The sequence below is a fragment of the Phoca vitulina genome, unplaced genomic scaffold (assembly GCF_004348235.1).
Source record: "Phoca vitulina isolate PV1807 unplaced genomic scaffold, GSC_HSeal_1.0 scaffold100, whole genome shotgun sequence".
NCBI lineage: Eukaryota > Metazoa > Chordata > Mammalia > Carnivora > Phocidae > Phoca > Phoca vitulina.
In genome coordinates, this window is record NW_022589803.1 from 580719 (window position 1) to 651757 (window position 71039).

General features: G+C 47.4%; 2 protein-coding genes across 2 annotated transcripts in view; one reads left to right on the forward strand and one right to left on the reverse strand.

Annotated features, from left to right (window-relative positions):
• Positions 1 to 23185: 23185 nt before the first annotated feature.
• Positions 23186 to 52742, forward strand: UPB1 (beta-ureidopropionase 1). Its single transcript, XM_032397642.1, has 10 exons — positions 23186 to 23333; positions 29745 to 29916; positions 31914 to 32001; positions 39246 to 39340; positions 41705 to 41866; positions 44190 to 44359; positions 48361 to 48442; positions 49663 to 49705; positions 50942 to 51096; positions 52608 to 52742. Exons 1-10 carry the CDS (start codon positions 23230 to 23232, stop codon positions 52689 to 52691), a joined length of 1155 nt encoding a protein of 384 aa, XP_032253533.1. The 5' UTR covers positions 23186 to 23229; the 3' UTR covers positions 52692 to 52742.
• Positions 52743 to 63764: 11022 nt separating this feature from the next.
• GUCD1 (guanylyl cyclase domain containing 1) overlaps positions 63765 to 71039 on the reverse strand; it is a 13267-nt gene continuing 5992 nt past the window's right edge. The window contains exons 3-6 of the mRNA XM_032397592.1: positions 70865 to 71030; positions 69583 to 69674; positions 67459 to 67700; positions 63765 to 66735 (exon numbers count right to left, since the gene is read on the reverse strand). Of these exons, the coding sequence (XP_032253483.1) occupies positions 66644 to 66735; positions 67459 to 67700; positions 69583 to 69674; positions 70865 to 71030 (592 nt within the window). The 3' untranslated portion in view covers positions 63765 to 66643. The remainder of the gene's footprint in view (positions 66736 to 67458; positions 67701 to 69582; positions 69675 to 70864; positions 71031 to 71039) is intronic.

The following is a 71039-nucleotide window of genomic DNA, read 5'->3' on the forward strand; positions in this document are numbered from 1 at the left end:
AAAATAAATTCTATGGCCTGACATTTAAAAATCCAGTGCAGTCTGGGCCCTGACAACCTCTTCAGTTAACCTTCTACAACTCCTACTCAAATGCCTTTCTCCAAACAAATCATCCCAGTGAAACCTTTCTAAACTTTGTACTTTCACTCTTATTCCCTACCTGGATTGCTTTCTATACCTTATTTTAATCCTATCCATCCAGCAAAGTGTGGTAGTTAGCCCCTGAGAGGACCCCCAATGATCTCTGCCTCTTGGTATTCACACACTTGTATGTGGGCTGAACCTAGTGGCTTCTAATGAAAACAATCAGCAACAGTGATGGGATATCACTTTTGAGATTAGGTTACAAAAAGACCAAAGCGTCTATCTTGGTTTCTCTTAAGTCTCTCACCCAGGGGAAGCCAGTACCAAGTCTTAAAGCAGCTCTGTGGAGAGGCCTGTGTTATGAGGGACTGAGCCCTGCCAATGACCACTTCAGTGGGCTTGAAATTGTCTTCTCCTCTACCCTCCCTATTCAGCCTTGGAGCTTAACTGCAACCTCATGAGAAACCTTGAGCCAGAGGAGCCCAGCTAAGCTGTACCTAGATTCTTAACCCATGAAAACTGTGAGATAAAAAATATTTATCGTTTTAAGCCACTAAGTTTGAAGGTAATTTGTTACTCAGCTGTAGACAACTAATACAGAAAGTGGGGTAATTTGTTATATAGCAGTAGGTAACTATACACGAGCCTTGGTTCAAATTGCTTCCCTGAATTGGCTTTGACCTTGCCTAGCCCAGAGAAGCTTCTGCCTTCTTTGAATTTGATGTAGAACTGTTGATCTCATTGATCATTTTATACTTTTGTAACATTAGCTATCTTCTATCCTCTGTTTCTAGTCCTTTCCAAATAACCTAAAGTCAGTAGCTGCTTAAATTACTTGCTCAGAGTTAAGTATTGGCAAGGTGGAGGAAGGTTTGGAGAAGCTAGAATTTTGTATGAGAAAGGAGGTTTAGTTCATTTTTGGTGGCTGACTGATAAACATCTTGTAGGTGGGAAGTTGAAGTAGAAGTTAGAAGAGGAACCACAGCTTGGGAAGAACTAATTCTTGGTCTTCATCAAAGTGAGGCATCAGCAGCCAATACTAACAGCCAATTCTCCTTGTAAATTCTTTCTAGTGATTTCCTTCTTATTGTGTGAGGAGCTTAGCCTTCTGTTGGCAGTTGTGAGAGGTAACCGAGGGTGGCTCTGGGGCACTGGGGTCACTTCAGAGAAGGGAAGCCAATTGTTTTCTCAGGGCCCCTCTCTCACGTTTATTCTTTTCAGGGCCTCCGTAGCAGGACTGTGCTGAAACCCATTTCCTACACGTAGCACCGTTTATTTAAAACACACAGCACATATACACAAAAAATCAAATGCAAAGGAAAAGGGGGGGGAAAGGCTGCTGAAGACCAGAGTCACTGAAAGTTCAGGCTAAGAATAGACAAGGAACTCTGAGAGCTGCTTGGCTATGTGACCTCCTGCAGGGGCTTGGCAATAAGCCCAATTCAGCTTTGTTTTTTCTATGCCTTTACAAAGAAAGAGCACTAGCTTGGGAGTCAGGAGACCTGGGTTCTAGGCCTGGCTCTGCCAGTGCTGCCTTCTATGAACTTGGGTGAGTCCTTCCCCTTTCTAGGCCTCAGTTTCCCATTTGTAAGATGAAAGGGTTAGGCTAGACTCCAAGATGTTCCAACTCCAATACACAGAGAACACAAAGGAAAGTAAAAAGAATGCTGGCTGGCCTGGGAACTAGGAGACCTGACTTCTTACCCCAGCTTTGTCCTTAAGAACCACACCTCTTTGGGCCTCTGTTTCCTCATTCATAAAACAAAGTGATATATTCATTCATTCATTCTTTCCACAAATATTTCTTGAATACCTGAATACCGTGCTTGGTGCTGGAGATATGATGGTGAGCCAAGACAGACATGGTCTCTGTTCTTGTGAAATTTCCAGTCTATTGGGGGTGGAGGAAAGAAAGAGAAGATTAACTGTAAGCAGTCACGTAAATGAGGGTGTTATTAATGTCAAGATAAGTGTGACAAAAGAAGGATCATACTTGGCTCTCAGTGACTGGGGGATGGGATAGTCACAACTTCCATCAATTTCAATGTCCTGTGATCCAGTAGGCATCTCTGCCAGGAGGCGAAGAGAAACCCTTTAAAAAACTTACATCTCAAAAAACAAAAACAGACAACTTACATCTCATACCATAGCTATTTTTCAATTCAATTAACCCAATCAACCATCTATTGTGTACCTACTACAAGGAATCAACCTCCCAATTCCTGTCTTCCTGGAGCTTACACTAGTGGGCAGAATGGATTCATAAATTGACATAGCTATGAAATGTCTCACATCATTCTCTGATTGCTACTTATGTGCTTTAAATAATAATATTTATAAGAGTTAAGAATCAAGTAGGGACTTGGATGTGCTAGGGCAATCAGAGACATTTTCTTGGAAGTAAAAATTGAGATAGGTCCTGAAGGTTTGCTACATGGTTTCAGATAAACAGAAACAATGATATCGGGGTACAATGGCCCCATTCCCTACTAGTAGGCAGTATAGGTACATGGGACATAGAAGAACAACCTAAATCCCCTTTTGCGCAGGAGGCATCCAAGCCTCACTCTTTGTCAAGGGGCAAGAGACCTCTTCTGTGACCTACTCTGAACAGCATCTCGTAGATCAGGAGGCCTGCTTCTGATGGACATCCTGACTTGGGGTGGCTACCTTACCCCTGTGAGTCTGTTATCTCATATGTAAAATGAAGGTATTAGATGATATCCAACACCCCTTACTGACTCAAACCTGATTCTTTATAAGAATTTCTATTCTCTTATAATTACACTGGTGGTTGCTGCCATGGAATATGAGCTATGGGATCTTAGACAAGTTAATAAATTTTCTAAACCTGATTTAATTTCTTTTTGAAATTAATTTTTCAAATAAAAAAGTAACACATGCACAAGACTTTTAAAAGTCAAATACTACAGGGGCGTCTGGGTGACTCAGTCGTTAAGCGTCTGACTTCAGCTCAGGTCATGATCCCAGGGTCCTGGGATGGAGCCCCACATCGGGCTCCCTGCTCCGCGGGAAGCCTGCTTCTCCCTCTCCCACTCCCCCTGCTTGTGTTCCCTCTCTCGCTGTGTCTCTCTCTGTCAAATAAATAAATAAAATCTTAAAAAAAAAAAAAGTCAAATACTACAGGGGCGCCTGGGTGGCTCAGTTGGTTAAGTGTCCAACTCTTGATTTCAGCTCAGATCATGATCTCAGGGTTATGAGACTGAGCCCTGCATTGGGTTCTGCTCTGGGCCTGCTTAAGATTCTCTCTCTCCCTCTGCCCTCCCCTCCCCTGTCTCCCTCTATTAAAAAAAAATCAAATACTATAAAAGACTATTATAATGATTACAGAGTTTCTGTCTGGGGAATAAAAAAGTTTTGGGTGGTAAACGCTGTGAATTGTGCAAGACTGTTGAATCTCAGATCTGTACCTCTGAAACAAATAATGCAATATATGTTAAGAAAGAAAAAAAGAAGAAGAAGAATGTAACAGGAGGGGAAGAATGAAGGGGGGGAAATCGGAGGGGGAGAAGAACCATGAGAGACGATGGACTCTGAAAAACAAACTGAGGGTTCTAGAGGGGTGGGGGGTGGGAGGATGCGTTAGCCTGGTAATGGGTATTGAGGAGGGCACGTTCTGCATGGAGCACTGCGTGTGATGCACAAACAATGAATCATGGAACACTATATCTAAAACTAATGATGTAATGTATGGGGATTAACATAACAATAAAAAAATAAAAAAAAAGTTTTGGAGATAGATAGTGGTAATGGTTGCACAACCTTGTGAATGTAATTAATGCTGCTGAATATATGCTTAAAAATGGTTAAAATGGCAAATTTTATATTATACATATTTTGTAACAATTTTAAAAAATTAATAATGCGATACAGCAAAACCACTGAATTAAACAATTTAAGTGGCTGAATTGTATGATATGTGAAGTGTATCTCAATAAAACTACTAAAAAGGAAAGCTTAAAAAACAAGAGTGTACCGTAAGAGTATATTCTCCATCCCAACCCAGAACCTCTGGCCACCCCCACAGGCAGCTATTTATTTCTTGTTTCTCCTTCTAGAAACAGTCAGGCATAAACAAGGATATATGAAAATCTGTCATAGCTTTTTCTTTTTTTTTTTTTTAAGATTTTATTTATTTATTTGACAGAGAGAGACACAGCAAGAGAGGGAACACAAGCAGGGGGAGTGGGAGAGGGAGAAGCAAGCTTCCCGCCGAGCAGGGAGCTCAATGCGGGGCTCGATCCCAGGACCCCGGGACCATGACCTGAGCCGAAGGCAGATGCTTAACGACTGAGCCACCCAGGCGCCCCTCTTTTTCTTTTAATTCAAATGAAGGAAGTCAAATTCTGTTCTGAACTCTCCCAATTCACTTAATAATATTTCTCGTGTTGTTGCATATCAGCACATGCAGATGCACTTTATTCTTTCCTGCTCCTGCATAGAATTCCACTGTAGGGACCTACCACAATTTATTTAATGAGTTCCTTTATTGATAAACATTTTGATTGTTTTTAGTCCTTTTATACAGCAAAAAGTGTTGCAGTAAACATCCTTGCACTAATGACTTTAAGCACATGCCTGATGATATCATCTACAGGATAAATTCCTAGTTCTGGTATTGCAGTGTCAACATATCAAATATGTGCATTAAATATTAACATTGCTAAGTTGATTTCTCTAGAGTCTATATCAATTTGTACTCCTACCAACAATTCATTCATTCAACTAATATTTGAGTGCCTACCATGTGCCAGGCAGTATTCTAAGCCCTGGAAACACATCAAATGAACAACAACAAGAACATAAAGACAAAATCCATTCCCTAATGGAGCTTACAAGTCTTTTCCGGGGAAAGGGCAAACAAAAAAGTAAAATATGTAGTATTTCAGGTAGTAAGAAGTGCTATGTCTGAAATAAAGCAGAGAAAGGAGTGTTGGCCAGGGGTGGGGACTGGTGATTTAAATAGGTGGTTAGGCAATGAGAATTCTAAGCCTCACTTTCCTTATCTGTAAGATGGGACGATAACAGTACCTATTTCATAGGACACTACTGAAAGAATACTATGAGATTATATCTAGTACATAGTAATGAACATTTCCTAGATGGAAGCTATTGTTATTATAAACAAACTTACAGTTAGGAAAATCTGTGGCCTAGGGAAGAATAATTTGCCCACAGCCCCAGGGAAAATTGTGGTTGGGTAAGTACCAGAACCCAGGCCTCCTGACTGCTCATGCAGTGCACTTCCAAATATACCAAGGGACCAAAAGCACTAAGAAGCCATCCTCCCAGGGCTGCTAATGGGCAACATAGTTTTAAGTTGAAGAGCTCTCTGAGAATGTGATTTTTGAAATCAGCAAGAGGGGAGGGAAGATGTGGGAGTACATAAGGTTCCTCTTCAAGGAGAAGCAGGCCAACTTCACTCTGGCCTAAGGCTGAGCCTGCTGGGGTTTACTCACAAGACGTTCAGATCCAGGATGGTGCGCTCAGCCAAAGGCAACAAGCTTTCTGGCTGCTGCTGGCCCATCTGCTCTGATGAGACTCTCCCAAACCCTGATCTCCCATTGGTTTCATTCCAAGGAATCTCCTGAAGGAAAGATAAGCAGCAGTTATTTCACAGCTGTAGAAATAGTAAGTTCTAGAGGGACATTTATATCTGTTTGGCTGGGTGAGATTTTCAAGTAGGCCAAGGATGCAGTGGTGGTCTCTCAACTCCTTCTCTGTGCCTTTTTCTAACCTTGTGGCACCTCCTCTCCCTGCCCACAAGCAGGTACCCACTGCTTGCCTGGGCCTTCTGCTTACACAGAGCCCTCTCTCTGCCTGGGTTCTATCCTTTCTTCATTGAGAGTCTTATTCCCTAACTCATCCTAACCGCTCCTTTAAAAGAAGATGCTCACTAGTTTAACAGAGTCAGTAGGAAGCGGGATTCAGAGAAATCAGCATTCTGGGCTTGACCTCTGTTAATGAGTGTTTGTAAGAACTTGGGCAACTCAATTATCTTTTCTGGGCCTCAGTATCTTTATCTACAAAAATATTGTATGTCATATGGCATTTCAAGTACCATGGAGTAGATTATTCTGCAAAGGGCAGAGACCCCAGGGATCTACCTAAAGACAAAAAAGTACACAGAGAGGTAGTGAGGCCAAGGGCAGAAATTTTCAGAGTGGAGATGCCAGGACCCCTAAAATGCTATTAAAAGGTGTGTTATGATGACCAGTGTCTGGTGAGTGGCATCGAGTATCTAGTCCTGGGTCAGCTATAAGGGAGGCCCCCCCTAGACAAGAGACCTAGGCTTTAAAGTCTATTCTTGTATTGAGTAGGTCTCAATGCAAGGAACAATCCAGACCAGCCTTGTACCATACCATGTCCACTCTTGAAAGAGCAAACATAAGTAAAAAGAGCTTTGGCCCAGATCACCAACAGTTACTTGAACATCATGGTATAGGACTAGCTGCAAGTTTCTTCTGCAAGGCTAAAAAGAGGACGCATGAGAAACATTCAATCAATAAAAGGGTTCTTGAGCTCAAATTTGGGTAAGTGACATAAGAACATTTCAAAAGACATCAGCAAATGTGTGGGTGTGTCCACTTTTGTTTAAGCTCTGGCCGGTTACATTAATAGATGAAGCTTCTGCTGGGGTAATTTGACAAAACTTAAAAATCTTAGTGACTATCACTAATATGTGCTCTCTTTCAAGGCGGCGTCCACAATCTTAACTTTACACACAGAGAAAGGTGTGGGGGATGAAGACTTAAGATTCCGAATTTTGAAATAACCTGACAGTCACTACATCATTGTTCCTGCCTGGAAAAACGACCCACACCCACAATTTTTCTTCTTTGGTGCCCCACATTTGGGTTGACAATGAACTCTCACAGGCTTGAGCCTTGCAACATTGTTGGCAAAGCAGAAGCACCCGCTTAGTACTTAGTACTTGGGTTGGTAAATCTACCGAGCCTGCTTAGATCCTCTCCCTGCCAGAATACTGATACAGTCAGACCTCCCGAGTCAGCGGTGCATCCCAGCTGAGAAACACTGAAGGAGGGGTGGCACTGTTTTTGCAGAGTCTTCAGTGACTTTCCACTGAGCTGTGGGAAAATTTGACAGTTGACTGTGGCTGAATCATAACTCAGAGGTCCTGACCACTCAGATCTTTGAAGATTCCTTTCATTCCTTTCCCAAAAGGGGAACCTGGCAAACTCCAATTGGTTAATTCCATTTACCAAGGTTGCAAGGAACAGAAGGTAAATGGAACCTTATTGTTGTCAGGCACTTTTTATAGATTTTTTTCATTGAATCTTCATAACCATTCAGTAGGTTATTTACTATTAGCATCCCTAGTTGACAGATGAGGAAACTGAGGCCCAGAGAAGCTAATAACTTGCCCACAGTCATACAACTTGGGTAGGAGATGCTGAGATAATGTAGCATCCTGACTCCAGAGCCTGTGCTCCTAACCATTATGTTATACCATATCTAAACACCAGCACAGATATTCCGAGCTCAAAGGCACTTTGGATATCATAGATCAACCCCTAGATTTTGCAGCTGAGAAAACAGACCTAGTGGGATGATGGGAATTGCCCAGCGACAGAGCCAGGATCTGAGGCAGGTCTCCTCACTCTGGGGTTCAATGCTCTCTGTTGTATCAGAAGGCCTTGGGTTCTCTATATCATCTTAAGAATCTGGAGTTCTTTGATACCTCATCCCTTATTCTTTAGGGAATAGGAACTTAAATTTATATAAACATAAAAATGCTTTCATATCGTTTTTCTACCATATACTGATCTTCCAATTCTTCCTACCCCTTTTTTAGAAGTCTTTTTTTTTTTTTTTTTAACTTGGCTCCTTTTTTGCCTTCTCCTTTTTTTAAATCTCAAGAAAATGAAAGCATTTTCAGATAGGATAAAAAAAATCTTTAACCAACTTTCCCTTCTTTTACCAAAGCATTATATTTTACTTTATTTTTTGAGGGGGGGAGGGGCAGAGGGAGAGAGAGAATCTTAGGCAGGCTCCACGCCCAGCACGGAGCCCGATGCAGGGCTCAATCTCACAACCCCAGGATCATGACCCGAGCCAAAATTAAGAGTCGGACATTCAACCAACTGAGCCACCCAGATGCCCCTACCAAAGCATTTTAAACACTGCTATTCAGTGATGATTTCTGTCAATCATCCAATTAGCATTTTTTAATCTCACACTACCCTCCTCTGCTCCCTCTTCTTAGGAGATGACCACCTAAGGCTCGGTATGTCCCCTTAGCTCCCTGTGTCCAACTGCAGGCCTTACTCTGTTGAGGTTTTTCCTGACGTCCTGCCCCTTGTCCTGAGATAATATCCTTACTGCTCCCCAGGCAGTCTCTATACAGTGACCTTCTTTCCCACCTCCTTCTAAATCTGGACCAACAATTTTTTTTTTTAAGTTTTTATTTGCTTGACAGAGAGAGACACAGCGAGAGAGGGAACACAAGCAGGGGGAGTGGGAGAGGGAGAAGCAGGCTTCCCGCCGAGCAGGGAGCCCGATGCGGGGCTCGAACCCAGGACCCTGGGATCATGACCTGAGCCGAAGTCAGACGCTTAACAACTGAGCCACCCAGGTGCCCCTGGACCAACAAATTTTAAAGGGGTGGGAATGAGCCTGGAAACAACAACATGTGACAGGCAAGTGTTTAGTCTTTGTAGCCCAACAAATCCTCACCCCTCTGGGCAAGTTAGTTAGCCTTGCTGAGCCTCATATGTCAAATGGATAGGAGACCCCACTTCAAGGTGATTATGAGAATGGAATAAAAGAATGTATAAAAGTGTTAGGAGATAGCCTAGCACACAACAGACACTGCCTTCTCCCTATTCTGGCTCCTTCCCCTTTTTTCACAAAAATGTTCAAAAGAGTTTCATTTTAAAAAAGCCAGATCTCATCCTCAAACAATGAACTGTTCTTTCTCCTTCCTGTCATTCCAAGCTTATTCAAAGCTTATCCTCATAGTTGTCCCTTCCTTCTCCTTATTCAATTCATTTTGGCCACTATATATTGAACTACTAGGGACAGCTTAGCCCATTTCAATGCTCTCCTGAACTCTGAATTCAATACACACTTGTGAATTGACCCCTCAAGCATTAACTACTACCTGGCACTCTGACCTTGGGTGGCCTGCTCATTTCTGCATCTCCTCTAACTTCTCTGAACATTGCTGTCTCAGTCACTTTCTACCTCTCATCTTTCTGCATCCTGTGTTCAGGTGAGCTCTTCCTTTCCCATGGATTCAACCACCACTATTTACTAAGATTCCCAGCTCTCGCTCTCTCTAGTCTAAATTCTAATCCTTAGGCTCCAGACCTGAATTTCCAGCTGGTCACAGGAATCTCTCTTTGGAGGTTCCATAGGTATCTAAATCTCCAAATTTGCTCTTTTTCCCTCATGGCTCCTGTTTCCTAAATGGCTCCACCATCAAACCAATGCTCAAGGAAGAAACCTGAGTCATCTTGAGTGTATCGTCTATACTCCATATTCCGTATTTGAATGGTCACAAATCCCTTTTAATTCCCACAATATCTCCTGAATTCATCCTATTTCCAGTGCCTTAGTTCAGGCCTTTGTCATGCCACAGCTAATGCTCCAGACTGAAGGCCCTGAGTTCCAGTCACTCACCCAGTTCACCCTCTGCTCAGATCTGTGATTTATCTAATTAACAGATCCGAGCATTAATCACCTGCTCTAAAGTCTTCCATAGCAGTGACCCTACAAAATCCTGAATATTTACATCTCTAGCTCCCCATTAGAATGGAGGCACCTCTTATTAATTATTGTATCCCACTGCCTACTAGAGTCATTAAATATGCATCAAGAAAGCACATCAAATGAATGAATACAAGCCCAGAACAATACCATGTATAGTAGAGAATACAAAAGAAATATAATATGGTCCCTATCCTCTAGGAGCTTATACTCTAGACAGTATACTGGACAAAAGAAACATGAGAAACTACAGTATTAGGTACCTAAACTGAGATACAAAGTCCAAATGCCAAAGGATCTCAGAAGAGAGAGGTGAGTGTAAGATGGAACTGCTGATAAAGACCTCCCACAGGAGGAGATACTTCCTGAGGACCTTAAAGGATATGGGTGGGGTTTGTGAGGGCATTGGTGGAAGGGGAAGGATGCTCCAGGATGGAAATGGCCAGTAAACAGTACAGCGCACTGGTTGGACAAAAAAGAGCATGGCCTAATGGGAATGAGAGACTATGTTAGGGGACAATGAGACTAACCTGGAGAGATAAGGTGGTCCCGAAAACAGAGGCCCTCAAAGAGTCATGAAAAAAGGAGTTTACCTTGAATTAGAAAGCTGTAACTTTTTTGAGTGTTAATAATAATGCAAAAACAATCATATACAAAAACTATCATAACATAAAAGCTACCTTTTGATACACACACGCATACTCTTAACACAGCAAAGCTTTGAGGTAGAGACTATTATCACCATTTTACAGATGAAGAAATTGAAGCACAGAATAGTTATATAACTTACTTGGGGCCACATAGCTGTGTGCAAGGCCCTGTACTAAGCACTACTGGCACAGATAAAGAATATAGTTCCTGTTTTCAAAGATTTCAAAATCCAACCAGAGAGAGGTACTCAAATTAGTACCTCGTAAATAAATATTTATAAATCAATGTGTTAGGTATTGTAACAAATACCTACACAAGATGGGAGTGTTATTTTAGGAAAACTAATGTAAAACAGCTCTATCAGGAGACAAAAGAAATCAGAGAAATGAGCTTCCTAGCTAATACAGTGATCCAGGCCAGCTCCAGCAAGGAAGGTAATGATGGTGGATACAGTAAGACTGGAAAAGGGGCAGAATGCAAGACGTTTCAAAGGCAGAAAGGACAATAAGAGGTTTAATGTAAGTTTTTTGTTTTTTAAAGATTTTATTTGTAAGTAATCTCTACACCCAACGTGGGGTTCGAACTCACAGCCCCGAGATCAAGAGTTGCATGCTCGGGGCGCCTGGGTGGCTCAGTTGGTTAAGCGACTGCCTTCGGCTCAGGTCATGATCCTGGAGTCCCGGGATCGAGTCCCGCATCGGGCTCCCTGCTCAGCAGGGAGTCTGCTTCTCCCTTTCCCGCTCCCCCCTCTTGTGCTCTCTCTCTCTCAAATAAATAAATAAATAAAAAATCTTAAAAAAAAAAAAAAAAAGAGTTGCATGCTCCACTGACTGAGCCAGCCAGGTGCCCCCAGACTGATCTGGGAAGTCTGGGAAGCTTAAAGAAGGGTGTTGGTAAGAGAAAGACATCTTCGTTTGAAGGTATACTGAGTTGAAGACAAAGTAGGACTGCTCTGCTCTGGGAGAATGTAAAAGGCCTTAATATAGTAAGATTTAGAAATGTGACTTTTAAAATTGTTAGTACCCAGGCTTGAGTTGTATATAAAGAAAGAATTTTTAAACATTTTAATTAACTCTCTGCCAGTAGGATGGCCTCTATGTATTTTCTATGGTTTTATTTTCTCCTCACATTCTGCTAGTCTCTATTATCAATGCTGTTTTATATCATCCTTTCCACAGAAATGAGATATGATTATAATGTAATAAAGCTGACGTTTAAACATACAAGAACTTATCTATCTGAGACCGATTCCAAAAATGCTGTTTTTGTTCAACACCTTTCTGGAAATTGTCGGCTCTGGAGTTGCTTTCAGGGTCAATCTATAACCCACACTTGTTAACACACTTGTTAACATCGCAAACCTGATCACCCATTAACTTAGCTCTGAGTTAACTTTTCTTGTTTTTGTTTTTTCAAAAATAAAATCTACCTTCCCCCCTAAAAAACAAACTAGATTTCTCGAGCATCAACACTAATGCCCTAGAGGTTGTGCCACAGACTCTGTAGGCAATTTAGGGAGAGGCTTTCCTTTTTTTTTTTTTTAAGATTTTTATTTATTTATTTGGCAGAGAGAGTGAGAGAGCGCAAGTACAAGCAGGGGAAGCAGCAGGCAGAAGGAGAGAGAGAAGCAGGCTCCCCACTGAGCAGGGAGCCCGGATGCGGGGCTCGATCCCAGGACCCTGGGATCATGACCTGAGCTGAAGGCAGATGCCCAACCAACTGAGCCACCCAGGTGCCCCAGGGAGAGGCTTTCCAAATATTCTGAAGAGTGGCAACATCACTATGGGGAAGGGTTGCTTCTACTGAGGGTGGGGCATTGTACTGCTAATTATTTTATAGATCTACTTTTCATTTAACCTTTGGAGCAGCCATACATGCAAGTCCTATCATCTTATGCTAAAGAAGAGGAAAAGAAGGTCCAGAAAAGTTAAGTAACTTGTATTAGTTATAAAACTAATACAGAGCTCTGCCAGACTTTAAAAACTTTTGATTTTGCCACCATACTATGCTGCTTCTGATAAAATAAGAACATTGTTTCCCAATGGATGGTAAAGTTACTAGTTAAAGGATATCAATACTAGGGGTGCCTGGGTGGCTCAGTTCATTAAGCATCTGCCTTTGGCTCAGGTCATGATCCCAGCATCTTGGGATCAAGCCCCACATCGGGCTCCTGGCTCAGCGGGGTGCCTGCTTCTCCCTCTCCCTCTGCCTCTCCCCCTGCTCATGCTGTATCTCTGTGTCTCAAATGAATAAATAAAATCTTTTAAAAAGAATAAAGGATATCAATACTATATAATCCCATCTCACATAGCCATAACTTTAATATTCTTTTAATTTCATTTGTTTCCCCACCACTTTCTGTAATCTATTAACTCAGGAAAATGTAAACAACCAGCCATGAAAATTTGTCATAGAACTTGAATTATGTCTACCTTATAGAGATATAGAACATTAGAAATAGAAAGGTTTTTAAATCATCAGGCCTGACTCCCTCAGATTACAGTATTACTATATGGATGGTGTAAGTATGTTATAATCCAGATCAACAAGCAAATAGAATTTCCTTGTGTTTGTATAATGTGTTCAACTGAAGGTTATTGTTTATTCATCATCAGGGGTTTTATTCACGAACACTCAGTTGAATACAGACAGTAGGTTTTACTTATTCCTCTTTTAAATTCTACTCATTCACCAGTGGTATGCCATACACATTTATATATAGCAGACGCTTATACTATCTTAAACTGAATTGGAAGGCTGCAGGCTTGAATTATTTAAGAGAAAAACATTTACACTTGTCCTGCCAAACACATTGATCAATGCTCACTTAAGTGATGCAATCATCTCATTTTGTAAGGGCTACTCTCTTCAGGTGACTAAGCAGTCTGCAATCTTCCTTCCTTTAATTGGATAATTTTCAGGCTTGTCTTCTCCTTCCGGTTTTTACAACTTCACGCAATCATTTTCTCCTGTGGATATGGTTAATGGTTAATGGTTTCATGGCTAGAGTCTCTAGCACACATGTATCTAGAACTCTCTAGACATCTTTCCATATACTGGTGCAGTGCAACCCTTTATCTACTCTGCTGTTCCAGACAGACTGGCTACTCTGCAATGGTCATCTTTTTCTGCTTCCATTCCCCTTTTCCTTTTTTTTTTTTTTTTTTTTTTTTGGATTGACCTTCCTGTGTCTTCTACATATCCTCTGGCTCAGATGTTTGTTCTCCCACCTCTGGACCTGTGTGGCACTTTCAGTAATGTTATCACCTAATATAAACACAGCTATTGTTTATCAAGCACTAACCATGTGCTATGTCTGGAGCCTTATGTATATAATACAAACTACCCAGCTTTTCCTCCTACCCCTTCATAACACACTTCCTGTACCGTATAAAGGCTCTTAGAGGTCCAGCACAGTACCTGGTACATAGCAGGTGCTCAAGGAATTTCTATAGGAGTCATTATTATGATGATGAAAACAAGCACCACAACTTATTCATGTTTCACCCCAGTACCTAGCACAATGTCTGGCACATTCAACACATGTTTACAAAACTAACCAGTGAAGAGAACAAGTATTAAACACCTATAAGATCTCTGTGAAGCAAGCTGTACAGCTTGCCACGGACTGCTAAAACTAACTCTTCAGAGTCCAGACAGGAAAAGTACGCAGTTATTACGTTAGCAGAGATGGAGCTAGGGAGCCCAGAAGCACAGCTCAGAATTCCAGCAGGACACATACCGGGTTCAGGAAGCTCTTGTTGGCTGGTGGCTGCAGAGGCTGAGTACAGAAGAGGGGCTTCTGTGGATTGCTCTGGCACAGGCCAGTATCAGCTTGGCTCCCCAAGTGTAGATGGCACGGTCAGACCAACTCCCCTAATCGGGGAGAAACCTGGGACTGTAAGAAAGGCTCATGATGATCAAGGGGGCCCTGATTCTTAGAGAATTGAAGCCTCTATCTGCAGCACCCACAGAGATCCAAAGGTGAGGCTCTGGGGCTGTGAGATTTAGCAGCAGGCAGTCCAGGAAACAGTGTTAGAGTCTGGCGAGAACTAGCAGGACCTGGGCGCACCTGGGTGGCTCAGTCAGTTGAGCCTCTGACTCTTGGTTTCAGCTCCGGTCATGATCTCAGGATCGTGGGATGGAGTCCCACGTTGGGCTCTGCACTCAGCGGGGAGTCGGCTTGGGATTCTCTCCCTCTCCTCCCTCTGCTCCTCCCCCTGCTGTGCTCTCTCTCTCTCTCTCTCAAATGAATAAATAAATCTTAAAAAACAACAACAACAACAAAAAGAACTAGCAGGGCCCAGCAACCAGAATGAGACTCAAAATCTAGATTCAAGTCTTTGGCAGTGCTAAGTTTGAAAGGTGACAGTGCACTGTGATGGGTTTACGGAAACAAAATGTAGCTTCCATTACTGAGCTGGAGTGCAAGAAGGCTTAATGCTTCAAATATAGTAGACTAGTTATCCGATTTGGGGCATTCATTCAGGCAGGACTAGCAGCAAGGTTGAGATAGGCAGTAGGACTCAGATGCTGGGACTAAGGGCAGGACTTGCCAGTGGTAAGGTTGTTGGTGGGGCAAAGAACCTGGTACCTTATTACAAAACTGCAAGCACTCCGTGATGGATCATTAGCACACACTACAGCCTCTCAGAGCACAAAATCTACTTTGCTTCAGTGAGGATTTCAAGATGCCAGTTATCTAAGGTGCCAAATAAAGTACAGAACACAAATCTGTTTAGCTTGGCTTCACAAATATCTAATTCTTTCTGTATACTTGTTTCACCCTTAGACTGTGTACAGCTGTGTACCTGCTTGGTCTCTTAATCCCCATACAGTGTTTTTTTCCCCTTTAATAGAGCCCCAACCACTTCCAAGTTGAAATTACTTTTTACAACCACAAATTGGTTGTTTCATCCTCTGATTCTGCGACCAAAACTCCAGTCATCATTAGGTCCTAGAATCTAGGTCCACTCACACTAGCAGTAAAAATGGTCCTTTTCCTTTAAAATCAACCTTACCAAATACTATACTACTTGAGCGCCTGGGTGGCTTAGGTGGTTAAGTGACTGCCTTTGGCTCAGGTCATCATCCCAGAGTCCTGGGATCGAGTCCCACACCGGGCTCCCGGCTCAGCGGGGAGTCTGCTTCTCCCTCTGACCCTCTCCCCTGTAATGCTCTTTCTCACTCTCTCTCAAGTAAGTAAATAAAATATTAAAAAAAACAAATACAATACTGCTACTAATATTAATAATGAAATCTTCTCATCACCTAGTTCTTCAGTAAAATTGCACTTGCTGACTTTCACTTTTTCAGACACCAAACTGTCTTGTGTTATTCTATGGTCTGCGTATGGTTCTTTGGATTTGATATGCCTAAGTTGTTGGGGTTTTTTTTGTTGTTGTTCATATTAAAGTAATATACACAAATCATGGACTATCTGGTTCAACTACCCATCTGATGACTGACTTTCTTCTACAATACTCCCACCAAGTGGTCATCTGGACCATCCTTGAACACCCAGAATGACTGAGAACTCATTGCCTGCAGAGCCAGCCTATTTCATTTTGTACCACCTTTTGAAAATAACTGCTTTGGGTTGAAATATGCCTCCCTGAGTTTCTATCCATTGACTCCAGCTCCTGTCCTTAGGGCCAAATGGAACAACTATAAACCTCTTACATGCGGCCACCTTCAGATATTTGAATAAAGTGACAATATTCTTCCTGACTTTGTTTGCTTTGTTTTGCTACATAAATGTTCCCAGTGCCTTTGACTATTTGTTGTTGCTGTTGTTAAATGTTCTCACCAACATTACTCTTTCTTTTCTGGATGTATTCAAGATGATTTATATACCTTGTATCCAACCCAGAGCTAGATAAATTTCAGGTGTGCTTTAGATACTACACCTCTCAATATGCAACCTAAGACCGTAACAGCTTTTTTTGGCAGCCACAACACACTGTTGGCTCACATTGAGCTGATAGACAACTATCTCTAAATGCCACATGTTTTGCTGCTAAGCCCGTTGCATATTTACGTAACTGTTTTGGGAGGAGAAGGAGGTAGAAAAGAAGGTTGGTTTTTTGTTTTGGGTTTTGGTTTTCTTGAGAAGAAGCTTTATTTACCACATTGATATTTCATGAAATTTGGGTCCCAAAAAGTCAACCTGGGATTTTGCATTCCTAATGAGACATGAGCCTGTGCTTAGTTGGCTAGCCTAAATGATTAACAAACTAGTGATGGTTCATGGACTAGATTTCAGCTCTCAAGAGTCAACTTTGCTTTATTTCATGGCCTCAGACTGCAGCCTTCCTCAAAAATTACTCAATGTTCAAAATGCTATTTATCACCAGAAGAACTGGTGGAAAGCGTGTAAATGATTCAGTGCAAAGGCATTATCACCACTGGAAAAATACCTCGAAGATAAATATCCAGTACATTAAGGATGGTGTGTGTGTGTGTGTGTGTGTGTGTGTGTGTGTGTGTGTGTGTGTGGTTTCCCATGGGAATAGTATATTCAAACACCTTTTCCTCAAATAAAAATAATTATCTTACAGAGATAACACTGTATAGATTTTCAAAGATATTTCAACTTAACTTATTTGATTCTTTCAAATCAAAGGAAGTGGAATGGGTATTATTATCCTCATTTATAGATAAAGAAACTGAGGTTCAGAAAGGTCATGACTTGTCTATAGTTACATAACCAAAAAGTATAGGACCAGGGTTGAACCCCAAGTTCTTGGATTTCTAGCCCAGTGCAGCTCCCGCTGTACCGTGGCAATCCAATGTAAGTGTGGACCAGACTGGCCTTAAGGCACTAATGTCCAAGAAGCTCTCCTGCAGTGTCAGGCACATGTGCTCCACCTGCCCTTGCCATCCACATAAAAGAAGGGGGAGGGTCTCAGTGAAAACAGTTGTTACAACACTTGAGAGATGTCAGACTCTAGCAATAATAAAACCATAGAATTTATGAGAACTAGCTCAATACCTTTAAATTAAGAGATTAGGGGCGCCTGGGTGGCTCAGTCGTTAAGCGTCTGCCTTCGGCTCAGGTCATGATCCCAGGGTCCTGGGATCGAGCCCTGCATTGAGCTCTCTGCTCGGCGGGAAGCCTGCTTCTCCCTCTCCCACTCCCCCTGCTTGTGTTCCTGCTCTCGTTATCTCTCTCTCTGCCAAATAAATAAATCTTTAAAAAAAATTTAAGAGATTAGGAAGTGGTATCAAGTAATTTACCTAAAGCTGCAATTACCTAATAGCAAAACCAGGATTAGAACCTGTTTATATACCTGATTCAATGTTCTTTCTGTTACACTGTACTGTTTCTCAAAATACAAGTAGGCAGCTGTTACCTATATCTAGGACTTTCTGAAAACGGGGTCTGAAATGTATTATCTATAACTCAAGAATGTTATGGCCAAGGATGCCACCAAACTCTCAATCCAAGGAAATATGAACCAGGAGGCTAATTAGAGAGAGATGAACCATGACATATTAAACCGCAACTTCCCAGTAAACAGAGCTGTGCTATATGAAGTAGTCCCCCAGGATGGACTCCCTCCCCCAATATCTATTGTTGTTGAGAGCCACTCAAGGATTTGGACTACTTGTATCCTCTATGATCAGCGTGCAGCAAAGACATCTGAGAGTGTTACTGAAAGGAGAGGAACATGAATCTGCCCCAGCCAGTTGTGGTCTTTTTAAAAAGCAGGCTAAATAAGTAGCTACTGAGTTAATGTACATAAAAAGGACTCATCAAGTGACTATAAACATTTATAACTGATATGGTGTTCAATTTGTTTCAACAATCATTTATTGAGCTCCAGTTATATGCAAAGCTCTGTAGATTCAAAGATATGTCATACGTATCTCTATCCTCAAGAAACTTCACAGATTGAATATTATGGCAACACAGAAGTGGGAATTTAGGTAAGCCTGAAGGAGCCAGGAAAGGCTTTATTGAAGAGATACTTGAATTTAAGGCTTGGGTAAGAACTATCTAAGTGAAGAAGGAGCTGAGCAAAGACAGCGGTGTGGAATGGTATGGAGTGTTTGTACAACTGGCAGCAGTTGGACAATACTGGAGCCCAAAGTATAGGGCAGGGAAGAGTGATAATATGAAATGAGGTCCAGTTAGAGGGCCTTATTCCATGCACTCTTGGACTTCGGACTAAACTAATGGAGTGCCATTGAAGAACAGATCACCCTGGGAACCAAGACCAAGGGGGAATTTGAAGTTGGGAGGCAGAAAGACTGATTATGAGTTGGTTGAAGTAATTTAAGCAATGATGAGAGCCTGTACAAGGAATGTGTAAGTAGCAATAGGAATGCATCAGATAGGTCATATTCCAGAAAAAAAACTAAGGCTGTTGAATGATGTTATCTGAAGGGTGGGGTTTCCTCTCTTAGGGCCCTCCTATGCCTGACACACTATCAGAGGTTCCTTCTGGCAGGATTTGAAGAGGACCTTACTAGATTGGAGTTGATCAATGCATTTCAGTTTTGGTCAACTAATATTAACGTGTATTATGCAAGTTTAATGAGTAAAGAAGGCCTTGAAGGGAAGAACATGCCTAGTCATGAGAGGAGAAGCAAGCAAAACAAGGGATAAAGCAAAACACAAGACAAAACATTCAGGCCACTAAAAGGCAAAGAAACGTCACCATTGGCAGACAAAGTCACCATTTTAGCTGGGTTGGCTCTTCTCTGCTACAAAATCCATTTTCAGTCAGCTTGGGTATGCTATTCCAAAACTCCTTCATGTGGGACACTGAAGTCTACATAAGGATAATAATAATTATTATTATAAAATGAACCCTAGCAAATAAAGAAGAACTGTGACTTCTGAACGAAGGAACATCATGTAGGGACAAATTAAGATAGGAATTGGGTCTTTAGAAAGTTGCTTAGAAATCAGGTCACCTCAGATCTTTCCCCCATGACTATCAGTGAAATATTGGCTCCTGTATTTTCATTTCCAGTAAGTGTCATGTTTAACTTGGAAATCTGACAAATACCAAAAACCCCTGCCCCATAGTTCACAGTATTACTGGGAGGATGAAATGGGACAAAAAGAGGCAAAAGCTTGTGTGTGTTGTAAAGTGCTAAATGACAGTATAAGCAGCCCTCTTGCTCGAAGGAGAAAAGAGAACAGGTGGGATCTCCGCGTCATAGCCTTTGCAAGACTGCTCAGCAATGATTATAAAATTTTAGTTCTTCAAGGCCATAGTACTTTAAACACTTTCCTTAAGAATCAAGATTAATGCACACTGTGAATTTAAAAGTAACACCTAAAAACAGACACTAGTACATTTCTAACAAATGAGCTCTTTCTAATAAATCAGCTTCTATAATGAAACTCTTTTGTCACAAATAAGCATGTTAACAGAGAAATTTATATATGACTAGATTATTAGAATCATATTTTTAGAATTAGGAAAGGCTTAGTTCATCTCTATAAACTGTCTTCCCAGCCTCTTGCCCTCACCAACCTTTCTTACAACAGGAATACTGAGATAAAGATTGAACCCAGACTACACTGTAGATTTCCTGTTCCTGGCCTAAGGCTCTCTCTTCTATAAAATAATTTTTAATAAAATATTTCAAATATAAAGAAAAGCATAATAACAAATACCCGGATTTTTAAAATGTTAACATCATATGCTTTGAATCTTTTTTGACAGGAAATGGCACTTTAATGCTTTGAATCTTTTTTTAAAAAGAATTAAAATATTATGTATCAGCCGATGGACGCCCATTCCTCTATCCCATTCCCCTACCACCTTCTCCAGAAATAACCACCATATTGAGGTTGGGGTATATTCTATTCTTCCTGTTCATGTTTGTATACACTCAAATGATTATATATCCATAAACCACATCATGTTGCCACAAAACGAGTTGGTGTTCAAAACAAGGAGTCCCTCATTCTAGTACGCTTGCATGCAATTAAAACCTTTGGGGCTTGGCTGGGTATTTCAAAAAGAAACTAGGGCAGAGCTTAAAGTCTTTTTTAATGATTACCATAGAAGGATCTAGTGATGCGTCTTACCATTTAGAGTGAAAAATAAATTTTAGGCAAATATAAAATTTTAAATCCAACTTTTTTTTTTAAATCCGTCTCAAGTTAGCACTTCATATTTGTGAAACCCTGGTTTATAATGACCTAGTGTGAATGACCTGTCACGGAACAATTGGGAAAGATGGATTAAGCAATTTAACTAGTAATAATAGTTTCTACTTCTGCTTCAAGATCCAGCTCAAATGTCACCACCTTAATGAATCTGTTCTTGATCCCATCAGAATTAATTCCTTCAACAGTCATTTATTGAGTGCCAGAGCCCTGTAGATACAAAAGTAGATCAGACCCAGTTCCTGCCCAGGGCTCAGAAATAATTACACAATAGTTTTTGATAAATGCTCTAACAGAGGTATCCATAAAGGGTTAGTGAAATCTATACTTTTCCTGGACCAATTGGAGAAGACAATACAGAGGAGGCGATATTTGAGATGCATCTTGCAGGATGAGTAGGAGCTCACAAAACAGAAGATAAAAGGTCATTCCAGGTAGGGAGACACTGAATGAGAGGGTACAAAGGATGGTAAGATATCAGTTTTAGAAAGACAACTAAGGATAGACATCAGAGGTATAGGGATAAGTTAGAAGACTAACAACAATTCAAGCAAAAGATGACATGATTATAGGCATGAGGTGGGAGGGGGAAGGATTTTAACAAAATTTGGGAGATAAATTTAGCAGAATTTGATGCTTCCTTGGAGGGAAAGAAAGAACGTGGAGTTGGGGATGACTCTCAAAGGCTTGGCAAAATGAGTGGGCAGTGAGGCCATTAACTAAAATAGGAAATAACATACAAAAGATAAGAACAGGCCCGGGGTTGGGGGGTCAAGTTTCCCTTGAGGCACTTAGAGTTAGCAATGAGAACTCTTCCTTGGGCCTTAAACAATTTCCTTTTCTAGGCCAGAAATCACCCCTTTCTCTGAATTCCATAGCATAATGTATACCTTTTCCACATCAGATTATTTAAATCTGCTGTATCTATAAGTATTTACAAGTTTGTCCCTACCTTAAACCATGAAGAAAAAGTACTAGGTCTTGTTCTCTGCGTATTGTCCTTATCTCAGAGCCTTAACATACAAAAAGCCTCAGCCAAAGTTTGCATTCTTGAAAAGGGAGCTCCATCAGATACTAGAAGCAGTCCGTTAACATTTATCAAAACAATGGCCAAAACTTGTGAGTTATTGACTTATATAAAATATCTAAAGCATTTGGTCTACAGCACCTGCTTTTAGATCCTTTTGTGCTTATCTTATCTTACTTTTTTATAAGTAGGCTCCACGCTCAGCGGGGAGCCCAACGCGGGGCTTGAACTGACGGCCCTAAGATAAAGACCTGAACTGAGCTAAAAGTCAGATGCACAACCAACTAAGCCACGGGGGCAACCCTATCTTATCTTACTTTTAAACAACCCTGCAAGGTAGTTGTATTCCTATTTTACAGATAAAGCAACAGGTCAGAGTGTCTGAATAACTTTCCTGGAGTCACAAGGTTTGCAAGTTGCTTAACCAGGATTCGGGCCGACTGGTTTCTTCATCAGAGTTAAGCTTCTCTGTTCTAATTCTCAGTTGGGCTGAAAAGTAGATCTTTGGCTCCTGAGGGGGTAGCACTCTCCGGTTCGGCGGGAACTGCGAGAGGGGCCTCACCCCTATCACCTCATTGAGTCTAAAGCGCCCCCCTCCCAGCAAAGTGCCCATGCGGGCACATCCACTGCAGACGGCAGAGCTGAGAGGGGGCCCAAGGGCCCGGAGGGTGAGCTCCCTGCCCGGGGACCCAGCATTTTGCGGTATTCACTCCACGAAAGCGCATGGGATCACTTGGCCCTTCGCTCAGGTGAAGCGCTGGCCAGGCTCGAACCCCGAAGCCCGGAGTGGGCGCGTGCGGCCAGGGCCTCCCAGCCTGGCTCCGCCGGGGATGGGGGGCGGGGTGGGCCGGGGCGGGGGGAGCCATAAGTTCTCACAAATACGGGGCACTGGAAAACGGTGGTGCAGTTACTGCCCTTGGGACACTGAAACTCGTCCCGTACCTTCCTCCGCAGTCCCGTGCGGCGCACCGGCCCGGCCGGCAGCCCCGGTTCCGCCGACCGGAGACCGAGGTCGGGGCGGGGAGAAGCCCTGCCCACTGGCTGCGGCGGGAACCGGCCCCACGACGGTGCGACCGAGCGGGCCAGGCATTTACCTCAGACCGCGCCGCTGCCCCCCGGAGGCCGCGCCCAGGGCTCCCTCACCGCCTCTGCGGGTTCTCGGTCCCGCCCGACACCTCCGGCCAGGAACCGGAGGGCGAGGGAGAGTGAGAGGGTAACAGAACGCTTCTGGGGACCGGCGCGAGAGCCTCCAAAGGCCGCAAGTACGGAGCAGCAGCCGCCCCGGGCGTGCAGCTGAGGCGCGAGGGCTCGGGGCAGTCCCGGCCGTGGAAGGGGCGTGTCCTGGCGCGTGCGGAAGGAGGCGCGAAGGGCAAGGGGCGGTCCCCCCGCGAAGCCCTGGAAGGCGCGAGGAGGGGGCGTGCCTCACGTGAGCCCTCCAGGGGCCGAAGGTGCGCGGGTAGAGAGGAGAGCGCGTGCGCGGACCTGGTTGTTGGCTCCTCCTTCTCCTCTTTCTGGGGGCAAAGGGTAGGCAGTATTAGTCTGGACATCAGCCCCTCGTCCGCGCTTGCAGACTCCAGCCATGGCGGGGCCTGAATGGGAGTCCCTGGAGCAATGTTTGGAGAAGCACCTGCCACCCGCAGACTTGAGGGAGGTGAAGCGCATTCTCTATGGCAAGGAAACCAGGTCTGGGGCCCAGAGGCTCGGGTGGGGAGACCTTGGGGCCAGCGAGTGTGGGTCTGGGGAACCAGGGAGAGTGCTTCAGGATCTGAAGGGTTCTGAGGGGGCCATGAAGATCGGAGTTGGTGAGCAGAGGCCTTAGGAGATCTAGATGTGATGGCTCTGGGCCTCAGGGGTTCCCCAGCCCCCAAGTGACCTTTACAAGCCAGTTCTCCGCTTGTTGCCCAGAACTCGGAAGGGGAAAAGAACCTGGAAGGGAAAGGACAGTTTTGCTCTCTGTCGCTTTCCCTGTGGCCACCCAGCTCTCTTTACCTACTTCCAGTGACCAGCTTCCTCCCCAGAGGCAGGCCTATGCTCTGGGGGTCTGTCTGGGTCAGTGCTTCCAGCCAGAGCCCCTAGCAAGTCACCTGACTGTCCAGGCCCAGCCCTTACTTCCTGCAGTGACTGGGCCTCTGGCAGATCCTCGAGGTAGAGGCTGGCTGAATCTGGTTAGAGTAGGAACCTTTCCCATTGGCAAGGCCCAGGAGTTAGTTACCACACTTAGTGCAAATGTTTTTCCACTCGCAGCTAGTCGTGTGCATCACTAGGACATTCTGAGGTTAGTGCACTGCTGGACACTGGGTATACAAAGCTGGAAGACATTTTCACTCTTGGTTCTCTTCAATCCACTTTTCTCCAAGCAACCCAAAGATGTAAATCATATCTTGTTGCTCCTTTGCCTAAAACTCTATGAAGGAGGGGCACCTGGGTGGCTCAGTCAGTTAAGCATCTGCCTTTGGCTCAGGTCATGGTCCTGGGGTCCTGGGATCCAGCCACTGGTTGGGCTTCCTGCTCAGCATGGAGCTTGCTTCTTCCCCTCCCACGGGCCCCCCCACCTTGTGTGTGCATGCTCTCTCTCTCTCAAATAATGGATGGAATCTTTAAAAAAAATAAAGAACTCTGAAGGATTCCCATGGCTCTTAGAATGAAATCCAAACTCTGAACCCATACAGCTTCTGACTTAATCTCCTTCCACTTCCTTGCCCATTGGTGGGCTCCCTGCCCCCCAAGCCAGACTGTGCACTTCCTGACCTTGTGGCAGTGACCTTGAGGCAGGAAACTGATAAACCTGAAACTCAAGGGTGTTGATTGGGTCAGTGGTTCCCAGTCACTGGCTGCAGTGGAGTTACTGCAGGGAGGCCAGATCTCAGATCTAAGAGGACATAAAGTGAACTTCACCATCCGCTAGTGAACAGAGCTAGTGGATGGTAAAGGTAGAACAACTGCCTTTGGGGGTAGGAGTGGTACAGAACTCTGTTGAAAAGGGCTCTTCATACCCAAATAGGGATACCTGGGACTGGATGACCTTCAAGGTCCCTCCAGTGAAATCATGCTGACCTACTACTTTCCACCATACCTGTCAAGAGGGAAGCGTCTTAGAGTTGAAGGTGTTGAAGGTGTCTTAAAGGAAGGGTCTCAGGATGGGAATAGGTTTGTTTTGTTTTGTTTTGTTTTTAAGGATGAGGTGGGCATATTCTTCTGGGAACAGAAATGGAGAGAGTTTGTGGTGTCAGAGGAAAAGCACAAGAGTCTTAGGAAAAGAGAAATAAGTTTCTCATGTAAGTGACTGGCTGAGGCACATTCTAGAGACTGGGATAAGGACTACCTTGCAAGAGGGACCTTATGTGAGCATTTGGATCTCTCCAGAGTGGGGAGGAATTATAATGGGTGGTAAAATGAGAGCCAACACCCACTGGCCAGTGATGACTGGGCCTCATTGAAGGGCTTGGCTTATAGTAACTGTTCATGAAAGGTTCTCTTCCACTCAGTACTGAGGCCTTCCAGGCTTTACCTCTAGGGTATTATCCTTTGTACTTGCTCAGTCCTTGCAATTGGATGGGATTTGGCTATGCACAGGACTGTGAACTGAAGATGGAAAATCATTAGTCATTTAAAAACCTTCTCCCACTTAAACCCCTGCTCATTCCTTATAGCCTGACTGACATGGCCACCTCTGTGAAGGCCTGGTGGAGCCCGAGTCCTCAGCCCCTCCCTCAGGACTCCTGACTGCATTCCACACAAGACCACCTTCTCTCCTGATTAATTGCTGTGCCAAGCACAAAGAAGATGCTTAATAAGTGTATGTCAAGTGAATGAGCTAAATGGGCTTTTGCCTGGGCCAGGCAGATGAAATCCTCAAAGAGCATGGACTCTCAATTTTAAGACAGCCAGAACCAAGAAGCATTTATTCATTCAACAAACATTTAGTGCATGTTTATTTTTGTCCTGGGCACTAGGAGTACATGGTTCCCTCCCTGGAGGGGCTTTCCGCCTTTTGATGGTTGCCATACATGGTGAGAGAAGGATGCAAGGAGAGCTGGAGAGAGTGTACATGAACAGAGGTGGAGGTGAAGGAGATGGAGAAGTTGGTTTGGAGACAGGAAGGGCTCAGGTACTTCGGGTCATGGCCCAGACGCCAGGGAGCATGCTCATTCAGGGACTGCATGTGTAGAATGCTGTGGGGAGGAGGCAAAAGTAGGCACGGTAGGCCCAGGGACTCTGTACACCATGCTAAGGGAGTGGGACCTGTCCTAATGGTGGTGGGAGTCTTTAAAGAATTTGAAAAGAGCAGGTGAAAGATGAGGAGGCCTAAAGTAACAGAGTGCCTGGGAGCCAAGAAGAGGAAGGGTTCCAGAGGTCTTGGGAGGTCAGCAAGTGGTGCGGATAGCCAACACAGCAGAGGAGGCAGATCGGGTGGCTGGTTCATTCATCTAATGAGGAGCAGCTTTGGGGAAGTCTGATGAGTTGAATTGGGGATGCTGTCCAGTTTCCTAGGGCTGCTGGAACAAATTACCACACACTGGTGGCTTAAACCAAAAGAAATTTATTCTCACAGTCCTGAAGACCAGATGTACAAAATCAGGGTGTCAGCAGGGCCACACTTCTCCAGAGGCTCTGGGGGAGAATCCTTCCTTGCCTTCTCTAGTTTCTGGTGGCTTCTGGCATCCCTTAGCTTGTGGCAGCATCACCCCAATCTCTGCCTCTGTCTTTACACGGCCTTCTCTTCCCCCTGACTCTCCCCTGGGCATCTCTTATAAGAATACTGGTCACTAGATTTAGGGCTTGCCTGGATAATCCAGGATGATCTTATCTTGAAATCTTTAATTACATCTGCAAATGTCCTTTTTCCAAATAAGGTCTCATTCATAGGTTCTGGGTATTAGGATGTGGATGTATCTTTTGGGGAGCCTCAGTTCAACCCACTACAGGAATTGTGCAGAGGTGGTCCTCACTGGGGGAGGCTGGGCTTGGGACTGTCCTCATTGCAGGCGGAAGAGTGTGTACAGAGTGGGACAGGCCCAAGGAGGGATTGAGGAGAACCTGCTGTTAAAAAAAAAATCAGAGGAAGTGGAGACTTTGCATGGTACTCCAGAGGTGAGGAAGTAGGGATCAGGGGCCCTAGGGCAAGTATCAAGGACAGCAAGCAGGATAGGGACAGAGTGTCAAATGGTATAGGGAGGTCTAGAAGGATGAAGACAGGAGTGTGAGTCTCTCCCATTGCTAAAGCCAACCAGAAGGCTGGTGGCAATTCAGAGTGGGGGAGTGGGCCCCAGGGAATAGGGGGCTGAGGAAGGTGTGAGAGGTGAAGGTTTTGGGGAAGCTCCCTATGAAGGGGAGGTGAGGAGAGCAAGTGAGGTAACAAGAGGGACCTGTGGAGTGTTTCCTTTTTTCCTCTGTTATTTATTTTTTTAATGGGAAAGATTCAAATAGCTTTTTTTTTTTTTTTTTTGAGAGAGCATGAGCAGGGGGAGGGGCAGAGGGAGAGGGAGAAGCTGACTCCCCACTGAGTGCAGAGCCTGAGGTGGGGCTCAGTCCCAGGATGCTGAGATCATGACCAGAGCCAAAGTCAGGAGCTTAACCAACTGAGCCACCCAGGTGCCCCTCAAATAGCTTTAATGGTGGATGTGATAGGTCTGTAGGAGACACGGAGAAATGTCCAAATTATGCATATTGTTAAGTAAGAAAGGCAAGTGGAGAGCAGAAGATACAGAAGGACACCAATGTAGTTTACACACTTATAGGAAAATGTTGGAAAAATACCTACAACATTATTAAGAGGGGTTGTCTCTGAGATTCGGGACTGGAGCTGAAGGGCGTGATGGAGAGGGGAATTCAGTTTTCATTTGATATCCTTTCCACTGTTTGATTTTTTTCTCCCAACGAGCATGTGTTTCTTTTGTAGCAAAGCTCTAGTTTAATTATTTAAAACACTGATGGTAAAGAGCTATTAGAGAGGAAAGATGAAGTTCTAGAAGCTAGAGGTTGCAGAGGAGGCAGGAGCTGGGCTCCCTCAGACGAGGTCTGCCTTGACCCTGGTGGGGGAGGTGGGGCCAGGAGGGTATGTTGGAGCCAGAGCAGGAAATGATGGGCTCTCCTCCTTGACATTAGAGGTGAGGCCATGTGGGGCCTTAATATCAGGATAAGGGGCGGAAGGGCAGAAGGCCGACTATGGGGACCAAGGGAGGGTTTCCGGCAGCATGGAGCCCTTCTGAGGTTGTGGTTCATCTACTGGTCTCTGCCTCACCCCCCTGCTGGGCAATAGCCAGTCTATATCCCACCACATCCCTATGCCAAGCCTTTCATGGGCACAGCACTTGTTTACGGAATGGGGCTCAAGGGTCTGTTGGGTTCTCCCAGACTAAGAGGGGCAGGACATGGTGATGGACCACTTGGATAACCAGAAGGTAGGGGTGACTAGACAACCTGAGGGTGGCTCTCTCTGTGGGAGGATATAGTGGCCTGGCCTGTGCCATCTCAGGCCTAGGAGAATGAGTGTCTGCAGGGAACTGGGTGTGGGAGGGATGGAGGCAGCACTAAACATAGTGACAAGGCAGGGAGGCTGCACATCACAGAATAACGGGGCTCATGGTGATGGAAAGATGGGGAGAGCCAACAGCTGTGGGCATCGGATGAGGAAAGACGGCCAGAGGCTGAGGGACATCTGTCATCCAGGTGACGGCTACAGGTGGGCTTGCAAAGGTGAGACAAGATCTCTTCCATCTGCTCTCTTCCTGGGATGAGACCCAGATGGAGGACAGGCCTGCCAACAGGTCTCCCAAAGGACGGTCCTGCTCCCCCGCCCGAGGGCCTGAGGGGAAACAGACACACAGAGCCCTTCTCCTTTTTCTCCTGTCCTCCATGGTGACTTGTCGTGGGGCTGAGGGCTGTAGTGGGGGGAGCCCTCTGCTTGAGGGCAGGAGGACTGTGTCTGAGGCAATCACGGCAAGGGGAGGTGCGGTGTGGGCAATGCTGCTATTTCTAACCTGCTAAAGTGAACGGAACCCTGACTAGTTGAAAAGCAAGCTGATTGTCAGGGGTGGAACCCAACTTGGAGCTGTCAGGGCCGTCACATGGAAACCGCCTGGCAGGGGGCGGCGACAGGGGGCTTGGGCTGACAGGGCTGTGATTTTGAAAGAAATGTCTTTAAGAAAGTGATTTAAAGTAGGAGAGAAATATTATTATTAGATAATGGCTGTCAGGTTATTTTTTGATGTGTTCTCTGAGTATTTCATAACCATCTCGCCCCTAGATGGTAAGGCCTTCCTGGCCAGAGGCCATGTCCCGTGCACCTGCCGGTTTCGCCTCAGTGCACGGCATCCAACAAGCATCAGGAGGTGTTTGCCGTTTGGCCAGTGGTCACTTAGGTGGAAGGTTTTATAAATAATCCATTTGCCTTTGTTAATAAACCACAAACCAGGCTGAGCGCCTGCACCTTTGGTCTGGACACCTGGGTCCCACCAGGCCCCCCAGCACCGGGCATAGGACTGCCCCTGGCGGGAGCAGCAGCAGGACAGGGGGGTGGGGCTCACCAGAGACCTGTAACCCTTAGTTGCGAATGGTCACAGGTCCCCCCTCATGCTATCAGTCCCGGCCCCTCTACCCAGCCATCTCCTAAGCCCCATCCTCAGCAGTCGCTCCTGTCTTATCACAGCCTGCCCCACCCCGCAGGCTCAGCAGAGCCCTCTGATTCTAGTCCACAAACATTTTTGGAAATCCATTGCCTCTCTTCTGTGCTGACTGCTGAGACTTTAATCTCCACCCTGAGGTCAGCAGCTCTAAAACATCAACCTCTTGACCAGTCACCCTACAGCCCCCCTCCCTGCTCCCCGGCTTTGCCAGGCCTGACCCCGGCACCTCCCTGGTGAAGCCCATACTCAGTGTAGTGTCCGTTCTCCACCAGGCAGGGCCCCCCGCTCCTCCCGGCCCCCGCTCCAGCTTCCCACGAGTGGGCCCTGGCACTGGGTTGCTCTGTGTGCCTCCTTGCCAGATGCCCCCGCCTCCTCTCTACCTGATGGGTGACTACAAGGGGGGTTGGAGGGGAATTTTCAACTCAGCAGACCTCATGCAAATCGTTTCCCATCTTTCCTGCCCATTTAGGAAGCTTGATCTGCCCAGCAGGGCTTTTGAAGCCGCCTCCGAAGGGGACTTTGAGCTGCAGGGGTATGCCTTTGAGGCCGCAGAGGAGCAGCTGAGACCACCTCGGACCGTGCGTGTGGGACTTGTTCAGAACAGAACTCCCCTGCCTGCAGATGCCCCTGTGGCAAAACAGGTGCAGCCTCTTTTGACCATAAATACATAAACGGAGCAGTTGGCCCGCTCTGTGTTTTGAACACGTCCACAGTCCCCAGGTGGCCACTCACTGCAAATCCATAGGCACCACGAGTGGTCATCTAGATGCTTCTGCCCTGGCCACCCCCCTTCCCTGTAGCCCGCATCTCTGGCTCTTCTTTCTTGTCTGGCTCCTGCCCTCTCTTTGCCTTCTCGCTCCTCAGTTTTTCCCACCTTCCCCTCCACATCCTCTCCTGCGATTGATCTGAAGTTCCATTTCTCAGTGGGGAGGGTGCCCTTTGTCTGGCTCAAGCTCTCTCTGGAACTCTGCCTCTCAGTCTTTTGCCAGAAGGGTACCTGCTAGCACACGCCGGTCAGGACCTGTCTGTCCGTCCGTGATCCTGAGGGTGGGGACTCACCAAACCCAGATGTCTGTCAGCTGATAGTGCCTCAGGGTGGCGGGAATATGATACGCATTTCCTCATGACCTTACGGTTAGTATAAATGTGACAGCATTCTTGTATGTCCCTAAAGAAATATGTTGTCACAGACACAGGCGATTTGTTGTCTACACTTCTTCACAGCATTCCTCCAGCTGCTCAAACTTTTAAGGCTTTCTCTGCAGAGGTTTCCTGGGGATACAGCATGCCTCAGAACTCCTAGGGATTCTCGAGAAAAGGTCAATTGGATTCCAGGTCAGGTTCTGCATCATCTTTCTCTTTGGTCCTTCTGCTTTTGTTGGATTAAAAGATTTCTGGTTCTCAGGTCACTTTTTGTCTCTGGATTAATTGACTGTGAGTATGTTTCCTCAACCATCCCAGATTGTCGGGGGCAGGGACATTGTTCTCACCCCCATGGCACCTAGGAGCACACTCCGCACACTGTCAGCACCTAGCAAATACCCATGGAGCCTTGGTGTGTAGTCTTGAAGGGGAGAGACAGCATCGTGAAGAGTTGTTGCTCTCTGGGTTTTCGGCCTGGTTCTTCGGGTCTTTCTCTGAACAGACGGTTCCAAACATCTCCTGGGGGGCAGGCATTGTGCTGAGGACACCAAGAAGATGAAGACAACTTTCCTCCTGCCCCTAAGGAGCTCATGGGGTAATGGAGTGACAGACAGTGGGGGACACAATAGCACAATGGGAACAGCGCCACCATAGGGACCTACCAGGGCATGCTGAGGCACCTCTTGATGCTCAGACTTTTGCTGGGAGAGTCACTCCTCTGTGGGTGACGCATGACATGAATAACACATCCAGGGAAGATTGGGTGGAGTGGGGAAGTTACATTCCTGAAGGAGGACACACCTGGAAAATGGGATCCATTCATTCAATGATAAGATACACACAGGAAAATGGAAGTGGCAGGACAAGTCATACCGGAAGCCTTGAGTACAGGATGGTAGCAAGTGGACTCTGTCCTGAGGCAAAAGGAGCAGTTAGCCCAGGGGATGGCCAAAGTGTGCACTGGGTGTGGTCCCCTCTTGCAGTAAATAGCAGATAAGCTTATACACTCCTCTGAGCAACCCTTTGGGGCAGATGGTGTTCTCCCTATTCTCCAGGTGAAGAAACTGAGGCTCTGAAAGGCAGCATCGAGTGTGTAGGACCCTAGAGCCTCTGCACCTCCACCTTTTATTTATTTGTTTATTTAGAGCTTGCGGGGGAGGGGTAGTGGGCAGAGGAAGAGAATCTCAGGCAGACTCCACTGAGTGCAGAGCCTGACGCGGGGCTGGATCCCACAACTCTGAAATCATGACCAGAGCCAAAACCAAGAGTCAGAAGCTCAACTGACTCTTCCACCCAGGGCACCCCATGCACCTCCACCTTTTACTGCAGATTTTGGACTTTATTCGAGTAGGATGTATCAGAACCTCCCCACCTTCCTCATCCTCTTGCCGCTGCCTAGGTGGGGGGTTGTTCCTCGTCTTTGGGGATGAGTTCTGAAAATAGTCTCAACCAACAGAAGAGAATAGGTTCTAATCCTTGCTTTTTGAATTGCCAGGTCACTGCCCTTCACAGACGCATAGAATCCATCGTAGAGGTGGCCGCTGTGTGCAGAGTGAACATCATCTGTTTCCAGGAAGCATGGAGTAAGTCTCTCCTGGGGCGCTTTCTCTGCTGCCTTCAGATAATAGTGTATTATCTCCATGTCACCAAGAGGACTACTTGACTTTTTAAAAAATCTCTTCTTCTCTCATCTATAGAAAGATTCTTTTGTCAACGACACCAGAAAGCCAGGAATCCTAGCCTCCACACACCCCAGTCTGTTGTCTGGTCCTGCCAGTTCTTCTTCCCAAAGGGTCCTGAACCCATTCAGTTGCTCCTACCCACCTTCACACCACTGCCCTGGCCCGAGGTGCCACCAGCTTACACCTGGCTTCTGTATTTGCTTCCAGCTGGTCTCCCTGCGCTCTCCACTTTGGCCCCTTCTAACTGCTCTTCATGCCTTCTAGGAAAGACCTTCACAAAACTCAACTCTGTACTGCTTAGTCTGTTCCTTCCACCTCCTCTGCGCCCTCATCTCGGCTGGGCTCTGCTCTGACTTCCTGGATCCTTCACTCCCCTACGGCACCCTCTCCCTCCTCCCAGGCCACTGCAGCAGCTGCTCCCTCTGGCCTGGCCTTCATCCCCCTCGCCCTCCCCTCCCCCTCTCCTTGCCTTTTAGACCCCGTCCAGCCTTCACATAGAAGCTCAGAGCCCACCTCCCTATCTCAAGGTATGTCCCTGTAACGTACCCCTGGTGCCATATACTTTTCTTTTTACCAAAGTTCTACATGCTTGTGGTTGGGAGTCAAATGGTTTACAAGGTCTGTTACCAAAAACTAGCTGTCCTCCTCCCCAGAGGCAACCACTTTCTACTCTTGGCTGGTTCTTTGGGAATCTACCTTTGTGTTGCTGCTTCCTGATTGTTCAGTTTCATACCATCTATTAACTTCCCACTGTGGAAGAAGACAGCATTAGTCCCTTGCCTCCTCTGCCCACTCTGTTCACACATACCCTTCTTATCTTCCACCCATTCTCTGCCAAGCCATTTTGTAGACTTAGATTTCTTTTCCTGAATCACTTTCTGTTTTCCCCAGAATTTGCTTTGTTTTCTGTACACCTACCCCAAATTCTACCCCAAACTTATTTCCAGCTTCCTAAATCCTCTTGGGAGATTTAGACGTGTGAAGCTGTCTGTTGGTTCCATCTCCTTTTTTTTCAATTGTAAGTTTTCATTTTAATTCCAGTTAGTTAACATACAGTGTTATGTTCATTTCAGGTGTACAATATAGTGATTCAGCAGTTCCGTATATTACCCGGTGCTCATCACAAGTGCTCTTCTTAATCCCCATCAACTATTTCCTCCATACCCCCTACCTGGTTCCATCTCCTTGAAGGAGTAAGTCCCCAGAGCCTTCTGACTTCTCTAGTCTGATTAGTTGCCCCCTCTGCTGGCTGCATAGCTGTCATCCTGGGATTTCCCTTCACCATCATGCTGGGGAGTTCCTTTATCTTGCTCTTGTGTTTCTTCTATCCCCCATCTTCCTCTTTCTTGCTTTTCTCCCTCTTTTTGGCTGAGTAGTTTTCTGAGAAAGAACACATAGGAGGTAACCTTTTTGAGACCTTGCATATCTGAAAATATGCTCCTCCTACAACTAGCTCGATAGTTTGGTTGGGTATTGAATTCTAGGTTAGAAATAATTTTCCTTCGGAAGTTTGAGCACATTGCTCCATTGTCTCCTGGCTTTGAGTGTTGTTGACTAGTCTAAAGCCCTTTTGACTGATGACCCATTGCATATGATCTGTTTCTTTTTCTCTAGAAGGTTGTAGAATTTTCTCTAATGCTTTGAAGTTTCATAATGATATGCCATTGTGTGTACCTATTTTATTTTTTTCGTTAAGTCATCAAATATTTATTAAGCATCTACTATATGCTGGGTGCCACCATAGGTCCTTGAGATACAGCAGCAAGCCAAAAAGAGAGACACCTCTGCCCTTAGGGTGCTTCTTGTGGGGAGTGGGGAGACAGTACATGATGTGTGTGTATCTATTTTAATCCATTATTCCAGGAACTCATTGGATTCCTCTAGGCTAGAAATCTGGGTCCTTCAGATCTACTGTTCATTAGTGATTTTCTCCCCTCTTTTTTCTTTCCTCTCTTCCTGATATTCCTACTATTAGGATGTTAGAACCCTGGGCTAGATCCCTAATTTTCTTAAGTATTTCCTCCTATTTTTCATCTTTGTCTTTTTGCTCAGTTTTCTGGTAGATTTTATCTTGATTTGCCATTCAGTCTTTTGTTTCTGCTGTCATATTTTGAATTTACAAGAGTTCTTTTGGTCTGTAAGTTCCTGTTTTATGACATCCTCTTCTTATTTTATAATCACAGTACTTTCTCTTGTCTCTGAGGATGTTAGGTAGCATTTTTTTTCTCCTTGCACGTTTCCTACTTACTCCAAATTGGTCTTTTTTCCCCAGCTGCTTATATTTTAAGAATTGGGGGTTAAAAAGCTGATTGCAAACTCTGAGTTTGTGGGAAGAGCTCCTTCCCACTGAGCTTCATGAGAGGGTGACTTGGTTTAGCTGTTTGTTAGCTATTCCTTCATAGTAGTGTCTTTGGGTCATTCTTTTCAGGCTGGTCAGAGTCCCCAGAGAAGATTCTTCTTACCTCCTGCCAAGAAGAGAAGGAGGATAGGGGTCCGGTGTGCCAATGTTTACTGAATCCCTCTGTTTTTGACACTCTACTCGTCTTCATCTGTCCTGGCTTCCCCAAGGCCAGAGGCCTTCTGTTTAAGCACCTCCAGAGAATGAGCCTCTAGCCTTCTGCTGGGGTGGGAGGGACTCATGCCAGCCTTGTGCAGTGGAGGAGGGATCTGGGCTTCTGACTGCTTTTTAAGCAGACTTTTGACCAATTTTTGTTTGTTACCCCTCCCTGCTTCCCCACCTTCAGAGCCCCATGGTACCTCTGACTCCTCAACTTTCCAAGGGTGTATGGTGGAGAACGGTATATGGCTTCCTCTACTGCTGGAAGCCTGAATTTTCTGGGTCTATCACAATATCTACCCTCATCCCTTGGCTCTCCAGCCTCCCGTGTTCTGTTGCTCTTGTCCTTTTCTCAGTGCTTCATCCTCATGGGTTTGTACCTTTGCATAAAAATCCCTTTACTGTCATTTGGTGCGGCTACAGAAAAGAGCAAAGGCGTGCATCCAGTCTGCCATCTGTACCCAGAAGTTCATTTCGTTTTCCATGTTCCCAGTTACTTATACTTTCACTCATTTGGGCAACACTTTTGATTTGTCTGCCTCTTCCATTAGACCATAAACTCCATGAGGTCATTGTGTGGTGTTAGTTTATTTTTCCCATTCTAATTATCACCCCTATTTTTTTTTAATTTTTTATTGTTATGTTAATCCACATACATTACATCATTAGTTTTAGATGTAGTGTTCCATGATTCATTGTTTGTGCATCACACCCAGTGCTCCATGCAGAATGTGCCCTCTTTAATACCCATCACCAGGCTAACCCATCCTCCCACCCCCCTCCCCTCTAGAACCCTCAGTTTGTTTTTCAGAGTCCATCGTCTCTCATGGTTCGTCTCCCCCTCCGATTTCCCCCCCTTCATTCTTCCCCTCCTGCTATCTTCTTCTTTTTTTCTTTCTTAACATATATTGCATTATTTGTTTCAGAGGTACAGATCTGAGATTCAACAGTCTTGCACAATTCACAGCACTTACCAGAGCACATACCCTCCCCGTGTCTATCACCCAGTCACCCCATCCCTCCCACCCCACCCCCCACTCCAGCAACCCTCAGTTTGTTTCCTGAGATTAAGAATTCCTCATATCAGTGAGGTCATATGATACATGTCTTTCTCTTTTTGACTTATTTCGCTCAGCATAATACCCTCCATTTCCATCCACGCTGTTGCAAATGGCAAGATCTCATTCCTTTTGATGGCTGCATAATATTCCATTGTATATATATACCACATCTTTACCCATTCATCTGTCGATGGGCATCTTGGCTCTTTCCACAGTTTGGCTATTGTGGACGTTGCTGCTATAAACATCGGGGTGCATGTACCCCTTCGGATCCCTACATTTGTATCTTTGCACCCCTATTTTTTTAACATTAAACATACTTAACTGTAATAAAATATATATAACATAATATTCATCACTTTAACCATTGGTAAGTGTACAATTCAGTGACGTTAAATGCATTCACAAAGTTGTGTAACCGTTACCACTATCTATACCCAAAACTTTTTCAACATCTCCAACAAAAACTCTGTACTCATTTAATAATACCCCTCCATCCTGCACCTCTGATAACCTCTGTTCAACTTTCTATCTCTATGAATTTGATTACTCTAGGGACCTCATGTAAGTGGAATCATATAGTATTTGTCCTTTTGTGACTGGCTTATTTCACTTTAGAACAATGTTTTCGAGGTCCATCCATGTTGTGCCATGTGTCAGAATGCTCTTCCTTTTTATGGCTGCATAATATTCCACCATATGGATAGACCACAGTTTGTCTATCCATTCCCCCACCCTTGTTTTATCTTTAAAAAAAAATTATTTATTTGTTAGAGAGAGCACGAAAGCGCAAATTGCAGGGAGAGGGTGGAGGGAGAGGAAGAGAGAGAATCTCAAGCAAACTCCCTGCTGAGCAGGGAGCCGGACATAGAGTGCGATCCCACGACCCTGAGATCATGACCTGAGCCAAAATCAAGAGCCGGACGCCTGACTGACTGAGGCACTCAGGCTCAGCTTTATCTTTAAATGCTTTATCTTTAATGAACAATCCCTGCTACGTGACAGACAAAATGTTTACGGAATGGTTTCACCAACTTCTTCCTTTTCTTGGATCTGGAAAACTCCCAGTCATCCATCAAGGTCTAGCACAGACACCCCCTTCTTTAGGGGACCCCGGGAACTCCCCTGCATAGAACTGAGCACTCTGTGAAATCGTGCAGCCACACGAGGTTATAATTGAGCTCCCCCCCATCTAGGCTGGTAGCTCCTGAGGGCAGGGCTAGGTCTAAATTTAGAGCCTGACTCATGGAATGTTGGTTCAGTAAATAAGGAACCCTCTTCCCCTCTAATCTGAAAGCTGTGGAGTTGGACTTTGCAGCCAGCCTCCCGCCAACCTCCATTCCCCATTCCTCTTTGGAAAGTTTGTTTACAGAGGTTGTGTAAACAGGAAAAGAAGCCATTAAAATGGAAATGGAGAAATTTGGAGAGCTTAGCAACCTGAAATGAAGTCAGAAAGGGAGGTTTTATTCTCTTGGGGTATTTGAGTCTCTCCTAATGTGCTGAAAGCTGAGAATAAATGGTCATTAAGGATCTTTTTTGTCATTAACAGCTTTTTCCGTTGGCTTCCTTAAAATAGTCTCTCCCTCTTTCCTGAAGGTAGGCCTGGGGAGTCTGGAGCCTGAGGCCAAGGCCCCTGGGGCTAGTACTGGCAGAGCCTGGGTGGCCAAGATGGTGGAGGTGCCATCGGCAGCCTCTTCACGCTGGCCATATCTCAGGACCAGCAATCCTACGACTGAAAGGAATTGGGAGACTGATGCTTCTTTTCTCTTTCTTCTCTGTGAAATGAGGAGAGTCTTCCCTACTTCACAAGGATATGGGGACCAGCTGCCTATTACTGGGCCCATGGCCCACGTTTGGGAAAGGTTGACTACAGTTAGTAACCCCAAACAGGCCACCCGCCCCATGCCGTGACCACGTGAGGCACTTCCCATGCACATCACGCTGCTTCCTGAATACCATCCCTGCAGGTTAGTCAGTTCAGAGCGATGTGAACCATAGCAAGCATCTGGAAACTTCCATTAGGCTAAGCTGCCTGAAAGAAAATGGACTTGGGTTATTGGAAGGAGGAAGGTCTAAAGAGTATACAGAACTGGTCCAAACAAAGAATTCAGTCATCCAAAGCAAGAAGAAAAAGACAAACAGCCTGTTAGGAAACGGGCAGAGTTAGGAACAAGACTGCCTAGAGGATGAACCCAGAAAGGCCAGTGACCATGTGGCAAGGTGCTCCACCCATAGGTGAGGGAAATGCATATTTAATCATGGAGCTATACCAGCTCACACCATCAGACTGGCCGACACTAAAGAGTATGGGAGCGGTGGAACACACGTAGCCAAAAATCCCTGTACCCACCCCCATTGCAGCCCCCACTCTCCCCCACAAAGGCAAGCATCATTTTGAACTCGGTATGTGTAGTGTTCTGTGAATTGTTACTCCATATGTAGGTACCTGCTGTTTGAAAAATAAAAAGCAAACAAAAATCAGTTTATGAATTTAATGAAATTTCTTATTTAATTAGCCCCCTGATGGCATCTAGCCAGAGAACATGGGAATAATGCATTTATCCTTGGGGAACATTCAGTCCATCATCCAGCGGTTCCCAGACTTCTTATGGGAGTTCATTAAGTGAGTGGCTTTTCTTGTTCCTGAACAAGCCTCTCTATCCCCGTGAGGAGGAACATTTCTGTGGTGATGTGCCCAGGGTCCCCAGTGCCATCCTCAGTGGCCCTCTGACACTTTCCCCAGGGAGTCTTGGCTATGCTTATACCAACCCACAGATTGGCCAGCAGTTTGGGATCCAGAGTAAAATATACATAAGATCAACTTTACCACTTTAGTCATTTTTATACAGATCAGTGGCATTAAGCACATTCACACTGTTGTGCAACCATCACCATCATTCATCTCCAGAATTTTTTCCTCTTCCCAAACTGAAACTCTGTCCTCCCTCCCCCCAGCCCCTGGCAACCACCATTCTAATTTCTGTCCCTATGAATCTGGCTATCCTAAGTACCCCCATCTAAGTGGAATCCTATAGCATTTGTCCTTTTATGACTGATGTATCACTTAGCATAATGTCTTTGAGCCTCACCCATATTATAGCATGTGTCAGAAGTTCCTGCTTTTTAAGGCTGAATAACATTCCATTGTATGGATACATACCACATTTGGTTTATCCATTCATCCATCAATGGACACTTGGGTTACTTCCATCTTTCAGCTGTTGTGAATAGTGCTTCTATGAAATGATTATGCAGATATCTATTCAAGTCCCTGAATTGTTTTTTCCATAAATTCAATTGTTTTTAAGACTGCAGTAAAGAAATTTGGCCCAGCCCTTTGTTTTGCTATGAAGCCTAGAAGGTTAGGGTCTGCCTGGTGCTCACATTCGGGGACACAGGACCCAGAAACCGGGCTGAGACCCTCGGGAGACTTGTTATCTTGTGGAGATCCTCAACAGCTGGGCCGAGGAGCGCCCCCTCCGAGGTCATGAGTGTTGGAAGTGATTCTGACTTTCTCCTCTTCACAGCTATGCCCTTTGCCTTCTGTACGAGAGAGAAGCTTCCCTGGACGGAATTTGCTGAGTCAGCAGAGGACGGACCCACCAGCAGATTCTGTCAGAAGGTACAGGTCACAGAGCACGACCTCAGCTGCTGGATGTGGCCCTTCACCATGGAAAATGCACCCATTTGGTGCTTGTTTTGCCAAATGAGATTAGATAAGACTATTTGCTGCCCTTTTTTTTAGTGTACTTTCACTTGAAATCATAGACTTTCAGAGCTAAGAGGGCCCTTAATGGCTTTTTCAGGTGAGGGAGCTGCAGCCCAGGGAGGGGTGACCTCCCACGGCAGGTTCTGCCATTGGCAAGTGGCAGAGGTGGCCTTCGGGGACCAGGGATGAGGTTGATTCCTTGTCCGGACCTCTGCTGCTGCCCAAGTTGTTTGCCTGCATTATGTAAGCTTCTCTGTGTGGCCTGTCTCATCAGTACCGAGATCAGTCTTCATTTTTCTTTGTTAAAACCTTATAATGTTGTTTGACCCCACTGATATGAAATGTCCAGAGTAGGAAAATGAATAGAGGCAGAAAGACATGGTTGCTGGGCAGAGAGAGGGATGGGGAGTGACTGCTAATGGGTATGGGGTTTCCATTTGGGGGTAATGAAAATGTTCTAAAATCAGATTGTGGTGATGGTTGCACAACTCTGTGGATGTACTAAAAGCCACCCAGCAGCACACTTTATTTTTCCCCCCTCGCCCATCAGCAGTGACCCGAACAGCACACTTTAAAAGGATGAATTTTGTACCATGTGAATTATATCCTAATAAAGCAGTTCTCTCTCTCTCTCTCTCTCTCTCTCTCTCACACACACACACACACACACACACACACAAACCCAACCCATAACAACAAAGAGGTTACAAATGATGACTTATCCTTATTCTTAACAAAGCACTTTTTTCACTTCTCCATGTCCCATTTCAGATTTTATAAGTATTTTTAGGGAATTTTTTTGAGCAGAACTGTAATCATAGTGATTCTATCAAAACTGAGCCGCAATTCCAAACATCAGCGTTCTCACGCTATCAGAAAAAAAATCTGTCATCTGCCAGGTTGTTTGTTGATTCTGTGCTGTGGATAAAAGAGAGGGGACTGATTAAGTGGTGACTATAGATGACACACTTGAACCAGGGCCAGAGGAAGAGGAAAGGGGGAGTAGGGGATGAGAACTGGTACCAGAGGACACCTGTCTGCATCGAGAGGGGCCCAGGACCCATGGATGCCCTTACATGACTTGGAACATCACCTTCTGCCCTTTGTGCCTTTCTCCATCCTTAAGGCCAGAGGTAGTGACAGGCTAGTTAGAGTTGAGGACAAATGACCATCTGGGGCTGCTTATCCTGATGGTCACCAGGTCCTTAATGTTCTTATTTGAGACAAAAGGAATTCAGCATCAAAGAGTTTGGTTTGGCTTGGTTGGTATGATGAAAAGTATGAGGAATATTCTTTTTTTTTTTTTTATTGTGGTAAACAGCACATAAAATTTACCATCTCAGCCATTTCTAAGTGTATCATTCAGGGGTGCTAAGTACATTCACATTGTTATGAAACAGATCTCCAGAACTTTTTCATCTTGTAAATCTGAGACTCTGTACCCATTAAACAACTCTCCATTCACCCCCAGCTACTGGCAGCCAATATCCTACCTCCTGTTTCTATGAATTTGACTACTTTAGATACCTCACGTAAGTGGACTCATTCAGTATTTGTCTTTTTGTGACCAGCTTGTTTCATGTAGCATAATGTCTCCAAGGCTCATGGTGTCATGTGAATCACATGTCATCCATGTGACGACAGGATTTCCTTCCTTTTTAAGGCTGAATAATATCCATTGTATGGATATACCATATTTTTAAAAGATTTTTTTTTTTTTTTAAGATTTTTTTTTAAGTAATCTCTGCAGCCAATGTGGGGCTCAGACTCACAACCCCGAGATCAGGAGTCACATGCTCTACCAACTGAGCCAGTCAGACACCCCAGATGTACCACATTTTATTTATTCATTTATCCCTCAGTGGATTTTTGGGTTGCTTCTACTTCTTGGCTCTTATGAAGAGTACTTTTATGATCATTGGTGTACAAATATCTCTTCAAGATATTCTTTCAGATATATACCCAGAAGTGGGACTTCTAGATCATATGGTAGTTCTATTTTTAATTTTTTTGAGAAACTGCCATACTATTTTCCACAGCCACTGCACCATTTTACATTTCCACCAACAGGACACAAGGACAACAGTTATTCTTACTTAGCTCAGCTTGGGCATCAGGACAACGCTGGCATTCAGCCTTCCAAAGAACAAATACAAATGATAGATAGCTCTGAACCAAGTCAAATTATTTAGTAGGATCATTTAATTCTTAAAAAAAAAAAAAAACTATGACGGTTGATTGAAAAGTATGACTCTGCTACATTCCTCATCTTTCCAGCTGGCAAAGAAGCACGACATGGTGGTGGTATCTCCTATCCTGGAACGAGACAGAGAGCACGGGGACGTTCTGTGGAACACAGCCGTGGTGATCTCCAATTCCGGAGCAGTCCTGGGAAAGACCAGGAAAAACCACATCCCCAGAGTGGGCGACTTCAACGAGGTGAGCCAGCCCTACAAAAACCCACTCAGCTTACTGGCCCTTCGGTCCACACCTGCCTGTGGATCTTTCCGTGAGGGAAATCCTGTGTTGGATCATGTCCCGTCACACAACACTGGAACACAGTATGGCTGTAGTGATCACATGGAGAGATGAGATTTGAATGGGACTCCTGGGTGAGTCCCAAACACCAAGCACAGAGGGATATTTCTTTTTTTTTAATTTTTTAAATACAATTTTATATAAAATTACTATACAAAAATAAATTTTAAATTTTTTTTTAAATTTATTTATCAGAGAGAGAGAGAGACAGAGGCAGGCAGAGGGAGAAGCAGGCTCCCCGCTGAGCAAGGAGTCTGATGTGGGACTCAATCCCAGGACCCTGGGATCACGACCCAAGCTGAAGGCAGACGCTCAACCGACTGAGCCACTCAGGCGTCCCTAAATTTTTAATTTTTAAAAATTTTTTATTTATTATTTTATCTTATTTTATTTTTTAAACATTTTATTTTTTCATTTGAGAGAGAAGGGGAGAGGCAGGAAAGGGAGAAGCAGACTCCCCACTGAGCCAGGAGCCTAACGCAGGGCTCGATCCCAGGACCTGGAGATCATGACCTGAGCCAAAGGCAGACACTTAACCAACTGAGCCACCCAGGCACCCCTAAGATTTTATTTATTTATTTGAGAGAGAGTGAGAGAGAGCAAGAGAGAGAGCGTGAGCAGGGGGAGGGGCAGAGGCAGAGGGAGAAGTAGACTCCCTGCTGAGCAGGGAGCCCAATGCGGGACTCTGTCTCAGGACACTGGGATCATGACCTGGGCTGAAGGCACTGAGCCACCCAGGTGCCCCTGGGTATTTCTTTTTTTAATATAACCTGACTTGGCTTTCTTAAATTCATCTCTGAGGTAAGTGGTATATAGACTAAAACCAAAATAAATAAAATAAATAGTGCACAAATGTGAAATGATTCCTGCAGCCCCTTTCGGGCTCTGAGCTCCTCACCTGTCACAGTCTAGCCCTCGTTTGGGAAGTGGGAGTCCTTGTTCATAAGTCACGTGAGGTCTTAGCCGTGTCGATGTGTTGGACGGCAGGAGGTAAATGCGCGTATCTGTGCACATGGGTATTAGGTAAAGCTTTGTGCCCGTGATTAAGGTATAAGTGAGGAGAGTTATTCTGATTAGTTGATGCCAATGCATGGGTGGATTGGGTGAAGAGGGGTGGACTCTACCTAATACCTAAGATATGAAACCTGAACTTGACCTGCAATAAATACAGTTGTTCAGAATGTGATATACCCAGTCCTTTGCTGCCCTCCCTGATTGTGGGCGTTCCAACCACACTCCCAGGCTGGTCAGAAGGACAAGGATGGACCTACAGAGCTAGATGGCGTTCCCTAGGGAGGAAAAAAAACCCTGGTGTCTCTCAGTGACAGCTGGAGGTGGGGGTGGGAAGATGTGCTCATCACCTGTTTACCCTGGGATTAATCTTTAGCTCCCAGCAGATAGTGAAGGGCTTGTCTCAACACACCAGGATCTACTCCAGTGTCCACCACATGTACACATCCTGGTTGCTGCCTGACCCTAACACATTTTAAAATTAATGGGAAGAGGCAAAACGTTCTGGGAGCAGATCTGTTTGGGACCCCAACTAGCCCTCTAGCCCCTCCACAGTGCCGGCCATGAAAATGTCCCAGTGCCAGCACCCCAAGGGGGCAGGCAGAGAGGCAGACATGGCAGGACGTCCCTAGTCCCGGGCAGGATGCCCAGGGAGCTCTGTGGAGGAGAGTACTTTCAGGGTGTGAGCTCTAGTCTCAGATTGGCCTTCATCAGCTGGACAAGTCACATGGCCACTGAGGCCGTGGTGTTCTCCCCCAATAGGTGGGGATTGCTCTGTATGAGTTTCCAGTCCCTGCAGCTCTGACATTCTTCATAGGAACATGTGGTTGGTGAAGACATTGACTAACTCATGTTAACATTGACCAAACCTTGACCATTTGTTGTACCATGACTGAAACCTAACCAAAGTTTATCCTTAAAATACTGTGGGAAGTTGCTTCGGGGATTTTTTGGATGTGCCACAAAAGAAATTGTGGGGAAAAAATTAACCATGGTGATTTCCCAGTTATTGTGTCTGGTTTCTTCGGTTTCTCTCTCTCTCTCTCTCTCTCTCTCTTTTTTTTTTTTAGCAGATTGAAATTTGGGAACTTAGAGTCACAGCCAAGATTGTTACTTTTGGAGTCCTGGCAATATTTTCTTTGTTTCTGTCAGGTCTAAGGAAGGAGAAATTGTACAGATCAGAGGCTTTCATACAGGGCCCTTTGTTTTTCAGTCAACTTACTACATGGAGGGAAACCTCGGACACCCCGTGTTCCAGACTCAGTTTGGGAGGATTGCAGTGAACATCTGCTATGGGCGGCACCATCCTCTCAACTGGCTCATGTACAGCATCAACGGGGCTGAGATCATCTTCAACCCCTCAGCCACCATTGGAGCACTCAGGTCTCTCAGCAAGTAGGATCTGGGAGGGTTCTTGGGACCTAGGTCTCTTCGGCTCATGGCCAAGCAGCAGGGTTCAGAGGTGCGTTTGGTAAACTGTAGCAGGCAAGTGAGGCCACCAGGTTGTCTAACAAATCTGAGCTATGGGATTGCGTGTTGTATATTTCAGAACTGTGAAAAAAAAAAAAAACCACTCAACATCAATTAAGATCCACCCCCCCCCCCCCCCCCCCCCCGCCGAGAGCTGCCTTGCTGTAAAATACTATTCCTTTGCTATTATTCTGAACACTGAGAGGATAACAGTCCCCCTCCACTCACGCCATAATTGTCAGGCTTCCAAAAAGTTCCTCTTCTAAAGTGCCCAGAGCATAGTAGGTGCCTGGCCAGAATTAGCCCCCTTCCCTGTCACGGCCACTGTGCTCCCTCACAGAGGGACCACGGATTCCTAAGCCTCTTGTCTGCGACATCCAGCACATGGAGGGCAGACACCTGGACGAGGGAAGGAGCCAATGAGAGAATCAAAGCCGAGAGGGTCCTTAAGAGATCAGCCAAGTGGCTCTGAAATTTGTTTTTAACCAGCAAAGTGTTTTCTTCTAACACCTAACACGAGTTTCGGTGTTAGCCTCATCCTGAAACAGATAAACCTATCCTGATGAAGGCGGGGGGGGGGGGGGGGCCCTGGCAGTTCCTGGGCCCCTGCACAAGACCCTTGGGGCCCTTCATTTAATAATGGCGGGTGAGCTAAGATGACCCAGCATGACTGCACTTCCGCTGCTTCTCTCTTCCCCAATGGCTGAGTATTTGGGTGGTTTCCAGTTTTGCATCATTAACAAGTACCAGAACTCTAGGAATTATGTGCAAATATCTTTCTCCCCAACTCACTTCCTCCAAAGCAGGATTCCTGAATGAGGAGGTGTTGGCTTTCACTCTCGTTGTCCTGGTTTCCAGTGCCCTAGCAGTGGGACGCTGGTGGTGGGGAGGGCCCCGATCCCTCGGTGGGGAGCAGCTGGGACAGTTCTGGTGGGCAGCTTTGAGTTCCCTGCCAGCCTACCCCTGTCACTCTTCTCTCTTGACTAAATTGCAGTCTAATTTCTTCTGAAGGTCAGAATGTGACATTTACTTTACCTTTTCTTCTAAGCACTGTGCCCCCTTCTCAAGAGCGACATCCCCACAGCATTCTGATTTGCACAGCAGGTCCCTCAATGAGCCAGAACGCAAACCTAGTGGGCTACCTCAGGTCAGCTGCCCCCTCCGTGCACCCGAAGTTTCTGTCTGTGTCCTGGAGGGGCGCTGTTGGGCAGAAGGGGAAAAAACTCGTCTTCGACATCCCCTGAAGAATCTCCCTGGGGCCTCATGGCAGCTTGGTTACTATGACAGAATCCAAAGGCAGTTGTGACGTAGGGTAATTAGTGGTCATCCAGCATCCGGACCTGGGCAGAACCTCCGGGCCAGCCCCCTGGAGCAGCCTCCTCCTGCCAGCCATGTGTAAGGCATTCAGCAAGCGCCAACTACCTGCAGGGGTCCCTCGAGGAACCTGAAGCCAATGCGCTGAGCATCTCTGCCTGAACTGGCTCTTGGGCCAAGGCAGGCAAAGCTGAGGACTCAGGCTCAGACGGCCGCATCCCTGACCTTATTCTGTCGGGCTTTTATTAGCTCCAATTAAGCACCCAGAAGCACCTCAATGTAATATGCACATAACTGCTTGCGTCTTCAGCAGCCTATTAGGCTTATTAAAAATTATTGATTTTCCTTTCTCAACCAACAATCATCCAACTCGTGCCTTTCAAGGGTATGATGAGGCTGTCAGTTAAAACGATAACAGGTCCTTTGGAAAGTGGTATGTTTCATGAGCTCCCAAAATGTTCACACCCTTTGACCGGATAATTATACTCCTAAAACTTTACCTGACAGAGTGTCTAAAAGAGGAGGAAAAGGCTGTATGCATGAAGATGTTTCTGGCAGCTTTATTTATAATAATAAAAGAGCTAGAGGTGAGAGAAATGTCAGGGTTAGGTAAATTTCAGCCCATCTCTTCCATGTTAGTGCACAGCCACTCAAAAGTCATTCTGAAGATAATGCAGCCTCATGACAAGAACCTGTGAGCAAAGAAAGATGTTTCCAGGCTGCGGTCAGAGCTCTGTAAACATTTCTTGCCAAGGATAGATGTGGAGTGTGGAAAAATTACAACAGATGGTTTATTAGGATGGTGGGATTCTGGGTGGTTTTCTTAAAATGATAAATGATTATTTATGGAATTGATGGTGAATGTTTTTCAGCACAAGGTCAGGCAAATCCCCACCAGCTGCACATAAACAATGGCTTCTGGAACCATCCATCCCTTCTCTGGCATGTCCTGTCCCCCCGACTCCCACATGCTCTGTGGGTTGGTGGGGTATTCTCACTCATTTTTGGGGTCCCACAGTTCTAAGCACACAATAGAATTGAAGTGTGTTTTGATGAACAGAGTCGTCCTGACGGCGCCATGCAGCCCATGTGGTCTAAGATTTCGGCCACATTATGTGTGTGAATAGGAGAGTCGTGCCTTCATACCTTCAATGCGTGTCTTCTTCCCACCATGATTATTTTTAGGGGCTAGTGTAGCCACACTGGGAATAAGGCAGATGTCCCCATGCCCCCAGTGGGCTCTCCGTGATTCCCGCACACGCTGGGCTCTCATGAACCTCCAGCTTCCTCTCCCTTGCTTGTTTGGAGAGCCTAAGTTTTATTGCCAGCTGTGGGTTTGAGTCCTACGCAACGTACCCTCCCAGGAGAATTGCAAGAAAGATGTTTTATGGCACTCACCCTGCAACTGTCTATTTAATTCCTGAAAATGTCATTTTACGGGTGTGTTTCTATAAAAATCCTTTCTTAAAAGTTTTGTCAGCTTGGCTTAGCAGCTGGGGGAAAAAAAGCAGCAAATGAGTCCCCTCAATCAAGCCTGTGATTTTTTTTTTCCAGACTCGTGAATCCTCCTGAGAATTAGGCTTGTCAAGCACCCACTCCCTCCACCTACTCCCGGTTTAAACCAGGTGCACACTGACAGGAAGAAAGATTCCAGGGCATTTTGCTCCCAGTCACTTAGTGTTTCTAAGTGGGCATTACACCTGTCAATCCAGAATCCTAATGATGTTGTTCCTCAGACAAGAGATAATTAGTGACAAGAAGGCCCGCTGGACTCCATGGCACATTGTAGTTGGTGGGCCGGAGAAGGACGGGGTCTTCAGTTGGGATATCGCTTCCCATCCTATCCTACCTTTGTGGGCGCCGAACTGAGGAAGGCCCACAGCTCAGCTGTGCCCTTGTGGTGCCTCCTTTCTGGGCCAGTAAGAGGGCCAAGGAGCCTCTGCTTAGAGTCTCGGGATTCAGGAGAGGAAAACAGGAAGGCACTGGGAGATGGGGACCGGCTCAGGGGAGATGACACCTGCTACAGAATCTACTACCCTTTCCAGTTACCTAAATTCCTTTCAGGTTTCCTCTGTTTGCTCTGGGGACTGCTTTGCAAGGCAACAGAGCAGGATAGGGATTAGGGCAGCAGTTGGAGCCCACAGAGGGCTGTGCATGAGCCCTTAGGCCCCCAGCTCCCTTCTGACATTTGCCAGGTGAGGCCCTGACCGGCCTGGAAGGTGAGTTCTTCACCCAACCCAGGAGGAGGGAAGGAGAGAGAACTAGCAGTTATGGAGTTTCTGCCATGCAGCCCCCTCTAGAAGCTTCACCGGTGTGGTCAGTCCTTACAATATCCCTTTCAGGAAGTTTCAGAAAAGAAAACTGTGGCTCAGGGCTGCTTTGGCCTGCAGCAGACCCGCCCCAAAAGGCTGCTTGGGCTTGAGCATGGGACAAGCTGGCCTGCCCGTGGGTTTGGGGACACCTGCAGCCACACCAGTCTCCCTGGCCATCCCTGCCGCAGAGCTGAGAAGGCCGGCAGCCTGGCTGTAGCTCTGGACCGAGCACCCAGCCCGTCTGGCTGGGAAGTCAGCCACCTGGTTCCTCTCGCTTCTCCCTCACAGTGAGTCCCTGTGGCCAGTTGAGGCCAGAAATGCAGCCATTGCAAATCACTGCTTCACCTGTGCCATCAACCGAGTGGGCAAGGTAAGTCCCCGCGGTCTGGCTGGGCTCCCGGGCTTGGTCAACCAGGTGTGCTGGGGAGGGGACAGAGCTGCTAGGAAAGCTGCCTGCCTAGAGGGGGCCTGGCCTCTTCAACCAGCAAAGGCCACAAGGGAAGCAATTGTCTGCTGGCCCCGGTGGGGACACCACACACCTCTTGTCCTTGTCCCTGTGTGCGTGCCACAAATTCTAGGATCCCAGAAGAGGGGAGACTGGCTTGGTTTGTTCCTTTTAAAGGTATTACTATGTCTCTCTTCTGTTTTTGTCTATTTGGGTTTGTAGCTGAAACTGTTTTGGAAGGCTCTCACCCTGTCCCACCAAGTCTCCTGTTTCATATTTTTTTAATTTTTTTTTAAAGATTTTATTTATTTATTAGAGAGAGAGAGCGAGAGAGGGAACACAAACAGGGGGAGTGGGAGAGGGAGAAGCAGGCTTTCCGGAGAGCAGGGAGCCCGATGCGGGGCTTGATCCCGGGACTCCGGGATCATGACCTGAGCTGAAGGCAGACGCTTAACCGACTGAGCCACTCAGGTGCCCCTCCTGTTTCATATTTTTCCCCATTGACCCATGCACTGAGTGAACTTGACCACAAAACACAATGCATTCATTACATAATAATCCTCTTCCTCATTCTTATTAATCGGATGTCAAACTCTGATCAGAGCATCTGCTCAGGCTGAGATAATCAAGGTATCTACAGTAAGTCGGTCCAATTTCTGGCAACATGAAGAAACTCAGTGTTTTCATTAGCCTGTGTAACCCCATCACGGCTTGAGGTAGTTTCCGTTAGGCTTTGGGGGAAGTTCTGACAGCAGTGTGTGAGCACCCCCTTAGTCCCCTCAGAGACCCCAGGCTGGGGCTTTATTTCCCAGGCAGACAAACCTCAGCCGCCTTCCACAGGCCTGAGAACCGCTCTGCTCAACGTCTTTTTTTTTTTTTCCCCTCCCAGCAGATTATAAACTCCGCAGAGACAAAGTCGGGGTTTTTACCTTGCCTGTCAAATTCCCTGCTGGCCGCCTGTGTTGGCCCAGTGCTGGCGACTCAGCGGGGACATTTCATAAGTACTTGTTGATCGCCCGGCGAGTACAGGCCATTCCTTCTCTGCCTGTAACTTGCTCCCCTGAGTCCCCCTCAGCCGGACTTTGCGGTGGGACATGCTGGTAGTGCCGCCTGTGGGTTTGCCTCACCTCGGTTTTGTTTCACAGGAGTGCTTCCCGAACGAGTTTACCTCTGGAGATGGGAAGAAAGGTATGTTCCAGGAATTTCTGTGGTTGGCTGCAGCTGAGGCGTGGGCCTCACTGTCCCCTTCTCTGTCTGCCCCCTCTGGGCAGGGTCTACCCCACAGACTGTGGTCTGCACATGTGACCCATTGTCAGAGGGGTGCTCTCCTCTCGTCTTCGTGGCCCACAGTGTGGGAGCCTGACTGTGGCTGGGTCCTGGGCTTGTGACTACCTCATTCCCCAATTGGGGATTGAATGGTATTGGGTTGGACTCCATCCCTCCCCCGGGACTGGTAAGGAGATGGGCCTAGAAGACATGGAAGAGCCTTTTGTGGGCTCCCTTGAAAGAGGGGGTGCTTTATCCACCCTACACATCTCCTTCCCTCTCTTCCTTTGTCCTTTTCACCTGCCACCACGCCCCATCCCAAGCTGCACAAATGTCCCAGAACATCAGCATAGACTGCCTTGGGTTCCTCAGACCGCAGCTTGTTTTGATCTGAGGGCAGATACCACCTCACCTCTGGTAGGAATCCCCCACCCACTGGTCCCACCTCTCTGGCTAAGAATGTGGAAGGCAAGGGCCCACCAAGGAGGTCTCAGAACTAGCTTAGGGGATCCCCTGGAAAAGGCAAAGAGGACTGAGCAGGTCTGTTTTCCCAGAAAAGCACTTCCTAAAAGGGTTCCAGATCCCCTCACTTGAGGTCCAGAGTGTCCAATCCCAGTTAGCTCCCTGCAGAGAGAGGTGCAGTGAGGCAGGGAAATGAGGTCCACTGGGTGCTTTCTGTGTCCAAGCCCCTGCTAGGCCCTGCTCCTTACACCATAGCTGTTAGCACCACCTGACTTGTGAGGGGACCGAGGCATGGAGGGAAGGTACGGCAGACGCAGCTGGGAAGGCAAGTGAGGGCAGAGCCTCTAGCTCACCGTGTTGGGCCACCATAGGAAGCAGATCACACAGGAAGCCCTGCAGAGCTATAGGACTCCCTTGGGCTGTGGGTGGCTAACGTTGGGAGTAAGGGCTAACACTTCTACAAGGATGACCTTTAAGAATGTTCCCAGGGGCAGAGGTGAGGGCTGTGAGGGTGACTTTTGTAGGAACTTGCTCAGCCTCAGGCCTGAGGAGGGAGGCAGGTTGTTTGAGGAGGTGGCATGGGGATGCCGGGGAGGGTGGGGAGGGTGGCACGGACACTTTGTCCTGGGTGTCGCTCGATATGCCTACCTCTCTGCCTGCACAAGCTCACGGATGCTTTCTTTTGCTCCTCCAAAGCTCACCAGGACTTTGGCTACTTTTACGGCTCGAGCTACGTGGCAGCCCCGGATAGCAGCCGCACTCCCGGGCTCTCCCGCACCCGGGACGGGCTGCTGGTTGCTGAGCTTGACCTGAACCTCTGCCGGCAGGTGAATGACATCTGGAACTTCAAGGTGGGTCCCTGAGTCCGCTGCTGTTGCCCTGCTCCTCTGTTTGGACCCCTATACTGCTCTCAGAGCTGGAAACCACAGCTGCTGGGTTTGCTCTCAGGAGCGGCCAGATGAGGCTCCAAGCCGAGCAGAGGACCCGGTCTTTTCCTCCCAGAGCTGGTGTGCGAGGGAGGAGCCACTGGGTCAAATGATGCCCAAGCAGCAGACCTTAATAAATTCTCCTCTTGTCTGATTTAGATTCTGGGCGCCTTCAAACAAATTAATCTCAATTTCATTTGTCCGGAGAATAGAGTGGATCAGCTTCTCTAATCCTTTTTTTCCTTTCCAGGCATTTGCACTTATCACAAGATAAATGTGGGTGTCTGGCTCTGCCTGTGGCCTGGCCCCATGGTCTAGGCCTTGATAGTAGAGGGAAATGGGTCACACATAGAAATGGAATCTAGGCCCGTCTCTGCCACGGCCTCTCTCAGTCACCCTAAGCAAGCCCTTTCTGCTCCCAGGCCTTAGTATGCCTGTTTGTAAAACTGGAAGGTCTCAAGTGGCCTTTGAGACCTAACACACGTGACACCAGGGGTCCTGGGAGGAGCAGAAGTGCCCACCCTCCTGGAATGGGGTGGTGGCAGCCATTGGCCCCCTGGAACATGCCCTCTTATCCTGGATGCAGATGGAGTTTGCTGCATTCGTGTCCAGCAGTATTTCTACCAACTCAGAACCCACTTATACATGCAAATGAATGTCCTCATGATTGCATGACTTTGCCCAGCGTGTCCGGGAGGAATCACCTCCCCCGTTTACCTGAGCATGGGTCTTTGGGCATGTTCCCTGAGTCTCAGATCCTCATCAGACAAATAAGGCATTGCCCACATGAACGTCTCCTGGCCTGGCTCTCCTCTTCCTGGGAAGCTCAGATTAATGCAAGATTCCACACAATAAACAGAATGTTTTCTCATCGGTAACTTTTTGAATGCAAAAGCCCCACCCCGCCCCAAACTATGGTGATGGGCCTGAGCTCCTGTCGGGGTTTTGGGAAGGAGGGAGGGAATGCCTGGGTGTGAGCACCCTGGGTAGGTTTGCCAGCCCTGCCCACACTCTCCCCCAGACCCAGAACCAGGAGTCCAGGGTACAAATCCCAGCAAATTCCACTGCTGCCTGGAGACCTGGAGCAGGTCACTCCCCTCTCTGGGCTGTAGGCTGTTCTTCTGGGGTTCTGCAAGACCTCAGGACAGCCTTCTTCCCTTCTACCTCGGGGCAGGCCACACCTTCTGGAAGGACAGGTCACAGAGGTCTTCCAGCAAGAGGGGCCAGTGTGTGTGAGTCATCTCAGCATCTGTGATCTTTGCTATAGCGCTAGAATCAGTACCCAGTGGCCACACAGGGGTTGTTCGTCTAAGTTATAGTCTGAAACCGTCCTGTCCTCCCGCTGGCCTTCCTGACAAATTTCTGTCCCACGGCTGCCCTCTAGTGGCAAGAGGTGGTGGTGAGTAAACCGGAATCTGCCTGTGTTTTGCTTTCAGATGACCGGCAGATATGAGATGTACGCTCAGGAGCTCACTGAAGCCGTCAAACCCAACTACAGCCCCAATGTTGTGAAAGAGTAGCTGGATTTTAGCCCCTGCCCGCCAGGGAGGGCACCTCTGCCCCTGGCGGATCAGCAAGTACGGCAGGCTTTATACGCCCAAGTTCCCCCTGATGATGTCCTGATAACACTGTTGGTTTAAAAATGTTCCAGGCGGGGGGGTGGATTGAAGAGTAACTGCAGTGGGTATGAGGTTTCCTTCCTGGCTGATGAAATGTTTTGGGCCTACACAGAAGTGATGGTTACACAACACTGTGAAAGTACCCATGTGAAATGCCACTGAATTGTATACTTTAAAACGGCTAAATCTATGTCATGTGAATTTTACCTCCATTTTAAAAAAAAATCTCAGGCACTGATGGTGCAGGTGCATTTGCAGTTAGACACATGGGATGCTCTAGTCCTGAGGTTCCTCTCTTCCTCTGTTTAGACCGTCGGCAACCTGAGGGTAAGGGTGGGAGCGTATGTGCAAGTAGGGGAAGCTGAGGCTGATCCAGAGTCACTGAGCTATTGGGTGGCTGTGGGCAGGGGAGACAGTCACTGGATGTGTCAACATGGCTCTGTCCCCACATATTCAATCAGACGCTGATCTGGGTGTTGCTATGAAGGTATTTTGTAGATGTGATTAAAGTCCATAACCAGTCAACTAAGCAAGTGAGATTATTCTAGATAATCCAGGTAGGCCTGATTCAATCGGTCAAAAAGCCCTCAGGAGGAGAGCTGAGGCTTCCCCGATGAAGAAGAAATTCTGCCTGTGGATAGCAGCTTCCCCCACCCCTATGTGCCTGAGAGATCCCATTTGTTTTTCCTGATCACCTGCCCTACAGATTTCAGACTTGTCTCTCCAGCCCCCACAATCACTTAAATCAATGCCTTGCAATAAATCTCTTAATATATATCCTACTGTTCTGCTTCTAATCTTCAGGATGAGTTTTCTGCATTGGTGCTAGGTTTTCTGGAATTCTTCTCTAATTTGTTTCATTTAAAGGCACTCATGACTCTATTTGCAGGGTTAAAGGGGGCCATGGTAGTCCATGGTATGATGTAGCAATAGAGATTTATAGAGAGAGCAGACCATCAGTCTGTGCCCCCCCAAGTCTCAGCCTGCCATTCCTGGTGGCCTGTCCCATCTAGATTTTAGGCTTGGCTAACCAGCCCCCATCATCATGTAAGGCAATTCCTTGCACTAAATCTCTTTGTATCTTTATATATATATATATATATATATATATATGTATATATATATATGCATGTGTGTGTGTGTATATATATATGTATATGTATGTATCTCCTGTATATATAAATATATCTGCATTCCCTGTTGATTCTGCTTCTCTGATTGAGCACTGATTGCCTGACTGACATAGCAGGTTACTCACCTCTCTGCACCTTGGCTTCCACATCTGTAAAGTGGGACCATATCCCCTCTTCTGCTTTATGTCACAGGACAGTGGTGAAGCACAGACTAGATGGGCCAGGGAGCCTATGTGGGCTCTGTTCCTTGCATCACACAGCAAAAGTCCCACCTGTGCTGAGAGCACCTGGGTGACTCAGTCGGTTGAGTGACTGACCCTTGGTTTCGGCTGAGATCATGATCTCAAGGTCATGATCTCAAGGTCATGAGATCCAGCCCTGAGTTGGGCTCCGTGCTCAGCAGGGAGTCTGCTTGAGATTCTCTCTCTCCCCCTCTCTCTCTCTGCCCTTCCCCCTGCTTGCTCTCTCTCTCTCAAATAAATACATATTTTCTAAAACAAGAGTCCCAACTGTGAAGTCTCAAACCTCCACAGTCGGCCACAGTGTTGGAGGTGGGAGTGGGGTCCTCTGGTTCTACCCTTACTGTGCCCGGTCAGAGAAGGCAGCTCATTCCTTCCTGGCCCAACAGCTGAATTGCATGAACCAATCCCATGTCAGGGCCAGGGTGCTCCTGGACAGCCACCTGGGGAGAAAAACCTGGTTGGAACTGCCTGGCCATCCCTCTGTGTTAACCCCCTTAGCCTCTCTGAGCCACAGACTTTTCGCTTCATGTAAAAGCCCCCTTTGTACTTATTTTTCATAGAATCCAGCCCTGCAGATACAGTGAGCTTTTCTGGCTGGCCTTCAGTGTCCACAACTTTTGTGCCTGTGGTTTCTAAAAGGAGCATGTAGTCAACCTAATACAGAAGCTAGCTTAGATAACAAGTTGGTACGTTTATGAAATGGGCACTAATACACCAGAAAGGATTTGATTCTCCATACCTCTCACTGCCTAAAATCAAAATGTTCAGGTCTGCCTTAGAGTAGATGGGCCCTGCACACATGGACTCATTTGAGGGTTTAACTCATGTTTAGATGCTCGGCAAACATTTGTTGACTGAACCTAGGGTGGAAGTTTTTGTTTCTGTGTGATCATTGCTGATGCGACAGAAGGGAAGTTGCAGTGGTTTAGTGTACAGGGCCTGTGGCCCATGGGTGAAGCCTCTGATCCTCTGAGCCTCAGTTTTCTCACCTCTAAGATGAGAGGTGACTGGGTTTGAGGCTTTTGAGGGGCTCTCCAGCTCTGCAGACAGCATTCCTGCCAGCCCATGGCTTTATTGCTAGAATCTGGGTTACCAGGGGAGAATGGTGCCAAGCCACAGTGTGCCTGACAGGAAAAAAGGCAAAGACATTCTCCAGGATAGATAACATGTTAGGCCACAAAACAAGTCGTGATAAATTTTTAAAAGATTGAAATCATATGAAGTATCTTTTTCAATCACAATGGAATGAAACTAGAAATAAGTAGAAGGAAAATTCAAAAATATGTGAAAATTAAACCACACATTTTTGAACAACCGATGGATTAAAATCAAAGGAAATTAGAAAATGTCTTGGAACAAATGAAAACAATAACAAAACATACCCAAACTTGTACGATGCAATGAAAGCAGTGCAAGAGGGAAATGTATGGCTATAAACACTTATATTAAAAAAGAAGAAGGCAGGTGGGCGCCTGGGTGGCTCAGTCGTTAAGCATCTGCCTTCAGCTCAGGTCATGGTCCCGGGGTCCTGGGATCGAGTCCCGCATGAGGCTCCCTGCTCAGCGGGGAGTCTGCTTCTCCCTCTCCCACTCCCCCTGCTTGTGTTCCCTCTCTCGCTGTGTCTCTGTCTGTCAAATAAATAAAATCTTTAAAAAAAAAAAAAAAGCAGGCACCTGACTGGCTCAATTTGTAGAGCAGGTGACTCTTAATCTCGGGGTCATGAAATCAAGCTCCACACTGGGCTTAGAGTTTATTTAAAAAAATAAAATAAAAATTTTTAAAAGAAGGATTTCAAATCAACAACCGAATTTTACATCTTAAGGAACTAGAAAAAGAAGAGCAAACTAAACCCAAGGTAACAGTAGCGAGGAAATAATAAAGATTAGAGCAGAGAGAAATAAAATAGAGAATAGAGAAACAATAGAGAAGAGCAATGAGAACAAAAGTTGGTTCTTCAAAAAGACCAACAAAATTGACAAACCTTTAGCTTGAGTGAGAAAAAAAGGGAAGACTCAAATTACCAAAATCAGAAATGAAAGTGGGGACATCACTACTGATTCTACAGAAATAAAAAGGATTATAAGAGTACTATGAACAATTTGTTAGAGGAGGTCACCAAGAGCATGTGATTGCCGGTTGACCCATGAGCTGGACCCAGGCAATCAGAGGCTCCTTCCCTCCCCTGCTGCTTCCCCCCATCCTTGGAATGTACGTTCTGCCCACTGTTGCTACCCTAGGAGCTACTTCAAAGACACAGCTTGAGAGAGTAATATATTATTAAGACCATCTGGGCAGTATGTGTGACTGAACCCCGTTAAGATTTCTATATGAACTCTTAAGATTCTGGTGGACACGTGCAGAGATCTACTTGTCTCGTGGCCACTCGAGACGAGCCTCATATGTAAGTGGCCTTGCTTATTAAAACTGCCACCTACAATCTGGGAAGGTCTGCGTCTTTCTTCAGTCTCTCCTTGTCCTCCATGTATGGGGGCCAGTTTCAGATTTCACCTGGGGAGCTCCCACATTTGCAAACCAACACGATTGTCTGCCAACACATCGGACAACCTAGATGAAGTGGACAGATTCCTAGAAACATGAACTACCAAGACTGAATCATGAAGAAATAGAAAATCCAAATAGACCCGTAACTAGTAATCAAAACCCCCCTAACAAAGGAAAGCACTGGACCTGGGGGCTCCACTGGTGAATTCTATCAAACATTTAAAGAAGAACTAACACCAGGGCACCCAGCTGGCTCAGTCAGAAGAGCATGCAACTTTTGATCTCAGGGTCATGAGTTCCAGCCCCACATTGGGTGTAGAGATTACTAAATAAATAAATAAGCTGTTAAAAAATAAACAGAAAGAAAGAACTAAAACCAATCCTCGAATTCTTCCAAAAAATTGAAGAGGAGGGAGCACTTCTTAACTCATTGAGGCCAACATTACGTTAACATCAAAGCCAGACAAAGACACTGCAAGAAAACAAAACTACAGAGCAATATCCTTTATGAATATTGATGCAAAACTCCTCAGCAAAGTACAGTTGACCCTTGAACAATGCAAGGGCTAGGTAGGGGCACCGACTCCCTACACAGTCAAAAATCCATGTATAACCATCGACTCCCCAAACCTTAACTACTAATAGCTTAATCTTATCAGAAGCCTTACCAACAACATAAACAATTGACGAATACATATTTCATATGTTATATGTATTATATACTATATTCATACAATAAAGTAAGCTAGAGAAAAGAAAATATTAAGAAAATCCTCAGGAAAATACATATACAGTACTGTACTATATCCCCCCCCCAAAAAAATCCACATATAAGTGGACCTGTGTGGTTCAAACCTGTGTTGTTTGAGGGTCAACTGTACTAGTAAACTGAATCCAGCAGCATATTAAAAGGATTAATGGCTAAGTTAGTCTTAATTCTATTGTTTCCTTTAGGATAAATTCTAAGAAATAGAATTCACTGTGTTAAAGAAACACGAACATCTTGTCAGGAACTGGGAAGAATCTGAGCTCTTACCCTGTTTGGAAGCTGACAACTTAGCTGACCTCAGTTTCATGGATGCTAGCAGAAGACACAGCATTCCTCAGAGACAAAGGAGCTTAGGACAGCAGTAGAAGCAGCCAGAGTACCAGCACGGTCTTGCAGTTCCCTGATCCCCAATTCCCCCAGGACAAGACAAAAGAGGGTCAAGAGACTCCTGCATGCGCAGTGGGTTGCATTAAAAAGAGAAAGGGAAAGAGGGAGAAGAGCTTAGAGAATTGGAATCTTTCATACTGGAAAGTAAAGCATGCCTGCCCTTTGCTCTGAAGGCAGACACTATCTCTGTCTACCAAGGTTGGAAGAACACCTGCACTTTGCTCCAGAGGGAGACAGCTCTATCTTCTAAGGCTGTTGGTTCTGCAAACATCTTTGGAAAGACAGTCCAGGACAAAGGCATTCATGGTTCTAGCTCATGCGTCATGCAGAAATTTGAGAAAAGTGAGAGACCTGTAGCAATAACTTCCAACCAATATCCATTTCTCATTTCTGCATCATCTTGACTTCTGGCAATTTCCCCATGAGTGTACTACTCTATCAGACACTCTGATTAATTTGACTAACAGAGGCTGGACCAAATCAGTTCCATTTTTCTTGTAGGAGTTCATCAATTTTATCCACAGAACTTCAAGGAGCAGAACAAGCCCAACCTGCAAATTACCCTCAGTCCTACTTCCCAGGGTCCTCAACCCAACAGGATGGACAAACCCCACGAACCATCAAGGTCTACCTTAGAATGTCAGGTGGCTGTCTCAAATATTGACCTTTCCACTCGGCCTAGGCCATTAATCCAGGTATGGCAGGATATATTAGATATTGCCCAATCTCTACCTTGGCCTACCTTGGAGAAAGTCTAGGCAACTCTATTATCTATACCAACCTAGCTAGTGATCTAACACTGACCTGAAATGCCCTCCAGGGCCAAGGTGGAAACCCTGATTGCTTCAGCTAAAATCAGGGGCAAATGTTGTATCACCTTTTCTAATCAGATGACTACCATCATGGGGATATCTGCCCACAGAGTGCACATAAATAACGAGTCAGTTACTGGTTCAGGAAGCTCCCCTTAGTAACTAGGGCTAGCCTCATTTTAGCGAGATCTCCACAATTGTCTGTGGGCAACCTGATCTATTGGTGGTATGTGCTTCAACAATTGAATGGACCAAAGACCTAAGTGTAAGAGCTAACACTATACAATACCTAAAAAAACCCACAAAAAAACAAAAAACAAAACACCACACAGAAATCTTGATGACATTGGATTTGGCAGTAATTCCATGGATTCTGGCCTATGACCAGCATGAAGATGCAAGACACTATTCTGGGGGAGGTTGGCAAGTTACTGCCTGGCTTCCATACAACAACAGTCAGCAGGGCACACGTGGTGCGCCTAGAAAGTGTTCTTCACAAGTGTTGGGGTTTCCCAAGTAGGACCTATATAAGTCAGGGCACAGGTTGATTACATCTCCAGTGTTGCCTCCTGACCAGCTGGTAGGCCTTAGGTTTCCCAGTTAGTTTGAGTAATTAAATCTAATCCTTGTTTTTGGAAGGACTGCCTGAAGGTAGTCAGGCCAATCTATCCTGTTTGCCCATGCCACCAGCTGGGTGACATTTGCCTTCTTCCCAGAATGGCTGAATGAGTTCTATGAGGATAGGGGTTGGGAAGACATCTGGTGGTATTATGGTTGTTTTTCCTGGGAGATGCAGGAGCCAGGGACATCCCCTGTGTTGTGTTTCCAACAGGCTTCTGGTAAGGTTAATTAGGAATGGTGATCAAGCTGTGATCAAAACCATCTGGTTGGGAAGAAGACAAACGCCTGCAATCAGTTATATTTAACATGCTTACAAAAGTCTGGGAGTGCCACACTGGGGCATTTTTCATAGTGAAGGCTCCAGAGGCAATTATGGAAGACAAAAATCATTAATGATTAGTGCTCCTCCCTACCTAGCTCCTAGAATCTAAGCTGTTTCCTATCTAGGTGTCAAAGTTGCTGTTCCTCCTCCAAAGTCAGTGTGAATTCCAATAGCTGAGACCACCTTCCCAGTTACCCCTTTCTCAACCCCCTAGCCTTTGTTTGGAAGGGCCAGGGGCAAGAGGAACAAGGGCATTTTTATAAAATGCACTAGACCTGTTATTTTTCCAACTTCATCCTCCATGGGCCGCTGTAGTGGGTCTTGGCAAACAATATACTTACCCTAGTGGCCATTGTTCTTCTGACTTATGACCAGGTCAGTCCAACAAGAGAATCTAAGCGGCTGAACTAAAATCAAGTTTGAAGCCCTAGGCCTCCTTTTAGCTGGGCTGTCACTTGATTTTTTTTTTTTTAAGTTATTTATTTATTTGAGAGAGAGAGAATGAGTGAGAGCACGTGAGCAGAGGGAGGAGCAAAGGGAGAGGGAGAGAGAGAGAATCTTAAGTAGTCTATGCCCAGCGGGGAGCCCCAAGTGGGGCTCAATTTCACAACCCTGAGATCGTGACCTGAGCCAAAATCAAGAGTTGAACGCGTAATGGACTGAGCCACCCAGACACCCCTTGGCTGTCACTTTAGAACATGTGGCAACCAGGCTGGCCTAGAGTTGCTCTTAGGAAAAAAAAAAAGAAGCAACATGCCTAGGAATCATCAAGTCTGAATCCCCAAATCCAAACTGCTGTATGAGAGAGTGTGGACCAAGAAGGAGTGAAGGAGGCCGACTTAGAAACCTTTTTAAGTTGATTCTTGAGGAGGCATTCCAGGGTGGGGCCCATTTCTCATTATCAGCTACCTTCATCAGCATTGCAAACCCAATTGGAGGTAGTAAGAGCCCAAATACTGGTCAGTACTTCTTCTACGACTTTCTATAGGAATTTGTCTCATGGGAATCTCTCTAAGAGAACCAAAGCTCTTTTCAGCAGCCTGAACCCACTGCAAAAAAACCTCTGGGACCCTTTACGATTGTCTCCTTGTGGAGTTAAGTTTGGCATGAGAGAATGCAGGAAGCACTGAGCCGGCAGAGGGCCAACTGTGACATTCCTTCTTGGCAAGCACTACGTGCTCCAATCCCTCATTGCTCAAGCAAACCGGCGAAGGTTCCAATGAGCCACCTGCTTTCCTCCCACAGCTGTTTTGCATTTCCTACCCTCAGGCTCCACGTAGGTGTGCATCTCTGTAACTGTTGTTTGAAAGGGGTCACAGCCATCTGCCCAACCAGGACGAGACTTACTACTAGTTGTTACAACGGGGCAGACATGAAACTGACCACCAGATAGTGCAGGATGCCTCCTGCCCCCAGGCTGCCCACAGGGAGTTAGCAACAACCAGTGCACCATCCAGGTAGAGTACCGCATCGTCCTGCAGATTCTCCAAGTCCCAGTTCCCAAGAAAGCCAGGGACGCTTGCACGTGCGATGGGTTGTGTCACAGGAGAGGAACCCTGAGTTTAAAGAGCCCAAATCTTTTTTTTTTTTTAAAGATTTTATTTATTTATTTGACAGAGAGAGACACAGCAAGAGAGGGAACACAAGCAGGGGGAGTGGGAGAGGGAGAAGCAGGCTTCCTGCCGAGCAGGGAGCCCGATGCGGGGCTCGATCCCAGGACCCTGGGATCATGACCTGAGCCGAAGGCAGACACTTAACGACTGAGCCACCGAGGCGCCCCAAGAGCCTAAATCTTTTATAACGGGCAATGTATCTGCCTGTCTGTGGCCCTGAAGGGAGATACTTCATGTCTTCCAAGGCTACTTGCTATACAAACATTCCTGAGAAGTTGGTTCAGAATGAATAGCCAGTGTCTCTGCTCATGAGATGTGCAGAAATGTAGCCACTAGTTGGGGGGGGAGGGGGCTTCATCCTCCCACTCATCCTCGTAAGAGAGAGTGTCTGCTGAATTCTGCATAACATCATAGGTTCAAATGCAACCTTCCCCTGAATGGTGACCTCTGATTCTGAAAAGTACAAGAAAGCCACTAAAACAGGCATCATTAAAAATCTGCCACTGACCACTCATTCACATACTTTATCAAGCATCTACTAGGTGTCAAGGGCTGGGGGCTACAGTAGTGGAGACAGGTAGACAGGATGATGTGGCTGAGAGGTGTGGAAAAAGGTACTCCTTTAAAAGGGGTGACATTGAGCAGAGCCCTGAGGAAAGAAAGGACTTTGGTGGGTGAGAGGTATAGAAAGGAGGCCAACTTGGCTGCCTAATGGGTCTGTTTTGAGCTGTGGACATCAAACCCTTGTAAATCAAGGGGCCCCAAACAGCTTGGGGAGACTGGCTCACCAGATCCCTCGGTTCTGGGGGAAACCCAGGGGCTGGGGGCAGATCCTCAGGAAGCAGTATTCAGGATGCATGTCGGGGCAGGCAGCCAGGGAGAGACACAGAGGAGGGAGACGGGCAGGGGAGGGGCCTGGGGAGGACGGAGAAGTCACTGGAGAGGCCACCGCGCTGGGCCCATGGGAGTGTCAGCCTCCATTTCCTGGCACTGAGGTTTTCCCATGAACACTTAAGTCCATGCTGGTCCCATCACTTGGCCCCTGGGACCAGCAGCACAGCAGGATGATGTCTCAGTACCTTCCTGGTTTTCTCAATTCTGTTCTGACTCTGGAGGGTGGGGGCAAGTCCGTGATGTGTGTTCTTGGATACTGTAGCTTGAGACAAGTCAGCAAGGGGAGCGGGATCTGTGCTCTTCCAGAGTACTGGGGCCACATGCCAGGCTTTCTACCTGGAGGCAGAACCCCAGGGTCCTGTGGCAGCCCATCTCCAGCTCCAGAACTCAGAGTTCACTTCCTGGCTCTTCTGGCATTGGCTCGCCCCTACAGGGCCACCAGGGTTACTTTGGACTATGGTCAGGGCTGAAGGTTGGGAAAGTAGCACTGGTGGGTTGGGGTCTAGCTCTGTCTATAGCTCATTGAGTGATGACCTTGGGCCAGTTGCTCCCCTCTCTGGGCTGCACTCTCCCCCTTGGACTAGACCAATGGTTACCCAAGTGCTAGCATATTTCACAGAGTAACAGTGTTACCCAAGAACAGCTGTGGCTAAGGAATTTGGGGAAACCATAAATGAAGGGAGTCCCCTTGCTGCAGGATTATACAGAGCCTTTTCTGCACTTCTTAAATCCCCCGGAGGGGACTGTAGCGTGCAGTATTTGCCAAACTGACCTGACCAGGGCACCCCATTATACAGAGCTTCTCACCATTGGTATTCTGAAGGGCACGCTTCAGGATGTGCTAGCTGAGACGTCTCCAGGGGTGTTCCTAGCTCTAAGATTTAAAAAACGTAACCACCAGACGTCCAGTGATCCTTGCCTCGTGGTATATCCTGTGTAAATCCCTGGTGTATGCTGGACTTACTGATGCACTTCTAACTATCTAAATAGAGTATTGCAGAAATGATAGGATGTCACTTCTGAGATTAGCTTATTAAAAAGCTGTGGCTTCCATACTGGGTGCTTCTTTTCTCCCTCCCTCTCAATCTCTCCCTCCCTCCCTTCCTCTTTCTCCCTCCCTCCATGTCTTCACCACCTGCTCTATCATGAGGACACCCAGGCAGCCTATGGCCAGCAGCCCTGTCAGTGAGCTTGGAAGCAGACGCTCCAGTATGTCAAACCCTGAGGTGACTGCAGCCCTGGCCGACAGCTTGAGAGACCCCGGGCCATAGGCACCTGTTCGGCTGTACCCAGCTCTCCCTTCTGGCCTGGCCCCTTGGCTCCCAGCGGGGCCCCTCCCAGGAATCCTTAGCCTGTCCTCCACTATCCTCACCCTGCATGCTCTGGGCAGCCAACTCTACCCAGTACTCGCTACCTCATCCATATTTGGCCCCCCATTTCAACACCTCCCTCATCTTCACTCTTCTCCCGCAGAGCAGCAGTCAGTCAGGACGAGAACAGAGGCCAGAGACTGGGACCCTACCCAAGAAGCCAGTTCTGGCTCTGTCAGCTCCCTGTGGGACCTAGGGCAGGTCTGAGGCTGCCGGGTAAGGTAGGATTTCCAAACACTTCCTTTTTCAGAAATAGAATTCTTATCAAATGTAACGCTAGAAGAGCCCAATAGCTAGCAAATAAGGGGAGCTGCTGATTGGGGGTGGAAGGTACAGGGAGGGCTGGAGTCCTGCCCGCAGGGCTCCCCACTCTATTGCCTCCCGTGGGCCCCACTGTCCCTCTCATTCGATTCCACATCCCCCCAGACCCTCCTCCTGCCCAAGGCTGTCCGTGCTCCATGCCCTCTTCAAGAACCGCCATCAAGCTCAGCTCTGAGGCCCTTCCATCTCCACCAGTGCCTACCTAAGCCCTGCACAAGCATCAGGAGGGAGGCAGAACTGAAAAGCAGTAAACAGGATTCTAGTCCCAGCTAAAACCTGGCACGGCAGGTCAAGGACCTGGATTCGCATGTGCTCAAGCTGAGAATTTGGGAGGGAAACAAGAATTCACAAAGGCGGGACAGGGGATGCCACTGATTTTGCAGTGAGAATAATGTTTATTGAGAATGGCTCATTACAAACAAAATATATATATGTATATATATATATATATATATACATATATATATATATATATGTAGAAAATCTCTGCAATGCAAAAGATCCCTTTTGTCCCTGTGCGGCTGGAGTGAACAAAACCAAGTGTCCAGTGTGGCTTTGCTGGGCCCCCAGCATGTGGACAGGGGTCATGGGTGCCAAGTGCTATGGGCAGAAGTTCCTGAAGTCTGGGCTTTCTCCAGCCTTGTGTTCAGGACGTGTGCAAGAACGCCTTTACGTCTGCGATCCACCCCCATGACCCTCCCGGGCAGGTGGCACTGTCTCAGGCACAGGTAGCTTTCTTGTTATTCTTCCGGATGGGTGACCTCCAACTTGCGGCTTGCCCCGGGACTGAGTGTTTCTACATGCCGTGTGATGGACTGAGGTGCTGTGACCGCTCTCTGTGGAGGCTGCTCCCCGTCATCCAAAGCTCCACTTCCTCATTGCTTTCCTTTTCCCTTGATGCGTCTATTCTCACCACAATTTGAGCCAGATCCTTCCTGAGGGTGCCCAAACCCCACAGCTGCCGCACGTGGTATTCTTGGGCGTGAAACTGGAACTCCCCGGGGATCTTGGGCCGCCCAACATTAAGGCAAAAGAGAGAAGACCAGTCTGAAGACACCGCTAGTCCCTGAAACCGGGGTGGCTAACTGGCAGCTAACCAGCTGACCGCGCGTCCCTCTGGGCCGAAGGCTGCATCTGGTGTTGAGGAGCAATACGGCTGGATGGTCTGACAGCCCTCGTAAGCAGAGCCCACCTCTGCCCCTCAGAGCAGCCATGGTGGGGAGGTGTCAGCCGGCTGGTGGGAACAGATGCTGGGCATGGTTTGCAGTCCAGAGGGTAGCAGCTACCACCGCGACATGCCTTGGGCAACAGAAGACCAAGACACAGGGGTACAGGGGCAGTGTGGCTGCTGGGACAGCCCTGCTCCTTTGCCAGGGACAGCTCATGAGGGGTGGGTGTCCTTGGCCCCTTTGGGAATGATCCAGTTCCCTTAGCTTTTAGGTGCAGACCTGGGTTCGAGACCCAACCCCACCACTGTCCTGGACAAACTCCCCCGAGACTGATGGCCAGTTTTTGTCCGTAAGGTGAGGGGCCCTGGCTCTCAGCCCGCCAGCCCTGAGTCCCTTTCTCTTTGGAAGAGAACGTGGGCTGGCTTATCTGCTCTGTGAAGAGAGGTGTCAGTGGTTCCAAAGTACCTGCAATCTCACTATTATTGTCTTACTTGAGGGTGACTCTCACTCCCCACAAGTGAAAAATTTAAATCGCAAAAAAAACCCAACAAAAAACAAAAAACCAAACAACCCCCTACCCCCACCAAGAAAGAAAAAAAAAGAAAGAAGGAAACAGCTCTAGTCCATGTTACGTGCAGTGCTGTGTGACCCCGGGCAGGTGCCACCCTTCTCTGTCAGGACAGGAGAGACCCAACATTCTGTGCAAAAGGTCCTGGCATGAGGATTGGGGGGGGTGGGAGGCCACAGGCGGTCTCCCGCCATTGCCTCAGGAGTGCAGGCCCCAGCACCCCAGCCCCCAGGTCTCTGAGGCCTGGGGCTCCCCACACCCAGAGAATGGGCCCCACTGTCGGGGCTTAGGCTAGTGTTAGGAAGGCTCACGGGTTGGGGGACCTTTGGGACCCAGGCGGCTGCGCCTGGCCCTCCAGGTCAGGCATTCTTGGAGTACGCTCAGCACTGCTAGCTAGCAAGAGCCAGGGCCCTGTCTACTCCCGAGGGCCCTCCAAACTACAGTGCTATAGTACCTGCGGGCTGCGGGGGGAGGGCTCAGCGTCCTTTCGGCCTGAGGCCCAGCCCTCCCCAGGGCCCAGAAGCCTTGCAACCAGCCACAGGAACTTGGGTCCCCTGGGAGGTGGGAGGGAGCGGCGGCATCCCCCAAAGGGCACAGGGAGGTCTATAGCACTTCTGGGGGAAGGGGGGAGGGCAGTTCCCAGCAAGGCCGGGAGTAGTCTACAGCCCTGGGGGCCGGGGTTGGCTACATGGTCTCCAAACACACGGACACCATCCTGACGAGTGGCATCTCCAGGGCTCAATCCCCAGGTCTGTGGGGAGATGAGCTCAGGCTTCTCCCCTGCCCTGGGTCAGGTTCACAGGCAACAAGGGCACCCAGAGGGCTGGAAGTCCTCTGGGCACGGTTCAAGTCAGGCTTGGGTCCTAGGGGAGGCTCTACTCAGATGCTCTGGGGACGCCTCCAGCAACCAGCAGGTGCGTAGGCTAAGTGGCATGACGACACGCATGACACTGGCAGACAAAGCACGCATGCCTCAGGCTCTAAGAAATCCCTGGGGCTTTGTCACACAGGTCAAGGCTGCAGTTCCGCATCCAAGCCCCAGCAGCTCGGGGCCTGGGCCAAGGCCTCCTGAGTTGGCCCGGCTCGGGTGGGGCAGGGTGTGAGGGCCTGGGCACACCAGGCTCCCGCTGTCAGCTGTCCAAGTAGACAAAGAGGATGTCCTCATCTGTGCCATAACTTGTTCTGGCTTCCTCGAAGTTACTGATGCTGGTGCTGCACATTCCTGCTGGGGGCAGGAAGGGCAGAGTGGGGTCAGAGGGCGGGGGACTATACCTGCCTCGCTGACGCTCAGGGGAGCTGGGGGAGCTCTGGCCATGTCCCACCTGCCTGGCCACCCTCTGCCACTCGTCTTCCACCCACAGGAAGCCTTCCTTGCCTACTTTAGCCTTCATGAACTCATTCTCTGACCCTCCCCCCAGTTTAGCAGATGGAGGTCAGGCCCAGAGGGGAAGAAACATGCTTGAGGACACATGGGGTAAGTCTGCTAGAGTCGGGGCAGTCCTTTCCAGTCCCCAGGGAGGTGGGGAGCCCTTGCTGCATCTGGAGCAGGAGCTGGGACTGGGCAGACTTTCCTTTCTGATGAGTGTGCTTGCTGGCTGTCCTGGGAAGGCTGCAGTGAGGGAGCTGCGGGGGGAGGAAACTGCAGAGTAAGAATGAGGTGGGGCCCCGGGCAGTGGGGTAGGGCTGGTGGTGTGGGAGGGACAGATGGCCTAACCTGGTGTCGCAATGACTGGGGTGTGAAGGCCGGTATGGCCTCAGGTGTGTGGCTAGTCTGTGTGTGGCCAGAGGAGTGGCACAGATGACAGGAGCCCAGGAGGAGCCGAGGCTTTGGGGGAAAGGCAGCGAGGGAAGTCTTGGCCACCGGGTCGAATGAGAAGGAGTCACGGGGCCTGGACGGTGAATGCAGCCTGCCCCACCCGCGGTCCCCGGCCAGCCCAGCACTCACGGTCGGCGTAGGCTGGGTTGTTGTAGAAGATGCAGCCAGTGGCCCGGTTGTAGCCACGTAGCACGATGAAGTGGCCCTGGTAGTCGGGGGTGCGGCAGAAGCAGCGGTGGCCACTGGGGGCGAAGCAGCAGTACTTGACGGGACTGGAACAGAGGTCGCAGTGCAGTACCCCAGAGTTCACAAGCACAATGGCCACGTGGCCCTGGGCCAGGTGCTCCTGGATATCCTGCACGCTCACTGTGCTGTGGGCGGGAGGAGGGTCAGCTGGTGCCACTGGACCCCATTCCCCATCTCTCAAGTGGACCCCTGCCTGGATCACAAAGCTTGGGGCCGCGGCTCATCTGCCCTCCCTCCTGAGCTCCTTGCAGGTGGGAACATCCTGCTTTGTCACTGTGGCCTGGGCTCAGCCCAGGATTAAGCATGGGACCAGTGCCGGGGGGGCAGGAGGGCTCTGAGTGTGCCCAAGGACAAGCTGGCCCTGTCAGGTCCTTCCAGGGGTGGCAGGAAGTCGGCTCCAGAGGGGCCCCTGTCACGGGCCACTGAAGCAGCACATGGGACCCCACCTCCCGGCCTGGCTGGTGAATTTTTCTTTTTTTTTTTTTGCGGAGCACCTTCCTTGGTCATTTACTCTAAATCACATGCGGTTTACGCTGGAAGCTGTCAGTCCAATTTAATCCCCCAAATCTGAGCCAAGCGTGGCTTTGTCAGTTTCAAAACCACATGCTTCTCTGAAAAGACTAGTTTTCTTTTTTTTTTTTTTTTTTTCCTCGAAGGCTCCCAAGGCAGAAAGGGTTGTCCGGGAAGGGGCAGGTCAGCAGCGCTTCCAGGGGATCCCTAGTTCCGCAGAGCCAGCTGTTCCCCGAGGCAGACTCTTAGGCACGGCCCCATTCAATGCCCCCACAGAAGGCAGCAAACTAAGATTTCTTCAAACTAAGAATCCAGAACGGGCGAGCGGCTGTGAGGTAGTGGGCCCCTAAGCGAGGGGCCTCCTTCCTCCACGGTCTCATCAGGAGCGACAGCATTAGCCCTCCGTGGCCTGGCCCAACTCCAGCCCACGGGCAAGTCATGTGGCAATCTGGTTTGGTTGCCTCAGCCCAGGGAAACATGCCATTTTTCCACTTGGTCTTTGAAATGAAGTAGCTGGCTGAGTTCCCAATGGTATGTACCAGCACGGGATTTCAACTACAGGGAAAAAGCGGGGGCTAGGCTGGAAGGAAAAGCACCATGCTCCATGGAATAACAGGGTGCAGAGTGCCAGGTTTGGATCACAGCATGGCCGAGCTCCCAGCAGTGACTGTGGGCCCCTCACACTATTTTCCCACGGGACAGCACCAGCTCCCACTCAACAAGACAGCACGTGGCACGTGCCACTAAACGAACATTGGGTGCCTTTCCTCCCAACATGTGCCCGTGTGGTGGACGGATGCGTGGAGACTTTTCCCGTTTTCGTAACTACCTATCGTGTGGTAACATGATGTTAACAGTGAAAACAGAAGTCATTCAAGAACAGGGAGACCTGAGCAGAGTGGTCTAGGGTAGCCCAGTGGGGATCTAAGCTAATGCACCTCAGCCCGGAGAAGAAAGTCTAATATTAGCATCGGGGCAAGTTACTCCCAGGGATCTGCCCGAATCCTGCCCTCATGTATAGATGAGAATGGGGGAGACCCACATAAGGTCACAGAAGCCTGTGGGGAGATCTGAGGGCCAGGTCTACACGCGGGGGGCTGTCCCCTGTCACCCTCCATCACTTTGCCAGCATGTTCCTTAGGCTGTCACCACTTCATTAAGGGTTCCTGTGTTCTGTCTCAAGCTACCATTCTGTGAGCAGCCTGAGGGCTGGCTGGAGTCTGTCTTGCTCACCTGTCCCTCCAGGGCCTGCTTGCGATCCATCCTAGGCCACAGTTTTGTGTACAGCAGGTCACATAGTCCCACTTGTCCCCATTTTATGGATAGAAACAGTAAGGCTCAGGAGGGCAAGTCCATGCCGTTGGCCACCTGGGTAGGACACCCCAGTTCTGCCTGACTGCCAAAGTTCCTAGCCTTTCCTGTACGCCATCCTGAGGCCTCCCTGACAGCAAGTGTGTGGGTGAGCAGGCACACAAGCAAGAGTGAGGGGAGGCTCACCATTTCTCCACGAGCACCTTGCAGGCCTTGGCTTGTGCAAACAGCTGGTTCACCCGGGTCTCCTCTGTGTCAAAGTGCTTCCTGTAGAAGGACTGAAGACAGTAGGGCAGGTTGGAGGGGCTGCCTGTCCTGGCTGCCCTCGCCCCTTCTGGATGAAGTACAGGGCACATGATGGAGTTAAAGATGGTCAAAGAGGGGAGGAGCCCAGTCTGCTAGGGAAGATGGCACATGTAGCATGCCTGGGCAGAATGCTGTGTGTGTCTTCAACAGCAGGGTGGCTGGCCAGAGTGCATGGGACTATACAGAGGCATGAGGAGGATGCTCAGGAGATGGGTAGGCAGCTGAGCTCGGGTCAGCTCCCCCAGCAAGGCTAGTCATCCCTGGGCTTGTGTACCCTGTGGGCATGAGCAGGAGTCTGTGGTAAATGAGCAAAGGGGTGGCTGAACCCACCCAGATGCTCCTCCACTGTTTGGCTTAGCAAGGTGAGGTCCAGGGAACATACTTCATTTGGTGTAGGGGACTGAAGGGGGCTAGAGCCCCTGTGGGGGAAGCAGGAGAGACCCTGTTCTTGGGCTATTTTCTCTGCCTTGCAGCTACAGTGATCAAGCCAGATCCATCAGCCTTCCTCCCCTGGCCTGGAAGGGTCAAAGGAAAGTTAGGTTGACTGGCCCTGGCCACCATGTGACAACCCTCTTGCCAACGAGGCCAGCAGAGACTCTACTCTGCCAAGTTTGGGAGCCTGGGCCAACGTGTGCCTCTGTAGCAGGCAAGACTGGCTCTAACTGCGTGGGTCGGTGGCCGGGGGGGGGGGGGGGGGGGGTGCACTAGTATAATGGTGAGGCTATCTTTTTCTTTTTCAAAAAGAAAAAAAAAAAATAGGAAAGACAGTATTTCAGTTTTTCTTCCGGAATACCAATTATCCAGCTTGGAGCCATCTGTCCCTGTGACAAGGAAGAAAATGGGCAAGTGGTGGCAGGGTAGGGTCAGAGTGACATGCTCTGAGGCCCTGGGCCCTGAGCGACAGGAGGAAAGGATGCAGGAAGGCAGCCTGAGATGCTCTCTGCACATCATCAAGTGCTCTTGAAGGCAGGCAATAGGAGTCTCACTGCTCAGAGGCTTTGAGCAGGCTGGACCCCAAGGTCACCTAGGCTGGCTAGATCAAAAGTCCTACCCATAGAGTCTGGTCTCTGCACGCCTGTGTGTCCACTCGGGTGTCCAGGCCTTGACCATACCCCCTTTCAATTACTGGACCTAGGTGAAGGCCTGGTGGCTGGCTGCCCACCTGGTTCTTGTAGCCCTTGTCGACACCCAGGGTCTGAGTGCAGAAGCGGTGCCTCACGCCAAAGTGGCGCATCAGGTAGGCCAGGTCAATGGTCCAGATGCTCCTGGTTAGGCGCAGCTCCTGCAGGGCGCTCTCAAACTCACTGTCGTCCAGCGGGCCCAGGTACCTGTGTGCA

Bases quoted from the DNA above. Each gene is read 5' to 3' on its own strand.
- UPB1 (XM_032397642.1), top strand. From the start codon at position 23,230: ATGGCGGGGCCTGAATGGGAGTCCCTGGAGCAATGTTTGGAGAAGCAC. The intron at 32,002-39,245 runs GTAAGTCTCTCC...TCCTCTTCACAG, and splicing joins CTGTTTCCAGGAAGCATGGA to CTATGCCCTTTGCCTTCTGT. The intron at 48,443-49,662 runs GTAAGTCCCCGC...TTTGTTTCACAG, and splicing joins CCATCAACCGAGTGGGCAAG to GAGTGCTTCCCGAACGAGTT.